The 64383-nt window shown below is 44.0% G+C and overlaps 1 protein-coding gene and 9 non-coding genes across 10 annotated transcripts; 4 read left to right on the top strand and 6 right to left on the bottom strand.

Moving 5' to 3' along the window:
* Positions 1–1177: 1177 nt before the first annotated feature.
* Positions 1178–1249, bottom strand: Trnaa-agc. Its single transcript has one exon. It is a non-coding gene; the product is annotated as a tRNA-Ala (tRNA).
* A 9779-nt stretch (positions 1250–11028) lies between these two features.
* Positions 11029–11101, top strand: Trnar-ccg. The gene has a single exon. It is a non-coding gene; the product is annotated as a tRNA-Arg (tRNA).
* Positions 11102–16741: 5640 nt separating this feature from the next.
* On the bottom strand, positions 16742–16846 carry Trnal-caa. The gene is made up of 2 exons: positions 16809–16846; positions 16742–16787 (listed from the first exon to the last, which is right to left on the bottom strand). It is a non-coding gene; the product is annotated as a tRNA-Leu (tRNA).
* A 10286-nt stretch (positions 16847–27132) lies between these two features.
* Trim27 (tripartite motif containing 27) lies at positions 27133–43871 on the bottom strand. Its single transcript, XM_038334073.2, has 8 exons — positions 43019–43871; positions 41843–41938; positions 39804–40034; positions 36653–36675; positions 34465–34580; positions 34313–34345; positions 33071–33097; positions 27133–27974 (listed from the first exon to the last, which is right to left on the bottom strand). The coding sequence occupies exons 1-8, from the start codon at positions 43436–43438 to the stop codon at positions 27379–27381; spliced, it is 1542 nt and encodes a 513-aa protein (XP_038190001.1). The 5' UTR covers positions 43439–43871; the 3' UTR covers positions 27133–27378.
* Positions 43872–57425: 13554 nt separating this feature from the next.
* On the top strand, positions 57426–57530 carry Trnal-caa. Its single transcript has 2 exons — positions 57426–57463; positions 57485–57530. It is a non-coding gene; the product is annotated as a tRNA-Leu (tRNA).
* A 324-nt stretch (positions 57531–57854) lies between these two features.
* Positions 57855–57926, bottom strand: Trnaq-cug. The gene has a single exon. It is a non-coding gene; the product is annotated as a tRNA-Gln (tRNA).
* Positions 57927–59798: 1872 nt separating this feature from the next.
* Positions 59799–59880, bottom strand: Trnal-aag. The gene has a single exon. It is a non-coding gene; the product is annotated as a tRNA-Leu (tRNA).
* Positions 59881–60162: 282 nt separating this feature from the next.
* Trnam-cau lies at positions 60163–60235 on the top strand. Its single transcript has one exon. It is a non-coding gene; the product is annotated as a tRNA-Met (tRNA).
* Positions 60236–61572: 1337 nt separating this feature from the next.
* Positions 61573–61645, top strand: Trnak-uuu. Its single transcript has one exon. It is a non-coding gene; the product is annotated as a tRNA-Lys (tRNA).
* Positions 61646–62048: 403 nt separating this feature from the next.
* Trnam-cau lies at positions 62049–62121 on the bottom strand. The gene has a single exon. It is a non-coding gene; the product is annotated as a tRNA-Met (tRNA).
* Positions 62122–64383: the final 2262 nt, after the last annotated feature.

Genomic DNA, 64383 nt, shown 5'->3' with positions numbered 1-64383 from the left:
GTATTTTAAAATAAATATAAAATTATTTTTCTTAAAAGACTATTTTTTAATTACTCTCATATGTGCATGTGTGTGCACGAGTGGGGTCATCAGCCAAAGTGGCTGATCTCCCTCGAGCTGTGGAGTTACAGGCAGCTTGATCCAGCGTGGGTCCTCTGAAAGGCAGAAGGTGTTTGGACAGGTTGAACAGCTATCAAGCTGGTCAGTGGTCAGTCTCAGCCCTCAGCAATTGTTTACTCTTTTCTTAACTGCTAGGTAAGGGCCCTCAAGAATCTTTCAAGTTCCAGTTTTGCCCTAAATCTCCTAGGCGCCTCTTTCTGCTTGGAACAAATGTTTCCGTTTGGAGGGAATGCTGCATGTTCTGAGGAACATGCCCAAAACAGTGGGTCTGTGTGTTTTGAAGTCAGAAAAACCCTGTCTTGAGGAAAAAAAAAAAAAAAAAAAGCAGGGGGTATACATTAACATCACAACCCCGGGGCCTGGAGTGCACATCTTGGTTTAAGCTCCTAGAACTACCTGGGCTGTCTTTGCAGGGTGCACTCTCCAAATGCTCCGTCCTGAGGGCCGCAGTTTAGTGTTGGCACCCCTCATCCTGAAAGGTGGGCCATGTTGTGCATGAAGTTTGCAAGTGTGTAGTGAAGTACTCACACTTGCATTTGTGAGGCCCTTCAAAATACGAGAAGAAAGCAGGAAGCGAGTGACGTGTGAGCTTTGCGATTTCCTTCGTTACCTCAGGCTTGATTAAACTTACTTAGCCCAACCAAGCACTTTTATCTGGATGGAAACCAGCATTATACTTTTTAAATTACTTGAATGCACACAAGATATAAAAATGGAAGATAGGAACCAAATGGAAGATCAACGAAAGGGAAGTTGCCGTGGGAGGAATGGGGGAAAAGGAGAAAGTTTCCGATTTCCCACTGCGGATTGCTTTCTTCCCTCTCTTGTATTTCCTATTCCCTGCCTGCTCCCAGACTGTCCTCTCTGCTCTTCTGTATCCAGGCATTTTTGCCATGCTGTGTTTTGGATTGAAGCGCCTCGATATAAAATGCGAGAACCAGTGAACAGGCTTTTTAAAAAAGATTCCCTTGGTCTTGGTTTCTGTTCCTGTGGATTGGAATTGACAGAGGACACAACCAGACTGGAAAAAAAGGTACTTGTATACTCCCTTAAAAAGTGGAGGTGCCGGGGATTGAACCCGGGGCCTCGTGCATGCTAAGCACGCGCTCTACCACTGAGCTACACCCCCTCGCGGACACACATTCTCGAAATATTCTTATGACTGGATTTTGCCATTCCAGCCGGCAGGTGTCCTGCAATTAATTTATAATGTATACTGAGCACCGCGTCTCGGATGCTGTGTGGAATACGAGCTAAAAGAAGAAAAGATAAGGTGACCTGCAAAGTCTGGATCTCGACCAGGGAACCTTCTATGATCTGTCACCCAGGGCGGATAGCAGGTATTCTGCCAGGCTGCTCCAGAGAGGGGTTTGAATGGTGATTTCTGCTGTGAAAGGTGGCAGACACGGCAGTGTGGTGACAGAAGGTGAAGAGAACAAAGCAGGCTGGGAGGAAAGCGTACTTGGCTGTGGACTGGCGGGCAGCCGGGTGCGGGTTCGTGTAGACCCTGGGGAGCAGCAGGCGCCAGTGCACGGGGCCCACCACCCCACCCCACTCACGGCGCGGACACTACTCCTCCCCCCAGCCCCCAGGAAGTCTCCATCAAGAAAAACACGCAGAATGGAAGTCTGCTCATCCCTTCATGCTCCGCAGCGTCAGGGTCCTTTGGTGCAAGCGCAAGCACTCTCTCCCTCTCTCTCAGCCTTGGTACAACAGTAAAAATGGGGCTAAGAGTTTCTGGCGGAACAGAAACAATAGGATGCCTATATTATAAAAGAGAATATACTGGATCAGCCGACAAGCCCCATACTGGGTAGCCCAACGGTAGCTTGTTGAAAAGACCAGTAGTTGTTCAGACCATGAAAGCTGGGAGTTCCCAAGTGTCGCTGGTTTTGAGTCCATGTTGGAAGTTGAAGTCTGATGGCACCAGTAAACAGCAGCGGTAGCGATAGTGCCACTCCCTCAAGGGGAATCTGAGGAGGCAGGTGCTCGCTGCTTTTTCCTTGGACCTCTATATCTTGTGCTGCTCTTTAGGTAGATCCATGTTGAAGGTATATCTTCCTCCTTCAATTAATCCAGAGGCGTGTCTCCTATGCGGCCAAGCATTCCTGCTGACGATTAAGAGCGACCACACAATGTAGTAGGAAGAATAGAGAGTGGGTACTTAGAGTTTAAGACAGGAACGACAGATTTCATCAAGCCCCAGGTCTCCATTGTTCCCGCGCTTTCTCCAAGAATCAGAAGACCCGCTTTCTAAAACGTGGAATCAGAAAGCTGGTCCTTCTAGTCCGTCGCTCGCCGAAAAGTAGGAACACTTGGGGTCACTAGGAAGGTTTGGGACCAGAGTGTCTGTGTCAGTTGATCTGGGTGGGCCATAAAACCTTGCAGTTCTAGCAAGTTTCCGGTGGTAAGAAACTAAAATGTTCAAGCATCAAGTAGGAACGTGGAAGAAAGTAAGGAGACTTCACTGTATTCCAGAACCGCTCCAAGAAGAGCGATTCTTTCAAAGGAGGTTGGTTGCCAGGCAGTAGCGAAGTCTCTCCCAATGCACCTTGGGGAAGCCGATCTGAGATCGGTATCAGTCAGACAAAAGCCTGACTGAGACTTATTGCTTGGTTATGCACATCTCTAGATGCCCCGTCCCCAGCTCTTCTGTAACAGGGTAAGACAGTGCAAATGCAAGACCTCCATCTTGTATTCTTGCTAGGGCCATTTTCGGTTTAACTAGAATTTAAACTCTTTGATGGAGAAGTCCATGAAAGTGGATGTCCTAGCTAACTTAGCTTCTGTCAAACTCCCTGCTTGTTCAAACCTCCCTCTCCAGTTAACTGGTTATAATAGCTTCTACCAAACTGCTTGCTAACATAAAGTCACCCCAACCTCCTTAAGTTGCCAAGAAAATGCCAGGATAGGGTATCGGCCTTCAAAAACCCTGTGTTTTGGACACTCTAGGCTACACATAGGTCTCTAAATACCTGGGTGTAGTCCCAGCCAGCTGGAATAAAGACTTCCAGTTGGCTATAAGATACCCTCCTCCCCATACAGATTATGAATTATGCAATTGCACCAGACTGTGGGATTGAGCAGTGGGATAAAGCAGCCACCACTGCATTAGAATAAGAACAACGATACTCTTAGATCTGTAATGATTCCCAGGACAAAATAAGTACCTTGGTGAGCAGGCAACTGTGTGCACAGCCCAAGGTAAGAAATACTGTGGAGAATGGCTAAGTCTTTGGTGATGAGAGCATTCTGGTAGTGATTTAAAGTGAGTGAGTGACTTAGAGAAAAGAATCCTCCTCCCTAAGGTAGGAGCTGAGACCCTAAGGACCTGAATGGGAAGTAACCTGCCAAAACCAAGCTCCAAAAAGAAAGAAAGAAAAGAATGGATCCCCCAAGACAGAGGGCAACCAACTCCTCTGACTGGTCCAGACCCACCCCACCCCCCACCCCAACATGATTTAGTACTCTCTGGACTGACTAAGGAGAGACTAGACAATGAAAAAGAGCCCTTTGAGATTTAAATTCAACTCCATATCCTCTCTCCGCACGCACGGATTTCCCTTTCTTTCCTTCTTGGCATGGTTTCTTCTTGCCGTGGGTTCCTCAGAGAACCTGGGAGACTTTAGATCAGGTTTGGTGGAAAGAAGGGAAACAGCCTTCTGGTACAGTAAAGTCCAACCCTGCTTTGGACCATTAGGTCCTGAGACAATTGCTTTCCTACCTGGATCAAAGTGCCAGGGAGCCGCCGGGGGGGGGGGGGGGGGGGGGGTGTCAAGCTCCAGGAAGCACAAGCCCCTCATTTTGAAACGGCCACCACCTGAGAGGCATTCTGTCACATAGGCGGGACGGCCGTGGCTATGGCAGTCACCCATCTTTGCTAGTTACATCATCAAGATGGTGAAGACAGTGATTTCACTACCGTCTTGGTTCATGACACTGTGTCGTATGAAACAGAATGTGGAGCCCTTAAGGGAATCAATCACTGCACCCCTAGAATTTCCTATACCACAGGCATTCGGTCGCATGCCCCAATCCTCTTCTCCTTTTAGGTTTTTACCTTCTTGGATGGAATCATGGCAGTAATAGATCCAGAGACCCCCTCCAACAGAGGCTCTTGTGCCAGGTGATAAGTTCAACACATTTTTATAATGAACTACAAAAATCATACCAGACCTCCGGGGTGGATTTTTGTCTTATCACTGACAACTGTTTTGCCTGATATATTTACTGGTTATGAGAGGACTAAGTGTTTTCCCAGCCGTGCGCCTCAAGTACGAACCATCTGCCAGCTGGAGCTAACAAGTACGAACCATCTGCCAGCTGGAGCTAACAGGTTGCGATGGCTTGACTAGAAAGATTGTGGGAATTTGCAGTGACCCAGGGAAAACGTGGGCAGAAGGCATATGGCAACCAAGACCCAAAGGACAGATTATCAGTTTCTACAGACACTGTTGCCAGGTGAAGGATGTCAAAATGGAACTTTTCTTTGTAAAGAAGGATTTCATTATGAAGAACAAGACAGCTGCATGAGGCCAGGCACAGTAGAGCACACCTTTCATTCCAGCAGCTGCCAGGCAGAGGCAGGCAGATCTCTGTGAGTTAGAGCACAGCTTGATTTACAGAGTGAGTTTCATACTAGCCAGGAATAGGGTAAGACCTTGTCTATAAATAAATAAATAAATAAATAGGTACATAGATAAATAAATAAATGCTAGATGATTTATTAAAATGGAAAGAAAACTGGAAAGCAAGCAAGATACGCAGGATCTATATATCTATGGAAACTATATCTAAGGAAAGCAAGAGATGAGAGTTTCTGTATATGAAACGTCTACTTAAAGAGTCATTGGTCTGCAGAGGGCCTTAGAGCAGAACAGGCTGCGTTGGGAGAGAATGGGGGAAAGCTGGCAGGCTGACCAGTCCAGCTGACACTCAGGCCTAGGACCAAAGCTGTGGGTTGACCCACCCCAACACCCAGCTCATCTGTGGGCTGTTATAACATGAGAAGGGGACGAACCCCCTATCTCTAACTGCAGGATCTCCATGACACAGGACAGCAGCAGAAGTCTGGGGCAGCTGGTGTGAGAGCCTGCTGTCAATGGTCTGACAGAGGATAGAGGCCTCGAGCCAGAACTCAGGGCAATGGGCATTCGCAAATAAAGGCCAAAGGACTGAATGTGTGTGCAACTCAGCGGGCCATGCCACAGCTTCCACAACGAAATTTTTTTTCTTTCTTCTTTCTTGTTCTACTTTGTTTGGTTTGGTTTTTTTTTGTTTTTTTTTTTAAATTTTGTTTTATAGTGGTAGGTTGCAAGAGCAAAGTGCAGATGGGGGGATGGGGAGATGATGGGATCAGACACATGATGTGAAAACCACAAAGAATAAAAGTTAATAAAATAAGGAAAAAAACTATTAAGTGACATAAAAAAGAGTCATTGGTCTGATCTGTGTAGTAATTACAAGGATTGGCTTAAAGAACAAAATGTATATATAATTAAAATCTATTTAAAAGTGCTCATTTCTTGCCCAAGATTTATCAAAATGTTACACAGTAATTAGAAGTACCAGACTGGTATAAGTGACCTTCTGAGTGTTCAATAATTGTGCTTGGAGGACTATACTGTTAAGTCAGAGAAATTACAAAGGGAACAACATATGTTACTTGGAGTCAACTAGGTCCGGGGAAACTGTAGGGAGGTACCTGTTATCTTGTTCAGGGAGGTCATAGGGACCCCACCCTATATGAGCTGTAACCAGTGCCTGTTGGGAGCTGTGAACTCCCCAGATCCTGAATTTCTTGTAAACAACTTGTTTTCTTTTGCTCTGACACAGCCTGCAGCTGCTCTGAGCACAAGACCCTCAGGAGTTCCTGATGGCAGGAGAGTGGTTTCTGGTGCGTTTGGCTGGGACATGGCTGTAAGGTAAGACTCTTTATAAGCTGCCCCTGGACACAATAAAGGGGGCATTCTGGTTTCAAGGATGACCCGTGTCTCTGCCTGTGTGTCTTTGTGTGTTTCAATCTCCAGCCCCTTGCCCGGTTCACAAACTGTATGGCAGCACATAGAGCACAGATAGGCATGGTGCGCTACAAGTGCCCAGTCTACAAAGAGCAAGGTCTACACAGAGGAAAAATTTCAATGCACAGCCGTAGTCAAGCGAGGCCTTTGACTTCTCCTCACACAGATGGAACAATTGGCAAAAGAAAGGCTAGAGGAGCCAACGGTTCCTCTCAACAAGTGACCTTCGTGTGGCCTTGATAGTACCCCCGAAAAAAGTAATTTGGCGACCAGCATGGTCTTAAATACAGAACAGGAAAGTATAAATGATTGGTATGTTTCCTTAACAGTCCAAGGGATCTGACTCCCTGGACATTAGACTTAAAGCCAGAGACTTATCCAGACAGCTATTTTTCATTAATGATGTTCTTCTTGATAAGAAAAAATGCTGCCCAGGTATAAGACCTTGGTTCATTTCTGTACCTACCTGCAGCCAAGATAGACAGACTCTCAATTGTTTGATCGCAGAAATTAAATGATGGCTAAATGTATTCTCTTCCTATCTAGGAGCCATTTGGAAGGGACATCACTCTGATTCTGGACACTTTAACAGCTGTCAGAGTGCCTAAAAACAGATGCTCAGTTCTTCACTCTGGAGGCCAGCCTTGCAGGCCAAAGGGAAATGAGGAGCCAGTAGACGGGTACCCTTGTGAGCCCACCAAGAGATTGTAATGGACTTTGCGTTATGCCCAGATCATGAAGTTCCCCCCCCCCCCACCAAAACCAACAGGAGACCGAGTCCTGCATGTAAAATTAGGAGCTTTTATTCTTATACAAGTTTGCAGACTCTGACTCTCTGTGTGTCCAACGTATTGGAGTGATCAGAAAGCCCTCAAGCTCAGTTAGGGTTGGGTTTTTATAGTAACAAAAGTGGGAGTGAGGGATTTCTAAGGCTCAGGACCCCTAATTGGCTGACATTTGTCTAGGTGTTTCCTGATGAAAAGCAATGGGTGTGTGCTGGCAGGGGATGCTATCTACAATGGTTGGAATGTTAGGAATTTCCTTTGGACGGTCTGTTCCTGGGAGGTGCCTGGGTAGTCTCAGTTTGTGGTCTTTCCGGAACCAGGTATTTCCTCAGGGTAAACTACTGAGACCCAGGCCTCTATTGAGCTTGTCATGGTTGGGTCTTATATTTCCGCCTTCACAAGTACCAGTAACAGGACCCAGTCATGGGTCCTGCTTGCCCATGGGTTTAAGGAGATATTATTGGAACCTAAGAACCATTAGCTAACAGATTTTTTTTTTCAGGGAAGTGGCCAGCCTACCAGGCCCTGTAGCTCTGATCTTTGAGTACAACCAAATTGTAATTATAATCCTGAATGTCTTCTTTGGTTCTGTGGTTCTACATAAAGAACCAAACTGTCTTTTTATTGTAGACCATTTTAGTTCAATAAATTCATTAAGTGACAACTCTGGGTCTACTTTTTTTTTTTTTTTTTTTTTGGTTATGTCAATGGGCATTAGGTAGCCATTTTTGTCCCCCATGCCAGGGAGTTCCTGTCTCAGCATTTTAACCTATTTTGGGCAGAGAGCATGAGATGATGTGTTCTTTTCTGAGACGACTTTGAACTAACATTAGGGCATTGTTATTAGGGCCCAAGTAGGCTGAAAGGATAGCCAAAGGTAAGGAGGGAACTCAGGCCGTGGGGCACTCATCAGAAGCATCTGGTTCGCAGACTTTGTTGAAGAGACAGGGAGCATTCATATCAGCTGGACTGGTCCACATCAGCTTTCAGCAAGTTCAGGGTTCACAGTCATTTGGAGCAGGTTGTAGTCAGCAACGGATGCTTAGATGCCCGTCAAATGGAAACCTATTAAATAAGTTTAAACTAGGACCAGTTACAATTTATGTACTCAAAGAAAACTAATGAATTTGAAACTTTTAGCTCCATATTGAAATCTGTATCATATAAAAAGCAAACAAAATAGAACAAGAAAAAAGAAAGAAGCTTGTTCAGAGTCTCACTGAAATTGCCCTCACCAAATAATCCCCAGTCACTTAACAATTTAAGGTTACTAGAAATTTCAGAAAGTTAGCATATGTTGGCTGAATTTTAAGGAAAAATTAAAATGTATTAACAAAGAGGGAGGGAATTATGAGGCACATTTTTTTTTCTATGAAAGTAAGCTAGTCTACAAAGGATCAGTATTTCGTAAACCTCCCCTCTCTTGAGAAACTGCCTGCTCACCTTTGAACATTCCTAAGACTTGATTCTACGACATCCTTCCATTTCAGGTTGAATTCATCAACTGTGTCAGATTGTGAGATCAAGCTTCCACGAATGGAGTGCGATACAGTCACCATGTAGTGCATTTGAATAAAAAAGTAAGTGAACTTCCTTCTGCCGTGTGGTTGCGGTCCTGCTTTGGGTCACAGCGTTCTCTATTTTCAAAGTGAAACTGCCCTGCCTGGTGGCTGTCACTTTGTTTGTGTGCTTCTTTCTGTAACAGTAAGAAGATGACTTTCTGACACATCAGCTTCCTAAGCTTGCTACCATGTGGTCATGTAAAACTCTTTTAATGTCTTGAACTTTAGAGAAAGAAAAACTTTATTGTACCCCCTGTGGATTCAGTAATTGAGTCTGAATTAAGTTTATGGTTTGAGGATTAAGAGAAGAAATGATACCCAAATTTATTATATACATGGGAACTATCGCAGGTATGGAAAGTAAATATTCCAAATGGAGTGAGTTCTAGAAGCTTCTATTCTTTCTTCACAGGGGATGAGGAGGAGATAGAGGCAGGCAACTTGGAGAAAGGAATGATTTGAAGAGAGACGAAAAACCTCAGGAGGTTTGCATAGCATTTGGAAAAGCCTGTCTGGTGTGTTGGCCGTTGGCCTCCCATAAAATGAGTTAGTCCCTGCTTGATGAGATTCTAGGAGGGGTTTAGGGAAACTCTTTCACTGTTTAGCTTTGGAATGTTAGGTTTTACATATAAGGAAATTCAGAGAAAGCTCCTCCCTGAATTTGCTGTTTTCTTGTGAGCTCTTTGCCGATCGCTACCTCTGGTGTTTGAAGAAATTAACTTGGAAAATTATTGAGAAAAGAGAACACGGAAGCTTGGGCAGAAAAAGAAAATTTGCAACCAAATTTAAGCTCCCGGTTCGGGGCGTCATGGCAATGCGGGATCGGGGAGTGTGTGGAAGAGCTCGAGGGAAAAGGCGTTTTAGATAAACGAGTTCAGTGTGTGAAAGGTCAGGACAGCAGGGAAGAGCAGAGAGAGCTCTGGTACTCGGATGAGTAGCGAACACTGTCGTTATTGCTCACCAAGCTTCGTGGCTCTTGCTTTATTTTTCCAAGAGCGGCCGGAAGAGATCCACAAGGAAATAATTCCAACTGTCTTAGGGTTACTATTGTCGTGATAAAACACCATGACCAAAGTACCTTGGGGAGGAAAGGGTTTATTTGGCTTACCCTTCCACTTTGTGGTCCATCATTACAGGAAGTCGGAGACAGGGATCAAACAATGCAGGGACCTGGAGGCAGGAGCTGATGCACAGGCCATGGAGAATGCTGATTACTGGCTTGTTCTTCCTGGTTTTCTCAGCCTGCTTCCTTTAAAGACTGAAGACCAGCAGCCCAGGGGTGTCACCAGCCCAGGGGTGTCACCAGCCCAGGGCTTAGCCCTCCCCCATCATTACTAAGAAAATGCCCTACAGGCTTGCTGCAAGCTGAACTTAGGGAAGCATTTTGTTAACTGAGGCACCCTCTAGCCTTTGTCAGGCTGACATAAAACTATCCCGCACACCAGCTAAACCCAAGATCTCTAACCACAGAATATTTAGCTGTGTGCTTATGTGTTCTACCAAATATAAACAGAACAAATGAAAGTAAACACCCCGAAGTAATAGATGTCTTCATGATGATGATGATGATGATGATTCATGTACCCCCAATTAGGAGACTGAGACTCCAGCCTAGTCTGAGACTCTGTCTTTCATTGGTCTTTTTAAGTAAATTGAGAAATTAGTTACAAAATAATAAACAAAGGAGGGAGTCCACCAACAGGCATCCTTTGTGTGTTTACAGCTCTCAGCACAATTCGAATGTGTCCTGCACAGACGCCAATCTCTATTTATAGGGGACTTTTAGTCTGTGGGTTGGATATCACTGGAATCAACCAATTGCCCATTAAAGTATTCCAGGAAAAATAAAAGTCAACAAAGTCCCTCACATCAAAATAAATTCATGACTGAGAGCTGTGCTGAATTCACAAGACTCCAACAGCAGCTAAAGAGGTGATAGCTTCAGATCGTTGGAGTCTAAAAGTAGAAGGCTCTTTGTATTTCATCTTGCTCTTTCGTTTTGTTTGGGGACAGGATCTCGAGTAGCCTAGAAGGCTTGTAGCCCAGAAGGACGGCGAACTCTTGGTGTTTGAAGATGACCTTGAACTCTTGGTTCTCTACCTCCACCTCCCAGTGATTCCATTCTTTACATCCGTCCTAAACTGACTTTACAAATTTAGTAACCATTTTTTTTTCCAGTCTTAAGCCAACTTTTCACTTTCCGCACAAGCTTTCTTTAAAGCTTGCCGGCTGAGAATCCTTCCTGATTCCCACCCTCTAAACATCAGTGCACCTCCCTTCCTCATTTGAGTAATAAGGTGCTCTGAGTTCTGGCTGGACATCTCTGTGGTTCTAGGGTTGGAGGAAACATAGTAGCGTTCATACGGAGGAATCATTGCTTCTTTCCAGCTCCCCAAATCTACATTTTAGAAATCTCTGTAAATTTTGATTCCAAATTAGTAACTTTTTTTGTTACACTGAGTCTGTTATTTTTATTGAAAACCCCACCCCATTCAATCACATTTCGTTTGACTGTTACGTGATTACCCCTCCCCACCGCCTGGCCGCGTGGCCTAATGGATAAGGCGTCTGATTCCGGATCAGAAGATTGAGGGTTCGAGTCCCTTCGTGGTCGTTGTGCTTTTTAAGAAAATTTTCTTGTTTTACTGTTCTACTCTCATCTTCTAGGGATTTGAAAAATACTTTTCCTCCTATAACTCTCATGTCATGGCCTGGAGCTCTTGTTTAACTGTGTACTTGGGATGTTGACTATGTAACAAGTGCTTTACTATCCCAGGATTTCCTAGACATGACCGAGCAAGACACCAACAGACATACAAATATGGAAGGGAGAAACTCACCTGGTCTCAACGCTAGGAAAAGACCCACAATCAACTAAGGGATGCTGAAGGCAGGAGAAATAGTTTCCCTCAGAGAAGAGACCCCTACTGGTTATCCATTGTTAAATGGTCAGTCCTGAAATAATAAGCGGTAAAGTAACATTATGTGGACTGAGCAGCTTGTAATTTAGTTAGTAATTAGAAGTAGCTAGAACATTTAGAACTGTGTGTGTGAAACAATTAAAGAAAAAGAGGCCACGAATTTGCCCAGGGATGGGGGAGAGTACATGGGAGGAGTTGGGTTGGAGGGAGGAAAGAAAAGGGAAAATAGATGCAATTATATTTTAATTATATAAATAAAATTAATCAGGTTCTCAAAGAATTTCTTTCTTGTGACTACATCAGAAAAATCAATGGGGGAATGAAGAATTAAAAGGTTTGTAGTCTTCTAGCAAAAGGCTGAGAAGGAACTCAGGTAGTTCACTGAGCCTCTGGAGCCCAGGTTTGGTTCTTTGATAGCCCAGGATATCCTGGAACTCACCAATCATAGAAATCTGCCTGCCTCTGCCTTCCAAGTGAGGAGATTAAAGACATGCACCAAATTCATTCATACTTTTATTATTGTTTATTATTATTATTATTTTGAGACAGGGTCTCATTTTGTAGCCTAACCTAGTAATCCCATCTCAGTCCTCCAAAGTTCTGGGACTACATGCATGGGTCAGTTTGTCTGGTTTATATTGCATAATGTTTAAATGAGTTTAAACATTCAATCTCTTCTATCATTTGTCATTTATTTTTGGTGAAAACATGCAAACTTCTTTGTTCTGGATATTTTGAAATGTCCAAAATGCCTTTTTCATGATCTATTGTAGTAAGGAGGCCCCTTGTTTGTTTCCCGGTTTGTGAAATAATCACAGAAAAAGTGTTTTAATTAAGTATCTCTGGCTCTTTCTGGAGGTCCGGCTATGGAGCCCTCTCAGGTTTTATGTGGATTTAGCACACCGCGTTGGTGTGCTAATTTGTAGTAAGGAGGCACCTTGTTATTTCCCGGCTGCCCAGACACCACAATAATCATACAAAACCTGTATTAATTAAACAACTGCTTGGCTTATTAGCTCTAGCTTCTTATTGGCTAACTCTTACATATTAATTTAACCCATTTCTATTAATCTGTGTATTGGCACGTGGCTGTGGCTTACTAGCTAAAGTTTTGGTGTCTGTCTCTGGCAGAGCTACATGGCTTCTCTCTGACTCTGCCCTTCTTTCTTCTAGCATTCAGTTTAGTTTTCCCTGCCTGCCTCTATTCTTTTGCCCTATCAGGCCAAGCCAGTTTCTTTATTAATTAACCAGTTATATTCACAGCATACGAAGGGGAATCCCACATCAATCTACAGCCATCCTATACTCAACAGAATGCTAGAATACGCCAGTCCTCTCTAACACAAGTTGGTGCTTCTTCTTATCCTTGTATCTTCCCAGGCTCAATAACCACTATTCTGCTGCCAATTGCCAGAAGTTCAATATTTTATATTCAACACAGACTGAAATCATATGGTACTTACCTTTCTGCGTCTGCTTTATTCGCTTAATATAATGGTATTAACTAGGGACAAGTGTGTCTACTACATTGCAAGACCTTGGGTTTTCATACTAGCTCTGCAAGAAAAGAAAGAGGAAGGGGACAGGAGAATGAGGAGAAGGAAGAGGGGAAGAAGAATTAAAAGGAGGAGAGTTTATCCTATCCTTATTGTTGCAAATGACAAGACAGAAGTCTTTTCATGACTGAATTCTTTCATGGGGTCAATGTATTACATTCTCTCCATCTGCTCATCGCCTGGTGCTTCCATTAAAAGACAAACACTCTGGTCTCTTTAACACGCTCATCTCATTTCCTTAGGCAGCATTCCCAGCTAGAGGACTGCTAAGGAGACTCTTGTCTTCCCTGTTTCCAGAATGAACAGCTTTTTCCTACGTCACAACACTTGGGTGGGAATTTTCACTTCTATGTCTGTCTCTACCAAAAATCCTGACCTCTCTCTCTTGATCTAACAACTTTCCTATTAACCCGGTCCCCCAGAATGAAGGTAAATGATTTCACAAATATTGGGGGAGAAGGAAAATTATGAACACAAAGTCTCACTCCGTAGGCAGGCTGGTCTAAAAGCCAAGAGGAATTCTCCCTAAGCTTCCCAGGTGTCAGTCACCTCGTGTGGCACATTTTCTGTGTAACAATGCAACAAGCTGAGATGGAAAAGCCAAAGACTGTGTCTCCCAGGAAACTCGGGGTGGGGGGAGGAATGGAGTGGAAAAGCTTTTGCTTAAAGCTCCTCTCTGTGGTGCGTTCTCTTCCAGGACTCAGAGAAATAGCAGGGGCCAACTACAGTCCAGTCACGGTCAAGATGAGTTACCTGTGCGGAGTCCGCAGTTCTGGCCCACAAAGGTGTTCAGTGCCCAAGCCACGGCGTCCCGGGAGCCCAGACCCACCTCGCCTTACCCTCTTCTGCCCAACCAGACGATAGTTCCCAGTTTTCAAGTCACTGAACTCAGGAAGGAGGAGTAAATATTAACTTTCCCCTGACCAGATACAGCGATCTTGGGGTGGAGTTACACGTCAGACACAAAGGCTACTCCCGGATCCCTTCTAGCACGCTGGAGGTCTTAGTGATTTTCCTAAGTTTCCTGAACCAGAAAACCTGCCTACGGGCTCCAGAGTTAACCTTTGTTCGCTTCTCTTGACAGTTTTCGGGATTGAAGGAGGCTTGGTGTTTTTCTAGCAACGTCATGAATTCCGTTTGTAGCTGTTTTGTGTTGAGAACGGAAACAAGGCACCTGTATTAAAAAATTCTGCAAGATCGATTGATTAAATTTCTGGAGCCATGAAGATCTGGAAGGTTGCAGGTCCACAGCCCAATTATCATGGGCTATCTTTATACTTTAAACACTCATCTATTGTCCTCTTACGCGTGTGTTCTAACATCCATGTGCATAATAAGTAAATCTTTTTGGAATGTACAAACAGACCCCTAGCTGCTAGTAACCCAACGCAAAAGCTAATGTCATCAGATAGCCAATAACTAGAGATTCCCTGCCCTGTTGTAAGCTACCTACCTGATGTTATCATCAATGTTTGGTTGTTGTTTGTGTTTAGGTTTTTAGACAGTTTCACTCTGTATTCCTGACAGGTTTGGGACTCCCTCTCTAGCAGGCCTTGCATCCACCGATGTCACGTGACTGCGCCCTGCGTTCTGGGGCTAAAGGTGTGCACCACTGGCCCAGTCACCCGTGAATGTCTGTGTTTACAGATGCATTTATTTTTCTTTTATGTGACTGAGTGTTTAGCCTGCGTGTATGTGTATGCACTGTGTGCGTGCAGTGCCTGCAGAGGCCAGAAGGCACTGGATCCTCCGGAGCTGGTGTTACAGATGGTTGGGAGCCACATGTGGGTGCCGGGAACCAACAAAGGAACCCTAACCTGGACCCCATAAAAGGGATACAACACTGGTGGTGACAACCCCATCCACCCTCATCAAACCACTAGGTGTGTGTGTACATCCAGGGGCTGAAAAACCAAGCACCTGCAACTGTCCCTCCGGCTTCAGCTCAGTAAAACCCAGTCCGCTACAGTCCCCCAGCTGCTTTACCCCGTCACTGTTTTGTTTTGTCCCTTTATCTTTTCATCCATCTGTCCATCCGTCCGTCCAACCCAGTCCTGGGCTTCACCGTGACGGCCCTGTCCCTTGGTGGCTCACCCTTGCTGGTTCAGGCTGAATGAATGGCCAGAGCTGTCCAACTACAGAGTTACAATATTCGGACCCAGAGTCGGGTGCTGTTGTTAGTTCCATTCGTTCCCCCACCACCCACCACACCTGTCTATCAGGTACCACCTTTAGATTAGACTTTAAGCAGACCGTTAGCGTCCATGAAACCTGAAGTTAAGAATACTGCCCGACAGCATCTGAAACCTGCTTCGCTGTCAACTGACTATCAATTTATTAATTTTCTTTGTTCTATGCTTAACCCGAATCCATGAATCCATGTTCCTGGGCCATGGTCACTCATATTTGGCTCAGTAATAAATTATCTCTTATTCTCTTTATTTTTTTTCTTTTTCTAGTTTTTCGAGACAGGGTTTTTCTGCAGCTTTTTTAGAGCCTGTCCTGGAACTAGCTCTTGTAGAGCAGGCTGGCCTCGAACTCACAGAGATCCGCCTGCCTCTGCCTCCCGAGTGCTGGGATTAAAGGCGTGCGCCACCACCACCGGCCTCTTATTCTCTTTAAAGTGAAGAATGTGTTTTTCATTTAGAAAGGAAAATCAGAGCTACTTTGCATACTTCAACTAACAAACCATCTGGGCTTGTGAATTGTTATTAAATAAATTCTGAGAAAACGGAACAACACAAAGGGGTTTGTGTTTCTGATATAGTGTATCTACAAGGAGGAACATTCTCTTAGAGAACTTTTTTTTTTTAATCTGGGAGTTACGTCATGATGGGAATTTGTAGCGTTTGGGAAAGTTTCTGAGGAAAAGTGATTTTAAAACAGGCACCACCTCCACCCCCCCACACACAAATAATTTACTTTTAAAAGTGAAGGGTTTGGGGAGAGGCTAGTCATCTCCCAAGCTTTGGGAAAGCGTTTTCAGAAGGTAATCAGATCCTAGTCTAGGAATATGAGCATGCAAGAGAAACAGGATAGATACAGATATATAGAATAGAACCTAGAGTAGAAACCACGAGCGCTAGAGTAAATTCTGAAAGGAATTTAAAATCTTTCTTTTACATGATCTGTTTTGTTTTCTTGGGAAAAAAATAGTTTTGTGGAGGCAAAATATGCAGAGCACACAGGATTTCCGGGTCAATAGGACTGGAAGGGAAAGGGAGAGGTAGGAAGACAGAAGGAAAGATGGAGAAAGGGAAGGAAAAGAGGAAAGAGCGATGGCAAGACAGAATGAAGGAAGGAAAGAGCAAGCTTTAGTAGGGAAACCGGAACCAAGTAGCTGATGGCACAGGGGCCTGCAGGCCTGCCCTGAGCGACTAGTGGGTAGGTCGGACAAGGCGATGAAACCATGATTTATCTCTCGACTCCTGCAGGGGGCGCTGTGGCGCCTACAGGACTTCAGGGTTGGGACACTCGCTGCCGGCAAGGCGAGTGGCCAAACGCCGCGGGGTAGGGGATCTCCGGTGACCAGACCCCCGGGACGCGCCCGCCGCTCTGTTTTCCTCGCGGTCCGCAGTCGCCTCGAGTCAGAGCGAGTCTCGCGTCCTCAAAACCACAGCAATTATTCCGCTTCTAGCGTCAATGTCGGCTGACCCATTAGAAAGTTTTTAAAGTTAATTTTTAAAGATACGTGTTTCGGTATTTCTTAATCATGAGCCCTCTCAAAACGGTGTCTGTTTTCCGAAACTGAATGAGGAGTTAAAAAAAAGATTCCTGTGTCAGAAGTGGGATTCGAACCCACGCCTCCATACGGAGACCAGAACCCCCAACCAGGGAAGCTGAGCTTGAGTCTGGCGCCTTAGACCACTCGGCCATCCTGACACACGGGAGCCGGCTGCAGATTTTTTCCTGATATAGAGAATGCCCTGGCACCGCCTCTGACGTAGCAACGTTGAGATTTGTTGGTTAACGGTGACAAAAGATGGCCACCCGTAGACTGAAAACAGAAAACCCTTTTGCCCGTAAAAAAGAAGGGAAAAGTCTCCGTGTTAAACGGGATGTAACTGTTTTGAAGACAGAGCTTCTCTGTTCTCCACCGTCTCATTCGCCAAGATTTTGAAGACGGAAGGAGGAAGGAAAACAGGCTCAGCAGCCTCCGTCTCGGCTCCGTCTCGGCTGCTCTGTTGCTTCCGGCCCGACTCAGAATTGCACCCCAGAGTCCTGGGAGGCTCCCGGGGCACAGCACTGGGCGTTCAGTATTTGAACACTGGTGCTTTAACTGCTGTATTTAGAGCTAAAGCTAAGTTCAGGGAGGAGGCATAGAGAATTGCAAATTTTCATTAACTTTGATAGAATTTTGTGTTTGTTTTTATTAGCACAGAGACCTTTTTTTTTTTTTTTTTTTTTTTTTTTTTTTAAACTTTCTGCAAAGATTAAGTACTTTTCTCTGCACGAAGAGAAATAATTTGGGGTCAGTATACCTTATCCTAGCTTTCCAAACTCTTGCTTTTACAATCTACTTTTATTTTTTTTTTTTTTATTTTTTTTTTTATTTTTTTTTTTTTTAAAAATAATTGATTTATTTTTATTTTTTGTGTATTGCATTTTGCCTACACATATGTCTGTGTGAGGGTGCCAGATCCTCTGGAACCGAAGTTACAGACAACTGTGAGCTGCCATGTGGGTGCTGGGAATTGAACCTGGGTCCTCTCAAAGAGCAGTCAGTGTTCTTAACCGCTGAGCCATCTCTCCAGCCCCTCTACTTTTAAATATTAGAAAAAAATCGAGAGTATAGTTAACACGGATCCTCCCTCCAACATGCAGGGTCTGTTGTGTGTTCTTTCATAAGCCATTGCTCTTTGGGAAGGAAGTTATATAGGAAATGATACCCAACAAGGCATCGATATAATTAATGACTATAGTTAAGGAACCTCTTATAATTTTTTTCCTAATTGCAAAGTCCATATGAATTACAGAAAATGGAGATAAATCAAAGCTGAATCACCTTGTCCATTTGCTTTTCAAAGAAACACAATACAAACACAAATACATTGTGAGTCAGTGGTTCTGAACCCTTTTGTCAAACCTTTATCTCCAAAAATATTTACAATTCATAACAGTAGCAAAATTAAAGTTATGAAGTAGCAACAAAAATAATTTTATGGCTGAGGTAACCTGAGGATCTTTGTTAAAGGGCCCCAGCATTAGGAAGGTTGAAAACTTCTGTTCTAAGTTGTCAAATATTTTTTTTGCACAAATTTTAGTAACTGAAGATGTTCCACAAGTGTGGAACCTATCTTCTGAACTCCGTAGGCTCCAGGCATGAAGGTCGTGCACATACAGACATGCAGATAAAACACTCATACACATAAAAAAGTTTTAATAAAATTAAAGCAAAAGAACACACACACACACACAATCATTATCTTTGTGTGAATCTTTTGGGATGGTTTGAATAAGAATAGTCCCTATAGGCTCATATGTTTGAATACATACACGGTCCTCGGTTGCTTGCGCTGATTGGATTAGGGGATGTGCCCTTGTGAAGAGGTGTGTTGCTTGGGGCGAGTTGGAAGTTTCAGAAGCCTGCGCCATTCCCAGCCCGCTCTCTCTGCCTCTTAGCTACTACTCTTAGCACCTGCCCGCTCCCACGCTCCTGGCCATGTGATCATGGACGCTCTCTAGAACCATAAGCCCCAATAAATGGTGTTTATAAGTTGCCCGGGGCCATCGTGCTCTGTCACAGGGTGGAAAGAGCAACCGAGACCGTTCTCAACGACTCATCATTTCTTTTACCATGGAAATCACCAGATCAAAGTTTATCGACTTAACACTGACCAACTTGGAAAATCAAAACATTCTAAGAGATGAAACCCCACCCCTACCCTTCGGCTCCAGGTTAGGTTTCTCTGTAGCTTTGGAGCCTGTCCTGAAACTCGCTCTGTGGACCAGGCTGGCATCGAATTTACAGAGATCCACCTGCCTCTGCCTTCCGAGTATGGGATTAAAGGCATGCACCATCACTGCCCAACTTGGATTTTTAAGTACATTTATAAGGTTTAACCTTTACACTGAAGGACTTTATTTCCTCAGTAAATTGCTTTCTAAGCTTTTATTTTTTTAATTTTTATTTATTCATGTGCAGAGGTGTTTTGCCTGCATGTATATGTTGCCGCTGGAGGCCACAATAGGTTAGATCTTCTGGAACTGCAGTTACAGACAGATGTGAGGCACTGTGGGAGCACCTCGAACCCAACCCCAGGGCCTTTGAAGAGCTGCTAGGTGCTCTCCACCACCGAGCCACTTCTCCAGTTCCTTACTACATTTTTATTGAAAATTCATCTTTCCTCACTAATTTGTAAGACTCCCTTTATGAAAAACAAACCCTTGTGATACAGTTTCTACTTGTCAAGAGCCCAAGTAGCCTTATCTCTTTCTTATTAATAAGAATTTCATCAAGTCCCTTTGAACAGTTGGTACCCTTCCATCTGGCGGAACTATGAGCTATATGATCAAAAAGAATTTTGTTAACCTTTTCCCTTCCCTTCTCCTCTCCTTCCCTTCCTTTCCCCCCATCTTCCCTTCTTTCCTCTCTCATCCTTCTTAAAAATTGCAAATAAATCTTTTAAACAATATATCTGATTACAGTTTTTCCCCTACCTAACTCCTCCCAAGTCCTCCTCACCTCCCACCCACACTCTTCCTTTAGAAAACAGATGGCTGGGTAGTTAGTGGTGGCCCATGCTTTTAATCCCAGCACATGGGAGGCAGAGGCAGGGATCTCTGTAAATTCGAAGCCAGCCTGGTCTACAAAGCAAGTTCCAGGACAGCCAGGAATATTTCTTGCATTCAGGCGTGACTTGTCTATGTCCTGTAACCAAAGTCTGTCATGTCTTCAGCAATAGTTCCTTGCTATCCAATTACAGTGGCCCTGATAGCAACAATCTGTGTTCTTGGGGGGCAATTTATAGAGTGCCCCAAGTGGCTGATAGGGAAGTTATCCCACACCTGGCACTGAATCTTCACTTAATAACCTGTCTTTTGGAGAAAGCATTTTCCACTCATGCAGATTTTGTCTTTTGAGACAGGGTTTCTCTGTGTCCTGGCTGTCCTGGAACTCACTCTGTAGACCAGGCTGGCCTCCAACTCAGAGATCCGCCTGCCTCTTCCTTGTAAGTACTGGGTTTAAAGGTGTGCACCACCACTGCTTGGCTGAAATCATATTTTAATTAGCTTATAAAATAGCAATCCTCCATAAGGTTTTTCATAAATTCTTTGATTGGTTTAACGTATTCCATACTTTACTCTTCCCTGTTCTTATCCCCAGCAATATAAACTTTTTAAGATTTATTTTTCGTTTCTGTGTATGTACCCATGTTGAGTACATGCCATGTGTGTACGGGTGTCCATGGAGGGCCAGAAGAGTGCTGGAGCTACAGGTATTCCTACGCTGATGGGGGGCTGGATGCTGAACTCTGGTTCTCTGCAAGAGCGACAAGTGGTCTTAACCACTGAACTATCTCTCCAGCCCCCAATCCTCCATTTTAATGAGAGCATCTTACCAGAGGGAATTTGAAAGTCTGGCAGATTACCGGAAGAAGTGGTGGGGACGGGGGAAAAAAGCAAGCTGACAGGTGACTGCATAATTAAAAAGAGCTGGGACTCACTTGTACTCTCTTAAGGCTGTGGCAGGAAGATCAGGAATTGACTCTCAATCTGGGATACATGGGTAGTTCAACGTCAGTTTATATATATTATATATATTGAGACTTTGTCTCAGCAAACAAAACAGCAAAACTCCAAAGCCTCAGTTCTCTTCTCTGTCACACAATGACTTATGGGGGCTGAACCCAAGTTCTTTCACAGGTAAGCAAGAACTTAGCACTGACCCAGCACTGACACCCACGACCTTTATAGAGTACTCAATTTCCCCATATTCTGTCCAGAATTTACTAGGGTAATATGAGAAGACTGAAATTAAATGAAGTGAAATTCAAAATGGGATTCAACACGAACTGGTAATTGTTGAAGTTGGAAGATGGTACAGGAGTTTAAGTGTATATATTCTTAATTTGTGTGAAATAGTTTTACCAAGCCGGGTGGTGGTGGTGCACGCCTTTAATCCCAGCACTCGGGAGGCAGAGGCAGGCGGATCTCTGAGTTCGAGGCCAGCCTGGTCTACAAGAGCTAGTTCCAGGACAGGCTCTAGAAACTACAGGGAAACCCTGTCTCGAAAAACCAAAAAAAAAAAAAAAAAAAAAGTTTTACCAAGAAGGCCCTGGGTTTGATTTCTAGTGATAGACAGACAGACAGACAGCTTTCACTTCCCCCTACTCTTCTCTTCTTGCATATCACAAACCTTGAACTGGATTTAGAGCTCAGATCTCATAGACATTCTGCATAGGCTGTGCATGAAGAGCCATGAAGGTACCCGATGTGGATACCTTCAAATGTCCTACTAAATTTCAAACTTTGAACACAAAATTAACCCCATAAAGAAGGCACACCCAAGTACATTTACACTCCTCTTTAATACAGAAAAGGAGATGTAACCAGGAGCATGTGATATTTGGTTTTGATTGTCAACTTAGGACAATCTAGAATCACTCAGGAGAGGGTCTCAATAAGGAATTGCTTGAGTTGGGTTAGCCTGTGAAAGACTTCCTTTTTCATTGTGTGTATGGGGTTTTGCCTGAATGTATGTCTGTGTGTCATGTGTGCCTGGTGCCCCAGGCCACTGGATCCCCTTGAACTGAAGTTCTATGGTTACGAGCTGAAGTGTGCATACTGAGCTCTCTCTCCAGCCCTAGCGAGGAAGCTTCTTGATGGGGGCTGAGTTGTGAAGATCTACCCTGGATGTGGGCAGCACCTTTTCATGGCTGTGCCTGGACTGAGTGAGGAGAGAGGCAGCTGAGCATGGGCGAGCAAGCATGCATCTTCTCTTCTCTTGGCTGTGATGTAACTTGCGGCTTCAAGTTCCCGCCACCCCGACTACCCTGCTGTGATGACCTGCAGCTGGGAATTGGGAGCCAAAATCAATTCTTTCTCCCTAAGTCACTTTTGTCAGGGTACTTTTTTTTTTTTTTTTTTTAAATCACAGAAACCGTAAGTAAAGCAGGGCAATACTGTCAATGTGTGCATATACCTTAGAATCGAAGATAATGTAGCAACCTAGGAGAGTCAGTTCCTCAATAATAATCCACCACTTTGTGTATTTCTCATTATTTTTTTCACAGAGATGTCATAAAGGAGGAAGGTTAAACAAGGGACAAGGATTTAGTAATTTAATCACAACAGTTTACAGCTGGACTTAGCTATGACTTATGTCTCATGACCTCAGAGCACAAGGACCAATGCATTAATTAGCTCAGTGGTGGTCTTGCCTTGCATGACTACGGTTTTGGGTTTGAGAGTTCAGGAAGGTGGAGGAGCACAGGAAGGGCATACAGAAGTGCAGACCTAGCATTTCTGTTTCCTGGTTACTGACGCAAAGGCGACCTACAGCCAATGCTGTTTAATTTGTCCCAAATTCCTTAGTTGTATCATTTTATCTTGGTCCTTGAGTGACTTCAACTTTTACAAGGACGGAAAGTTATCTTGTGTTTTCCTGGGAGTCAGGTCCAGCTGCAGCACCCAAAACTGGCTAACTATGTATTTTGAGTCAGAGTCATTGTCTTTCATGGAATAAGAGACAACACCATCCTTGGCACACTAGGAACCGTTTAAGATTTATACTGGAGAGGGGGAACGGTGAGGGAAGTAATTTTTCTATTGGTGTGGACTTGAGATAAATGGTAGCAACAAATTACCATTACCCATCTGACAGCCATTTGTCCTTAATTTCATACTGCCTTTAAATGGTTGGAAACTATGCATATCCTCTGTTCTAAATGTATTGGTGGAAGGTAAGGGCCATGTTTAGTTTCCCTTTATCCTCTGAGCATCTCTTCTAGGCCTCCTTTCCTCTTCAAGGTGATGTACCAGGAAGAAAAAGAAGTGGCCAAAGGCATGTGTGGACAATTTCCTGCGGCAATAAAAGAATGAAAGGCTTCTAAACCCTAATATATAATTAACTAGATGCTCCAAGGACCAGGTGCCTAAAGAAACGGACTGACCCTCATGTCTGCCATTAGAGTTCATATTCCAATTCAGTGAACGAAGAGGCTACTTACCATTCTGAAGATGAATACATTCACAATTAGCTTCGGGTTCACTTAGTTTTAAAAAGAATTACGTGTTTGAGGGTTTTGCCTGCAAGTATGTATGTGCACTCCACCTGTGTCTGGTGCCTGTGAAGGTGAGAAAGGCATCAGATCCAACAGGACTGGAGTATGGAGAAGCAAACCAGGGTCCTCTGCGAGAACAAGTGCTCTTAACTGTTGCACTGTCTCTCCAGCCCAGTTTGATGGCCATGTAATCCCATTCAAAATAGCAGGATTGTTTTTAAAAGTTAAAATCGTAAATACTCTTGAACTCGCCACCACAAAAAAAGACCAATAACATCACCCTTGCTGCCTCCTCTTGCTCATCTTCCCACACATTTAAGTAATGACAATCTTTTTGTTCATAAACTTAAGACTGATATTTTCACTCAGCATTAAATTCTACCCTTAATATTCAAAAATCCCTTTTTATAAATATTTGTGCAAATGTGCACACCCACCCACACACCCATAGTACATATAGAGGTTAGAGGACATCTTCAGTTCTTTCCTTCTACAAACCCAGTTTGTTGAGCTTGGCAGCAGAAAGTTACCTACTGAGTCATCTTGCTAGCCCTACCTAAACAAATGTTGAATTCAGTATCACTGAGTCTGCACGAGCATGTAGGTGGGCATGCATGCCAATGGTGGATGTGTGGAGGTCAGAGACAACTCTGTGGAACTTTGAGTTTCAGGGATCACATTCAGGCTGCTAAGCTTGCTCAGCCAGTTTTTTTTCTCTGAACCATCATGCTGGCTCAAGTTCCCTCTATACGTGTTTTCATTCACCCTGGGAACTTCATTAAGTACAAGGCTACTTTGCTGCTCCAGTTTTGCTTCTAGTAAAAGTACAGTGAGAAGCTGCAACTACTGTAGCAGTCTACTGTGCCCAAAGGAAGCCCCGTGTGAGATCCTGTCTGTCTGGAGACTGCCCCATTACCGGGCATGGTGGCACACATCCTTGGATAGGTATGAAATGCCCTCTTTCTGGGTTTTTCTTTCTCTCTAAAGACTAAGTGAAAGGGCCTGTAATTTTGACTTAGATTCCACCCATTTTTCAGTTGTAGATCTTCTGTAGTGAACAGTGCTAAGGCAGGTATTCCAAACCAGCAAATCAGCACTTCCAAGTTTCCATTCTGCTCAATACTTCACATGTAGAGAGCAATATATATATATATATATATACATACATATATGTGTGTGTGTGTATATATATATATATATATATATATATATACATATATACATACATACACTAGGCAGCAGAAGTTGATGTATGTGGTGGCCACATCAAATCTCACTTTTAGATCCTGGCTCTGCTGCTTCCTAGCTGCACACCTTACATAAATCATTGATCCTTTCTGCTCATTTGCAACACAAGGGCAATTGTATACATGTCATTAAGTTGTGAAGAGTACTAAGCTACTGTGCAGAAAAGTCAAGCAGTGTCGTCAAATACAAGCGTATTATTCTAAGCATTTACTATCAGTAGAAGCTAATTCTGCCTTGTGGAAGCACCTGGGTCGCTAGTTGGTTGTACTATTCCTTAAAACCTAAAAAATGAATATTAGGGCATTATTCATTCATCAGGACACATCTAATGGTCTTTGGCCACAGAAGCCCAATGTTAGACCAGGAATAAGTGTGTATAATGTGTATACAACCTAACAATCTAGTATTCTGGGACCATGAGCAGAAGCAACTAAGATACAAATTCCTGAGACTTTTTTCCCAGTCTCATCTTCTGTAGCACATGGTGACCTTACCTACAAGCTTGGACTGGTTATTTAGCATTGGGAAGAATGTCTTGAGCCCTCCAATCTATTTCAGTTAGGGCTGCATTGTTTCTTAGCCAATAAAAATCACCTAAACAAGAAAAAGGTGGGCATATTGCTTCTGTCCTATAATCTAGCACCTTAAAGGTCAAGGCAGGAAGGGCATACTAAGTGAGCCCGGTGTGGGTTCAAAGAGCTTCTGTCTCAAAAACAAAACCCCATAATAGTACTAATCAGATGAACACACACAGGCCTGGAAACATTCTCCCAAGGGTCAGACAACACAAGGGCTACAGGCCATGGATATGCACATTATCTTCTCATCATTAGAAACAGAGACAGGGCACTGAGAAACTAGCTCTATAAACTATGTGGAAGGAAGCTATTACGTAGGAGGGGATTACAAACCCATATTGCAAAATGGTTTCACCCAAATAATCCCAAAGAACATGAAAATAAAGTTAGGAGAAAGGGAGTCATTCAAACAATCTGTGGATCCATCCCGGGTTCTGAGAAGGGAGACACGGTCCAAAAACTGTCTTATTCTCCATTGCTATGATAAAACATTGACCAACAGCATCTTGGGCAGGAAAGGGTTTATTTGGCTTACACTTCCACATTACAGTCCACCACTGAGTGATGTCAAGGCAGGAGCTCAGGCTGGAACCTGGAGGTAGGAACTGAAGGAGAACCACAGAGAACCACTGCTTATTGGATAGCTTTTTTAAACAGCCCAGGACCACCTGACTAGGCATGGAACTGCTCAGTCAGCTGGTACTTCCCCATATCAATCATTAATGAAGAAAACACCCCATCAGACTTGTCGACAAACCAGTCTGCTGGGGGTGTCTTCTCAGCTGAGGCTCCTTCTCCCCAGATGATGTTGGCACCTGCACTCATGCACACATGCACACACTCATACACACAGACAAACAGCAATAAAAATATGTTCAAGTTCCATAGGCTTTAAAAAATTCAAACACTTTTAAACTCCAAAGTCCCTTTAAATTGTCCAAAATCTCATTAAGTGGATTCCTGTAAAATCAAAATACAAGTTACATACACTTCAAGAGAGCAGAACCAGAGCACAGTCACAAACAAACCAAAATAAAACCCAATTTGAATAGTTAAGTAACCGTCCAACATTTAGGACTCATGATCTTCTGGGCTCCAAAAGGCTTATAAAGCTTCGCCTCTCCGGCTCCACCTTATGTAGACAAACTCGTGTGACAGGCCCACGTCTGCTGCTGGACCTGCTGGCCATCCTACAGTCCCGTCATCGCCAATATGCCGGGCTCTCCGCTGCAACTGGCCACACCTCTCTTCAGGGACTATGTCGCTACTACAGGATGCCAAATCTCAGCTTCTCTCCATGACCCCTTTAACCTTGTTCATGCAGTCAAACCAAGTACCACATGGGAGATGCTTACACATTACCAAGCTTGAGATGCAGGATTGGCCTCCTCTGGACCACAGTCTCTCTGTGCAGACCTGGAGGAAATACTTCCCAGAAGAGTTCACCTCAGTAGGGCTAGCCTGTTGTTAATCAGCTGATCTTCACCCCAGTTGACCACTATCGACTGTCCCAATAAAGCAAATGTTTCACGTCAGTGGTGCTGGCCTCTTGCTCACAGTCAATTCTTCAGCCCCAGCTGTCCAGAAATCACACATTCTGTCTTTTTTTTTTTTTTTTTTTTGGTGTTTTTTTTTTTGACAGGGTTTCTCTGTGTAACAGTATCGGCTGGGTGTCCTGGAACTCGCTTTGTAGACCAGACTGGAAAATCACACAAATGACCCCAGTAGTCTGTGTGTCTGCAGCTTCACAAGTCAGGTCTATCATCTGTGTTTCTCTCAACATTCTTATTTTCCAAGACCCCACAGCCCATTATACTTTTAATATTCAATGGCTTTTCCAAACCAAAGTTCCAAACACTTCCACAGTCCTTCCCAAAACAAGGCCAGGACTACCACAGCATTTTCACAAGCCTAGTAACAATTTCTCTCAGCTTCTCTGCTGCTGTGATAGACGCTGACCAAAAGCACCTCGGGGAGAAACGGGTTTATTTGGCTTACACTTCTACAACACAGTTCATCACTGAGAAAAGCCAGGACAGGAACCTTGCAAGCGGTTCTCTAAATCCTATCCATAGTCTTCATCTATTTCAGTCATGTGTAAAAACCAACAAAAGTGTAAAACACAGGAGGAGGAATCTGGATTTTATTTCTGGGAAATAGCAATACTTCTCATTACATCTCACAACCTGCAAGGGAAGGGAAAGTGTAGTAGAGACCATGAACATATGGTCTCTTTCTGTAAGGGCATGGGAAATGGTTAAGGACACCCGGCTTTGATGGACAGGAACTGCCAGGTCGACAAGATCCTGTGTGCCTGGGGTAGGACCACAGCCAACAGCACTTGTGGTCTCAGTTCACCTCCTCAAGGGGAGGTCTCCATGGAATGACCGTGATTCCCCACATGACCAGAAAACCCATCGATCCCACTCATAGGGCAGATGATCAAAGGAGCTGCGCTCTTCCCTCCCGAGTAACTGAGGCTGAAGTAGGGCCGGACTGGCCCACAGAAGGTAGCATGAGAGAAAGTAAAGGTATGACATCTCTCTGTCACATTGTAGAAGGAGACCTCACCAGCATCATAGTCCAAGAAAATCCCTACCCGCTGAAGAGGGGTCCGAAGGGGGAGGGCAGTCATCGGGGAGGTAAGAGCCCAGTATTCTTTCCCATACCACAATGACACTGCCCAGAATCCATTCTGGGGCGCTGAGGTCACCCCACCTTTTCTGCACACCGAGTCTTCACAGACACCTATGGTCCACTTGGCTTTATCTCCCACCTCTACCTCCCAGTAATGTCTCCCAGCGATGAAACATGGAGAGCCCAGGACACAGGGAAACAGATTGAACCGCTCAGGGTTGTCTGGTAGGTCCTGCTGGAGGTAACTGTACCGCACTTGACGAAGATTATCAGAAAGGATCAGGCTGGGGTAGGCTGTGTCTGGGTCCAGGGTCACATCCACTGTAGAAAGAAAGAGGGGTGGTCAGCTGAAGGTCAGAAGAGCCCACTCGAGCCCACCTGCATTTTGCCTACTTCCCTGGAACACAGCAGAGATGCCCACTAGAGGTTGTACTCATTTTATGATCAAACACATTGTAAACTGCGTATTTCAAAAATTACTGTTGGACCCAGGCATGGTGGCACACTAAGGAGACAGAGGCAGGAGTATCTTCACGAGTTTCAGACCAGTCTAGGTCACATAGCCATTGCTATACAGCAAGACCTGGCACCAAAACCTAAAAATTTATCATTACATTAGCTAATTACCTCTCTGTGGCTAACAATGAAACTAATACAATTTTCCACTCTTCTCTCATGTCTAAGGCTCAGTCCCCACTGACTGTATATGAGACTTCTGTACATATGTCTAAGTACTGAACTTGAAAATTCTGGCATCAATAGAAGTGACAGGAAATATACATAGTCACATTAGAATAGATAGAGGCTCCTGGTCACAAAAAGTTGCTAGATTTTTTTTAAAAATTTATTTATTATATACACAGCATTGTGCCTACATGTATGTCCACACAACAGAAGACAGCACCAGATCTCATCAAAGATGGTTGTAAGCCACCATGTGGTTTCTGGGAATTGAACTCAGGACCTCTGAAAGAGTTGCCAGTGAGTGTTTTTAACCTGAGTAATGTCTCTAGCACCAGGAGTTGCTATTTTAATTAATTTACTGAAAAACATACAATGTTTACAGACATTTTGAAGTTCAGAATTTTCATTAAAGAACTGAGAATCTGCCCAACTTGCCATCTTTCAAACCATTCTTTCATTTCTGAGATTCTGTCTTGCATATCTACTCGCTATTCATGTTTCCCCTTCCCCCTTTTGAGACAATCTATGTAGATCAGATACCTTAGCTTCAAACAATGTGGCAAAACATGGTCTTAAGATCCTGATCCCCCTGCTTCAGCTCCCCAACTGCTGGAGTTACAAGCATACACACTATCATATCTGGTCTCTGCATAGAATTTTTTTTTTTTTAGGACACGATCTCTCTACATAGAACTGGCTTCCCTGGAACTCACTCTGTAAACCAGACCGGCCTTGAACTCAGTGCTGATTAAAGGTATGCACCACCTCACCTGGCTGCCTGGTTTGTCTTAAACTGATTACTCCATTACTCAACTTTTAATTTAACATTGTGGATAATTCATGTCACCCCTGGGTAGATGGATATGAGGTATTTAAGAAAGCAGACTGAGCTCAGTAGTAGAGTGTTTGCCTAGCAAGCACAAGGCCCTGGGTTCAGTCTTCAGCTTGGGGTGGGGGGAGGACGACAGACTGAACAAGCCATATCTAGTCAGTAAGCAGCTTTCCTTCATGGCCTCTACAACAATGTCTGCCCTGACTGTCCTCAGTGATGGACAAAAGTGTAAAAGAAATGAACCCTTTCTTCTGCAAGTTATTTATGGTTGTGGTTGTTTCATCCCAACAACAGAAACCTTAACAAAGACAGAATTAGTAACAGAAGCAGGACATTGGTATACAGTCTGACCATGTGTTTTTGGAGGACTGTGACTGCATTTGAACTTTAGGCTGGAAAAGCCTTTGGGTATTCACAGCTCAGTAGGCTCTTCTGTTTGCGCTTGGAAAGGAAGAGTGTTCAGAGAAATGCAAATGATGGAGGCCTGGCTTGTGAAGCTGCCGGAAGAAGCAAAGACTCTACTGTGGTCTCTGTGTGGTATTTTTGTGTTAAGAATGAGTGATGTAGCCGGGCGGTGGTGGCGCACGCCTTTAATCCCAGCACTCGGGAGGCAGAGGCAGGCGAATCTCTGTGAGTTCGAGACCAGCCTGGTCTACAAGAGCTAGTTCCAGGACAGGCTCCAAAGCCACAGAGAAACCCTGTCTCGAAAAAACAAAAAAAAAAAACAACAACAAAAAAAAAAAACACACAAAAAAAAAAAAGAATGAGTGATGTCTGGTCAGCTGGAGCTGAAGAAACACCTATGATTAACCAGAATCCAGTACTAATGGAATAAAACCTTTACTTTGCCAGGACAGTTATCTCCTTTCTCCATACCTATTCAGTATAGTACTTGATGTCTTAGCTAGAGGACTAGAACAACAGAAGGAGATCAAGGGGATACAAATAGAAAAGGAAGAATTCATCATATTCTTATTTGAAGAAGACATAATGTTTTAAGCATAAAAGACCCTGAAGAGTATATCAGGAAACTTCTACAGCTCATAAACACTTCAGCAATGTAGCACGATATAAAATTAACACAAAAATAAGTAGTCTTTCTATATACAAATGACAAACATACTTAGAAAGAAATCAAGGAAATAATCCCATTATTATAGCATCAATAGATTTTTTTTTAGCTGGGTGGTGGTAGTGCAAGCCTTTAATCCCAACACTTGGGAGGTAGAGAGTGGTGGGTCTCTGAGTTTAAGGCCAGCTAGGTCTACAGAGTGAGTGAGTTACAGGACAGTAAAGACTACACACAGAAAGAAACCCTGCCCCCCCCCCAAAAAAACAATGAAAACAAAACAAAAAGATAAGGGGGAGTTTAGGAGGATTAAATGGCAATGGGAGGGAAGGGTACAAAGGGTTATATGGGGAAAAGACAGCACTAAAGTCGTTAGGAAAAAGTCACATGGAAACATAATACTCTAGAAGCTTCCTAAGATACACACACACACACACACACACACACACACACACACACACATAAAATTAATTTAAAAGAAGTTACCATATAATGGGATTCTGGGGACAATATCCCAACTAAACAAGAGAAACTACCAAATAACCTTCTCCTAGGACCATGAATGAGGTACATAATTTTTTGAGTTGTTGCTCAATGGTGTCACATTACAGGCCATTGCCAACACTATTGGCTATGCTCAACAATCTGATGTAAGTCCCTGTTGCTGAAGATACCACAGTTATATCACAGAACAGGAAGAAACTGAGTTGGCACTCAACGTGGAAGCTTCACCCAACCTGCTAGTTTAAAGGCGCTATAACTGCTACTGGAGGAGAAAAGTCATCATCAATCAATCTCACTCAACTCAGAGTCCTATGATGCAATAATGACCTGCCTGTAAGACACGCCCACTAGTACAACAGTAGCACAAATGTTATGAGAGTAACCAACCACTTTATAACTGAATTTTTGGCCTGCTACACAAGATGGAACCCATACTTGACAATGTCAGTAAGATTAAGAATCTGAGGCTACATAGGTCAGAGGTCCTAGGGAACAGTTATTCTGCTAAATAAACAGTCCAATAGAATGACTACTAATGACACATGCTATAAGCATAGATAACTACATTGTTTAACCCTCATCGAGAAGTTTCTTTTTGCATTAGAACTGTAACTAACACAGAGAGCCACAACTGGTCAGTGTAGACTTTGGAATGCTCAGTCTTAAATGGGATGTCTGTATAACACTCCTCCTCTCAAGGCTCAGGAGTCTACTATGCAGAAGAGGGGGCAGAAAGATTTTATGAGCTGGAAGTGGTAGATGACTTCAACAGGGCAGATGCACGTGTGAACACACATACAATGTGACAGCATGTACAAAGTCCTGCACAAGCTCAAACCAGACAAAATCCTAGCGTGGAAGAGAGAAAGTGGGCCCAAAGTGTCACCCCTAGAAGAGAAGCTATTCACAAAAGATAGCTGCTTGGAAAGGGAAAATCAGTTTTCTTCAACAGAGTGATACTGGGTATATCAACTACATTCCAGGGTGGCTCCATGCTCAGTTATCAGCCAACACAAATTGGATCCCATGGTTTTTGCTGCTGTTGATTTTTCTTTGTTGTTGTTGGTTTGTTAGTTTTAAGAGAAAGAACATGTAGTAGGATGGTTAGGGATGTAAAAGAGTATGTGGGAGGAGATGGAGCAGAGGAAAGACAATATCAAAATATTGAAGAAAATTCTCAAAGAATGAGTAAACATTAAAAAAATTCATGATAGGTAACAGGTGAGGTGACCCTTGTTTTCAACAATCTGTCCACAAAAGTCACCTACCTACCCTCACCCACTTTCTTTTAGTGCTATGGATTTAACAAAGGCCCTTACCCATACACAAAGTCTACTCACCCTGCGGATGAGCTACATATCCAGCCCCAACTTGTCTTTCTTGTGCCTTGGGCATACCTCTTATCTCCAGTCAGACTGTAAATTCCAAGGGCAGAGTACTGCTTTTTAAAGCATCTTATGTGTGACATACTCAGCCAATATTAAAAGAACCAAATATCAAAGGCAAGAGATGGCTCAGCAGTTGAGAGCCACTGCTGCCTTTGCTTAAGACCTGGGTTTTGTTCCCAGCACCTACATGGTGGCTCACAACCACCTGTGACTGTAGATTAGGGGAATCTAACCCCATTTTTTGGCCTTTGTGAGCAGCAGACAGGCATGTGGTACACATATATACTTATATTCCAAATACTTAAAATGTTTAAATAAATAAACATTGATAACAGCCTTTGTCCCAATTAAAGAAGACCTAATAACTAAAGGCTGGAAGTAAACATACCTCAGATTTGGGTTTCCTGGAACCAGACTGACGCAGTCTCTGAATCATAACTTAAAGATGGATGTCTAGGATTTGTCAAATTTTTGCCCAGAGCATACCACTGAAAAGCTAAGAACCCCAGACTCAACAGCACAGAAGAAAGAAAGAAAGAAAGAAAGAAAGAAAGAAAGAGAGAGAGAGGAAAGAAAGAAAGAAAGAAAGAAAGAAAGAAAGAAAGAAAGAAAGAAAGAGAATAAGAAAAGAGCTGATTAAATCATTTCTGCTGGGGCAAACAAACAGTACACTGCCCCAGACACTGGGTGGGAAGGTACACTAGAGTGGGATTTTCTGCTTCTGGGGACCCATGTGTCTAGTATTCTACAATTCTTTAAAGTGACAAAGATATCACTTTAGAAAGCACATAGAAACAACCAGAGACTTCTGGCTGCATGCTATTTTGCATATATGCAACCAAAGGATCCAAACTCAGGCAGCCCTGAACCACTTCTCATAGTGGTTAGATTTATGGGCTTTTACCCCTTTCTCCAACATTGTTCGTCCTCTAGCACGTACCTGAGTATAACTGAGCCTCCCTCAATTCTGAAAGAACAAGAAAGAAAAGTTACTGAACCTCTGTGTCTTTCTAGGAAGCACGTTAAGTGAATTTAATTTGGTTAAAAATCATAAAGCAGTGGAATCTATTGGCATTCCAGAACCCTTATGTCAACGGGGCACTGATTTCTAAGTTCACTGTTATAACGCCATATCTGCTTATTTACCCAGAAATTTTTTTTTTCTCTTTCATTTTCATTTTTTTAAGACAGGGTTTCTCTGTGTAACAGCTCTGGCTGTCCTAGAACTTGCTTTGTACACCAGGCTGGCATAAAATTCAGAGATCCACCTGCCTCTGCCTCCCAGGTGCAGGGATTAAAGACATGCTCGGCTCTTCTGTTTTTTATTTTATTTTTTTTAAAAGACAGTCTTACTATGTAACCCAGGCTGACCTGAAACTCACTATTTGGTCAAGGACGGTTTCAAATTCATGACAGTTGCCCTGACCAGCTGCCGAGTGTCAGGCTCATGAGCACGGCTGTCATACTCTGCCCACAGAAGGGTTTTCAGGGCTTGAGAGCCCTGGCTATACAGATAACACATGTGGACTTGGCAGAACCAAGTATCAGACTGAGTCACAATCAAGAATTCCACCTTCCATAGCACGACCTGACTCTGCAAAGGCTAAGAGTTCAAATGCATGACATACATATTTACAACTCTTAGTTTGTACAACCCGTCTGCCGTAGAGGCCGAGTGGCTCAAATGACAACCACTGCCATCATGAATTTATGTGGATTTCACACAAGAGTCTTTGAAGTGGCAAAGGAAGAGGAAGAGAAATAAACAAGAATCAGACTGAGGAAAGCCACTTCTGAACTATCCACTGAACTAAATGTCATTGCGGAGGGCAGCTATGGTACATTTTTAATCTCAGAATTGAAGCTCTGAGGCAGCAGGCTGGTGAGTTAAGGCTAGACCGGGTTATATATTAAGACTGTCTCAACAAAACCCAAGTTAAAACAACAATAATAATGTAAACAGGGAAGTCTGTGCATGATGTATGTGTGCGTGTGAGGGGTCACATATCACACTGCACATGGAGTTGGTTCTCCCCTTATACCACGTCTCAAACTCAGGTCAGCAGGTCTGCACAAAAAGGCACTGCACTTACATTCTGCTGACCCTCCTGAGCTCTCAATACACTCAGCTGCTCCCCAAGAAACTTAGAACATCAAGAGTCCAGAAAATAGGCAAATTTACCTTGGATTTTCTCCATATCTGACTGCATTTTTTCTAAAGATAAAAGAGAAGAGATTCAGTTTATATTACTCTGACTGGAAAATGCACCCGCAGATAGATGATCACAACATACAGACATCAGAATACTAACCCACTTCCTCTCCTCATATTACCTGTGAACTGCTTCAGACTTTCTGTCAAGAACAGACATTTTTGGGCGAAAATATGAATTTTCTCTTGTAGATCTGGAGGTGTGATCCAGGGCTCAGGGATCCTGATTCTTTCAGCCCTAAAATAAAACAACAAACCACATGTGATTACCTTCTCCAACCTTCTGAGGCCCAGGCTAGGGCTTTACTAACCTGTCTAACACTAGTGGGCAGGTAGTCTTTAAAACTGGCTACGACAAGTTCCCACAACTTCCTTCTAAATCACCTTTAGAGGTGAAAGTGAGAGATAACCTTGCTCATTTTCATCTCTCCCAAAGCACCAGCTCATGGTTTTGTGAACAGTAAGTCCTCAGTGGGGCACTGCTCCTCCCTGCAATTCCAGTCCTCGGGAGGCAGGAACATGAGGATCACTCCTTGCTTCAGGGCTACAAAGTGAGATCTTGTCTTAAAACTTCTAACACTTTTATCCCCAGCACTGGGGAGGCAGAGGAAGGTGGATCTAAGTTCAAGGCCAGCCTGGTCAAATGAGTGAGTTACAGAACAGCCAGGGCTACAGAGAAACCCTGCTTCGAAAAACCAAATTGAAAAAAAAAGTTATTTTATTTATGTGTATGTGTGTCTGTGTGATGTCACATAGTCGAATGCCTGTGGATGCTAGAAAAGGTATCCCTTGGATCTGGAGTAACAGACAACTTATGCTGAAAGGCAAACTTCAGTCTCTGGGAGAGTCAGCAAGAGCTCTCAATTGCTAAACTATATTTCTGTGGTCCCAAAACTAATCTTTACAGATTTCTAGGCTCTGAGATAGTGACTCTCATGCAAGGTTGATGTCTTGCCATCCCAGCCCTGCATCAAAAACCAGAAAATAGAGTAGGGCATATGGAGTGCCGAAGGCCGGGGTTCAATATCTGGTACTGCAGAACAGGGAAAAACCAAACCAAACCCCACACAAACTCCATACAAAGAAAACACAAAATTGGCATTGCAGCTCAATTACTGCCTATAATTTCAGTGTAAGAAACTGAAGCAGGAGGATCAGAGTTCACGACCAGCTCATTATAGAAGAACTTATCTCAAAACCAAACCAAACCAAACCCAAATCTGGGAGACATAGCTTTACTTAACTGACCACCCAACTGTGAATGTTACAACTTCCAATTCCTCTCCATCTCAGCAGCTGTGAGGACCAGTCATCTATACACATCTCCTAGCCAGCCCATCAAACTGTATTTTCCTTTGAAGGATTTTTAATCACAATTCAGCTTTGCCAAAGTCAAAGTCAGTCTCATCCTGTAGGTTCTCTCATAGTAAACGTCATCCTTCCAAAGCCTAAACACCCGACCTGCAGTTATAACTGTCTTGTCTTCCTATTTTTTTGAGACAGGGTTTCTTTGTGTAGCTCTGGAGCTCGTCCCAGAACTAGATCTGTAGATCAGGCTGGCCTCGAACTCACAAGGGCTGGGATTAAAGGCATGTGCCACCACCATCTGGTCCTGTCTTGATTTCTTGCCTGCTCCAAATTCTCCCCTTCTGGTCTGGTCTTTCCCTCCTCTCTTCCCTCCCTTTCTAGTGCTAGCAATCAAACCATAGGCTTGTTTATGGCAAACACACATCACACCACTGAGCTACACTCGCTTTTCACTTGACAGCACAGGAGACAAACGACCAGAGCCAGAATCCATGTGACCGCTCAGTAATTAAATAACTCCAAGCCAGTCACATCTTCCTTAAGGCCTTATTTCCCTTTATAAAGAATGAGATAAGGAAATGGAAAAAACTCTGAAATTTGCAGAGCCAAGTCATTAATGTGCTCTTTTCAATCACAATATCCCTTAAGTGAACTCTCTCACTTCAACATCAATTTGTCAAAAGTTCCAAAGTGGTTTTTTTTTTTTTTTTTTTTAAGACAGGGTCTCACTATGTAGCTGTGGTTGTCCTGGAACTCCTGGAACTCACTATGTTGACCATGCTGGCCTTGAACTTACAAAGATCTGTCTGCCTCTGCTTAGAAAGTGTTGTGATTAGAGGTGTGAGCCATCAGACTCAGCCAAGTTCTAAAGTTCTCTGGGCAATAAGACTCTTCAGTGAGAGACAGCAATTCAATAAGGTTCTTCTAAGGCACTAGTCTCCAATTCAGATTTATAGATGTGAGCCCAGTCTTGATTTACAACACAAGGACAGAAAAGTGTACCTGCTCAGTGTGTCTCCAATGTCCTGCAAGAGAAAAGAAAAGGAAACTCATGAGACACTGCACTCCTTGAGTTTTCTTCCAGATGCTCACTGCAAACCAGAGCTACATAGTGAGACCCTGTCTAAAACAAAAACAAAAACAAAAAAACACTAAAACAAAAGGCCATTATGATTCCCCAAAACATGCTGGATGTGGGTGCGCACGTATAATTCCATATCTCTGTAAATTCGAGGTCGGTCAGTGATACACTGTGAAACCTTGTCTAAAAAAAGAATAGGATAAGGGGCCAGAGAGATGGCTCAATGGTTAAGAGCACTGGCTATTCTTTCAGAGCACCCAGGTTCAACTCCCAGCACACATCTGTCTGTACCTCCAGTTCCAGGAGATCTGGCACGCTCAAACAGACATACAAGTAGGCAAAACACTAATGAACATAATATATATATATGTGTGTGTGTGTGTGTGTGTGTGTGTGTGTGTGTGTGTATGTATGTATGTCAGGCACACATATCTTTAATACCAGCACTTGGGAAGCAGAGGTAGGTGAATCTCTGAAGAGTAGATTATACTCATAATGGAATATCATTAAGCTATAAAAAATAAAATATTAATCCATTCCACAATGAGGATGAATATTGAAAAAATTATGCTAAGTAAAAGAAGCTAGAATTAAAAAGTCTACATACTGTATGGCTTTACTGAACACCCAGAATGTAAAAGCTCAGATACAGGGACTAGAAGTAGAAAGGAATGAAAGGGACTGCTTAATGGAATGGGGTTTCTTTTGGGAGGTAATAAAAGTGCTCTGATCTAAACAGTAAGCTGAAAATTGAATTCACTATTTTAAAATGCAATATTTGTGCTACAGAAATGACATTTTGAAATGGTGAGATTTATGTTTTCCATGCAAAAAAAAAAAAAAAAAAAAAAATAACCTGTCCAAACAGGCCCAACTGTTTCTCAGTGCTTACATGAGAGCAGTGAAGACCCAAGAAAGCAAGGCAGCCAACATCACCCACAAAGAGCAGAATAGTCCAATAAATAAATTGTCACTGGGGGCCAGTGGGTAAGAGCACCTACCTTGCAAGCCTGATGACCTGAGTTCGATCTCTAGAACCCACATAAAGGTGGAAGGAGAGGACGGAACCCACGTACTTGTCCTCTGACTGTCACATGGGTGTCATGGCACATACATGCCCCCACCGTCACATGTTCATATCTACCTATCATCAGTCATCATCAATCGGTCACTAAGCTAACAATCCTACCGTGCCTCAGAGCGCAGAGGCTTGCCTAGACATTGCAATGGCTTCTTCCCAAACCACCGAGGACCTTCTGTGAGCTAATGTGCTACTCTACCCCCCAACCCTTTAGTAGCATAGACTTCTGATGTCCCATCAGTTTGTACTGATCTACCTGATCTTTACCGTAGACACCCTCCCCCCACTTTTAAAATGTTTAGTTTCTCCAAGTAGTCCCTCCAGATAAAGGCACATTAGTCTTGTCTCTAGGAATCTTCTCCATCATCATCCTTCCAACAGTCTCTACTGACAGTTTCTATTCACCCAACCTGGTCACTTTTCAACACTGACATGGTTCCTGTTCAAAATTATTCCTGTGACAATTCTACGTGACGCCATCAGTCATTTTGAGAGCTCTGCTATTGCTGGGCATCAACTACATCAAGACTGTCATCTACTCCACCATCCTGGTCATTCTGCCTCACAGGTCAATAGCCCCCTTTTCAAACTCTCCCTTCTCTCTCTAGCAATAAAACAGTGACCTTCATCAAGGCTTAAGCTGTCTGCCCTTCTTGTGCCTGAAGAGTTAGATGGTAAACAGTTTATGTTTCAGTATGTACATAAATACTCAGTCCTACTGATGTACTGGAAAGCAGGGATGAATTTTGTGTGTATGAGCGAGCATGGCTATGGAAACTAACAGACACTTAACCTCAATTTCATACAGTTTCACCTACGATGAAAAACATTCTCACCTTTCCCAAACATCTTAAAATATAAAAACCTACTTAGTTCCAAGCACCAACAGAAACAAAAGGCAGGTCATAATTTGCTCACTATTGTACTATTCTATGACCTGTTTTAAAAGGCATTTGCTGTAGGAAGTCTTACAGCCAGTGGTTACCAGCCCACTGGGACGTGGCCTCTTATATACTATATATGCTGATGTAGAGCTGTGGGATTTGGTTTCTGATCTCCGTTTCAGCAGAGGATTTTGATTTGTGAGTCTACCCCTAAATAAATGTCTATTTCTCAATTCTGAGCTAGTGTGGGATTTCTTTTAAGCATTCTTCTTCAGGCACTTATTAACATATGTGATAACCATTTACACTTAACAAGTTACTGTCTGAACTTCAAACTAAAACATAATTAAGGAAGTTTATTTACCTGCCACTTAATTCCAGTGCTCACCATAGCGCCTGTATCAATGGAAGACAGGACAGGAAGGCAGGCAGTACATCGTCTACTGTGGTCTTGCCCTGGGAGTACACTGGCTCTTCTCAGCTACACTAGCACAGGCAACTACAGCAATGCTCAGGCAAACTGCACCTGTTTTCTACCCCATGTCCTCTGGCTGTGGTAATATACACATATATTTTAAAATTTCAGGATAATGAGAGGGCCTTGAAAGAGATGTGGTTCAAATTCTTTATTATATCGATCCTGAGCAAATGAGATCCATCAATGAAGCCCTAACAGCGCCAAGGGATGGGCCCACAATCAGGTAGTGCAGGAGGGGCCCAATGATTAGGGTTTTCTTTTGCCCTTTCCATGATACACAGCAGCTGGAGAACTGACTGAATCGTGTCAGTCACAACTTCTGTGGTGGCGCACGCCTTTAATCCCAGCACTCGGGAGGCTGAGGCAGGCGGATCTCTGTGAGTTCGAGGCCAGCCTGGTCTACAAGAGCTAGTTCCAGGACAGGCTCCAAAGCTACAGTGAAACCCTGTCTCAAAACACACACACACACAACTCTAAAACCAAACAAACCAAAAAACAACTTCAACAACTTCTAGTATACAGTTTTCCTTAAGTGCCCAACACTTAAGCAGTTACAAAGGACAAAGGGCATCATGAACACTGCCTGGCAATGGTAAAGCTGCCCTGTCCTGCAGGGCTTTCCTGCTTACCTGTAAGAGTTCCCTGGTGGGCTGCTGCTGCTTCTCTTCCAGTTGGGCAATCAGGCCACTGAGGTGAGAGATGTTGCAAGAGAACTGAGCAATGGCACCACTGATGCTGTTGTAGATGGCTAAGTCGAGCTCCTCGAGGCGAGCTAACAGGCGATACTCGTGCTCCTTCAAGGAGTGATACAGCTGCTCAAACTCCCAAACGATTTTTTCCCTCTCCATCTGGGTCAGGCTCTGTACATGACATGCAAAGGTAGCGAATAGGAAAGGCTCACTTCTAGAACTCTTGTTAAGTCTTCCCAATGACTTAATCCCAAGACCTCATTTCAAACTATAACAGCTTCTCTCTCTCTAGTCTTTATACACCAGACACACAATGACCATGAACTGAATTACTCCAATGGTAATTAAGAAATAATCCCTGACTGTAAGGGACTCTGTCAAAAGTGATAGGTTCACGAGACACCGTCATGATGGGTAAAGACAATGGGTGAAGCTCAATAGTCTCCACAAAATCCATGTTCACACAGGATCTTGTAGAATACCATGTAAGCATGAGTTAGATAGGCTTTTTAGGCTGAGCCAATGGCACAGGCATTTAAAGAGGGGAGAGAAGACATGGTTGGTTCTATATGCCTGGAGCCCATAAGCACCTAAGGACAAGATCAGATCATACCCTGCCTGGTAGAGTCGCGAAACACAGCTATACAGAAGTGGCAGGGTTAGGTGTGTACCCCGTGGAGATGATCCGGAATGATCACGCACACTTTCCTAGACTCGCTTACTTGGTCCCTTTATGTGATCCTTTATGATTTTTGGGGAGTGCTTATGGGTTTGGCATTGAAGCTGTCCTACACAATGTGTCTATTACAGTTTGTCTATTTTTTCTTCTTCACCACATTCCTCCACTGCCAAGAAGCTGTAGAGGCAGGTGTGCCAGTGCATTCCTGGTTTCCTAGCACTTGGAAGACAGGGATGGAAAGATTGGGGCTTTAACTAATGAATTGGGCTATGGAAGACCTCATCTCAAGAAACCAAGAGTTCTACCTAAGGGATTACAAGTATGGCAGGGCATACCTGTAATCCCAGCGCCTGGGGAAACCAAGCAAAGAATATTCAAAGTTTAATATATTCTTGGACTACACAGTTAAATTATTTCTAAATAAATAACAAATGGTCAACAAATGACTCTAGAACACTCAAGAAACATTTTCCTTAAATCCAGCCACACCCACTCATTTATATATTAGACATGGCTGATTTTGAGATAAAATAACTGAGCTGTTTAGTTGTGATTTGGCTTGTATAAACCCACAAAGCTAAAAATACTACTGGCCCTTTTCTGACCTGAACTCAGCTGTCCCAAGAACCCCCACCCCCACCCCATCACACCTCTAACCAAACCAACTTTCTTAGCACTTACTAGGCATCTTTGTAGCACACTTGTGTGCGCATGCACATCCACACCTTGGCTTATCAACACTTTTCCTAAGCTCATACCTCTTATCAGCTGGGTAAGTCTTTCAAAGGCATAAAGCATACAATACAGTCTTAGATGTACAAAATTAAAGCTAAAAGAAACCTTAAAGATCAATGTTTCCAAAAGGGGTGTGACTCACACCCTGGCAGGAACAATTTGCCTGGCACAGGTCTGTTTCTTGCTGTAAAACACTTACCAACCTTGTCCCATCTTCCCACTTGGTCTTTGACTGGGCCCCAAACAAACCATTTACCATTTTGGCGTGCTGGACAACCATAGCTTTCACCCAACATCTCTATTTCACAGACAAGAAATTAAGGCCCAGAGAGGCTGCACCACCTCTCCACCTAAACCAGCAAGTGCCAGAGCCAAGAGGCAAACCCAAGATTCTGGGTTCCTAAAGGCTGTCTCTCTCTGGACAAACCTCCCAGAGCTGACACCTCTGAAGTTTTTCACTGCACCCTGACCAACACTAAGTTTTCCCAAGGACTATCAGAGACAGTAGTTCACAAGTTTGCCATCCAGATACAATGCTCTGCAGGCTGGAGAACGGGACCCTTACCAAGAGCTCAGCTCTCGCCTGCTCCCCCTGCGCCCGCCGTCTCTTCTTCAAATCCTTCACTCTTCTTAGATGGTCCAGCCGATTCTGGATTTGTTCCTTAAGAAAGCAAACAGTTGGTCAGTTCAAGACGTTACTCTGCTTATCACACAGGAACCCAACTACAGATGCCAAGGCCCAGATGAGCTGTCAGACCACAATGCCACTCCTGGGAAGAGCCCAAAGTGCAGGGGTCGGCACAGCTCTGCTGGAGCGGCTTGCTATTTGAACTCTGAGCCACCTACCAGTTCTGCCTAAGTTATGAGGCATCTGGGTAAGGAGGCTCAAAAGCTAAGGAACACAAAGTTCCTTGGAGGAAGACAGAGACAATGACTTATTTTCCTCGGGCACAGAAATCTTTAAACATCACTTTCCCATGTTACAACCGCTCACGGTGAGTGAACGGGTACAGGTGTCAGCTATGTAAACAGAACTGACATTTGGATAAGCTCACATTTAAACAAATATAATTCAGGGTGTCTGTGTCCCTGCAGTCCTCAAAATAGACTCCTTGCCACTTTAGAACTCCTTTATAAGCAACGTTTTTGCATTATTGTGTAGCCACTCCAGTGTTTATTCAACAGTCCACAAAGGCCTCTTCAGGGCTTGCGAGTTCACTTACTCTTCGTAATAACTGTTCTCTCCCGTGTCTCAGAGTGGCTAAATGATTTACTCAAGCAGGAAAGAGCTGTTTATTTCCATTAGCGTCTAAAACAGGTTACAGGGAAGAGCTGGGGACATAGATTAAGTGATAGGCATTGCTTGACGTGAATTCGCCGCCCAGCAGCGACTGTCTGGTTTGCTATCCCGGGCCGGGTGGAGTTCGAGGTCTCCAAAGCCTATCGAAGTGGACGTGGCTTGATGAGCAACTCCTTTGTCAAAAGGGAGGGTCTCCTCGCGCCGTCCCTGCCCCGCACGCGTTGAGGCAGTTAATAGGGGGGCGCAGGGGGGAAAGCCTGGGGGTGGGGACGCTTCTGGCCCCGCCAGCTACAGGTTCTCCTTCCGAGTCTGAGCGCGGAGGTTCCGCAGCCGACAGGGAGGAAATGACGGCGCCGGGCCCCACGTCCGGCTCGCCATTTTCTCGGAGGCAGGCCCCGGGAAGCCCCCGGCTCGCCCCTTTGTCCGCCGGCCCGGCCCTACCTTAAAGCCCTCCACCGCCTCCTCGAGCGGCAGCACGCTGTGGCCACGGTGCTCCCGCGAGCGGTCGCACACCACGCAGATGGGCATCTGGTCCTGCTCGCAGTAGAGCTTCAGCGGCTCGCGGTGCTTCTCGCACACGCCCATCTCGCCGCCGGGCCCCGACGGCCGCTCGGTGCGCAGCTGCTTCACCAGCTGGGTCACGTTGGCCAGGTGCCGGTTGGGCCGCATGTGGCGCTGCGGGAAGGTCTCCCGGCACTGCGGGCAAGACACGTTCGTCTCCGCCGCACCCCAGCAGCGGGCCAGGCAGGCGCAACAGATGTTGTGGCCACAGTCGAGCATCATGGGCTCCGCGAAGTACTGAAGACACACGGGGCAGGTGGTCTCCTGCTGCAGGCACTCGGCCACGCTCCCGGAGGCCATGTCGCGGGCAGGCTGGGCCGCAGGGCATGAGCCCGGAGCCGAGCTCTGGCTGAGCCCGGCGCGCTCGCTCGGCTTCTCCTCTCCCGAGCGGGGCGGGGCCTCCGAGGGTATGGCGGAGGCGCACCGAGCTCTTCGGCGGCCGGACCAATCCCTGCACCGCTGCACCCCGCCGAGAGCGCGGGAAGGCCTGGACTCCCGAGCCCGGCCGGGGGCCGAGCAGAGGGGCGTCGGGGACCCGGCGCCGCCGGCTGGCTTACAGGGCAACGTGGCCGTGTCGGAACGGATCCCCCGGCCGCGCAGACTCCACGGGCCGAACGGAAGAGGTGGGCCGGGGGCGGGGCCTGGCTTCGCGCGCCGAGCTCTTTTAGGGAGCGGGCTGGTGTCCTCGGCGTTGTCCTGGAGACCCCGGAGCTGGAGCCCCCGTACCCGGCTTAGGGGTCGGTGGTGGCCGCCCAGTGCACTGTGCGCAGCGTAGCCCTGGCCGTGCGGTCCGGACACCCAGGCGTTTGTGGATCCGTAGTATTTGGTTGTGTTTCCTCTTAGTGCCTAGGCCTCGTCTCCTTTAAAAGTAAGATGGCTTTGTAGAAGTCCCGGGAAGCCGGGCGGAGACACCGCATAAGCCCCTCCCTGTGTGTGAAGCACTCTGAAACACATCCAACTGCCGGCGATTCCCACTGCCTGAAAAAGGTTGAATTATCAGCAACTTTTCTGAATGGCAGAAACGGAGAAGCCCAGGTCTACTTCCGCCCTGGAGTAAGTTGGTTTACAGATGCGAGACGCATTTTCTTCTCGTGTGAAATGGAGCTTGGTAGAGTTCAGAGCAGAGTGCCGATGGTCGGAGCCCGATACCCACTGAAGTCCTCCCCTGTCTCCCTAGCGTTAACAACTACTGGGGCGCCATCCCACTGAGCCCGCCTTTGAGTCCGACTTCTCAACAGGCTAAGTGCCCAAACTTCTCACTTCCCCAAGTGAGGCTGCCAGACCAGGCGTGTCAAAGGGCTCCCTCTCCTCCTCCGCCACCTGCTGTGGAATCAGCGGTTTCCTAGGAGACCCTCTAAGAAAGGACCAGGATTCTGTCATTTGAGCCTCGTTCTCGGACCCCCACCCCCACCCCCACCCCCACCAGAGCCTGCTCTCTACGTCGCTGGGGCCTGAAATTCTGAGTGTCCACCTTACTGTGGTCCCTCCGAGCGCGGCGTTAATAAATTGTTCTAGTAAGTTCTTATACCTAGCAACCCACTTCAGTGTCCCCCTTGAGCCTGTTTTTTTTTTTTTTTTGTCTTTTTTTTTTTTTCAGGGATATACCCCAGCAAGAAGTTAGACTTGGTTTTCTTTTTTAACTGTTTGAGCCATAAAGGGGCTTGTGGGAGTCAGCCATGATAAGCTAAATAGAAACAGACCACCCAAAGGAAGTTCTTTACTCCCAACCATTATCACCTGCCAGAGTAGGACTCAGCCATAGATAGAGGCCTGAATCTCAGTAGGTTGCTGATAAACTAAGATTACCTGAGCACCACCCAAGAACAGACCATCCAAAAGAAATGCCTTACGTTCCAACCGCTGTAGATAGGATCACCTGCTAGCACACACCAGGACACCCCCTAGACAAATGTCAGTCAATCAGGGGTCCTGAACCTCAGAAACCCCTTACCCCCACCTTTACTACTATAAAAACCCAACTCTAACTGAGCTCGGGGCTCTCCGTTTGTTCCAATACATTGGACATGCGCAGAGGCGGAGTTTGCAAACTTGCATAAAATAAAGGCTCTTTGCTTTTACATACGGGACTCAGTCTCCTTGTTGGTTTTTAGGGGACTTCGCAGATCTGGACCTAACAATGCTCACCCATCAGTTTAAGTAAAATACCGAGTGCATTGGATGGCATTGAGTAGAACCTAAAACTTGCTTGTTTTTGCTCTATTGAGAATCCCACGATGACCCGAGGTCTTGTAGCCCCAGAATGTCCATTCTCTAGTCATAGAATAGTTTTGCAGTTCTGCATGCTGTCACCTCTAACAGAGCATTTCCTGCTTTCCTTTGGAACTGTCTCAGTGTTGCCCGTGTATTTGAGCAACAGGGGTTTCTGCACCCAGAGCATTACGTTAGAGGATTTTACTCAGATCTTCACCATGGGACAAGAAATTTGAGGTACTAACAGGTCTTGCCAAACCAAGCCTCCTTTCTCCAACCTGGCCATTTGAAACTCCAGGCCCAAATATCAAGAGCAAAAAGTAAAAAGTCCAATATTTGGTCTAGGTCACACCAGAGTCTGCTCTGGTTCAAAGGAATTGAAAATTCCACTCTTTTTCTCCAGAAGGAAGAAACAAGTTTTGCAAGCCAGTGTGTAAATAGGATGTGCAGATGCAGACGTGTGTCCTTAGGTCCTGGGCGCAGGCCTGGAGTTTAGCCTTGTCATTCAGGGCTGATGTGGCCTCTGCTTTCTTAACCTTTGCAGGCAGATGGCCTGGAGCCGGAGGCAGGCCAACAGGCGGGTTGGGTGAGGTGGGGGTGGCGGAATGGAGGCTTTCTCTTCTGGGATTCCTACTGGCCCCCTCCTTTCCCAAATGATGGCTGTTTTCTCTTTATCCACGAAATTTAGTAGACTTGTCATTTGCTTTATTGCTTAATCTGTCTACTCATTTCCGCGTTCCCATTGCTGGAGATCAAACTCAGCACTTGTGCTGGGCGAGTGCTCTTTCTACAGTTCCATCCACTCCATTTGAATTTTCCTTAATCCACCTTGACCTAAATTGTTGCAGTACTCATCAGTTTGCAAATGAGCTTGAAATGAACTGATAGTCGATGGATGAAACTGCGGCCATTAATTTTGTTCCCAATCTTTTTTTCCCAACTGTTTTCATAACCACTTCCAGGAAGAGTCCTCCTTAAAACTTCTCCGTGTTTTTTTCATTTTGTCAAATTCTTAAGGACTTTTTTGAGTTAAGTTTTTGCCCTCCCTTGTCCATTATGGCCCTTTCGTAATATATGTCGCTGTACTTTCCTCGTGTTAGTACTCTGTGTGTATCGCTAAATCTAGATTCTGCACATGAGAGAAGCCGTGATGTGACGTTAAAGGTTTTTTTTTACTGAACCATTTTTTTTATTTGTTCATTTCTTGCATTTGAAGTACTCTTTGAAGACATCCTTAGCCAGAGATCATTTGCCGTCATCTTTAACTACTACACAATAGCAACCAGTCACTTTACTGGGTTTCTTTCCCCTCTCGGTCAGTGTTACAGAGGCCCACCAATTGCCCCAGTTTCTCACCACCAACCTTAGTTAGATTTATTTGGCGCTTGGTGAAAGGGCTTTGCTGTCTTACCTTGTCACAGCGATAGGGCTTTAAGCTTCATCAGCTAGGCTCCCAAGGCCCGTAGCTTGGGGGGATTCTGCTCTCCCAGATAATGACTCTATTGCTGCCTAAAGGTAGAATTAACTAAGTCTCAATTGTTCTAATAAAACCGAGGATTCAAAGGCTAGGGTAAAAACCTGTGAGCTCAAAGAGTAGCAGCTGACCAACTTTCTTTCTTAGCTGGCTTTCCAGAAAGCCTTTCTTCTTCCACAGTGCCCCAACCGAAAAATCCATGCTATACTCCTACCTGCTACTTCCTGTCAGCTAGTTGCCAACCCTACCTCTCTGAACCCAGGTTAATTTTATTTAATTAATGCAAATGCAACATATCTTTAAACAGTTAAACAAATGCAGCATAAACAAATGTGACACAACTTTCCTAGTTAAACAAATGTTCCACGACCAGGCTTCTGCCAACTTGGCATACACAGGCTCATCGCAATTAGATGCAACAACACAAAGACGGATTTGGCATATGTCTAAAGTTTTGGCCACTTTGGGAATTTCATGTACCAGGTCATCATGAATGAGGACAGTCGTCAGCATCTCTTGTAAAGCAGTGTTAAGGACCAGTATACACTTAGCAGCAATGCCTTGCTCCGGCCTTCAGCTGGCAGCATGGGAAAAGTGTGTTCTTTCTCTCTTTCCCCCCCTCTTCTCTCTACCTCCTCTCTTCTGTTGTAGGGTATTTTGATCACACTCTGACACTCCTGAGACTTGCCAATAAAGTTAAATCTTGAATCAGGGCAGAGCCAGCAACTAGCTGACTGGAAGTGATCATGGAAAAGCCAACGGTTTGGATAGCGAGGAAAAACAGGAAGGAAGGGGCAGGTTTGGTGCTTTCCTTTTTGAGACAAGGAAGAGACGCATCTCTTTGCAGTGTCTCTGGCCAAAAAGCAAGGTCAGCTATTTGCTACCCAATCTCTCTGATCTAGCAGGGTTTTGTCCCAGCCTTTGAGTCCTGAGTCTTATGGATAAATAGAACACAGACTGAATTTAAACCTACATATCATGGTCATAATAGAGCAGCCATGGGACCTACCAGGATGCAACCTGAGTGGCCGATGGGGCACTGACTGAGGGGCCATGGGGCAGCAGATGATAATGAAAATATCAGTAGATTCATGTGCAGCTGCTAAACTGACAGAAAAGTCACTTTTCCTCTTCCCTCCTCTTCTCTCCCTTTCTTCCCCACCTCCTCCCCTCCTTCCCCTTCCCCTCTCCTCTTCATTCTCTCCCTGTCTCCTATCTCCTCTCCTCCTCCTTTTTTTCCCTTCCATTTTTCTTTACTGATCTTGTGGATTTTTTTGAGACAGGGTCTCTCTACGCGTAGCCCTAGCTGTCCTGGAACTCACAGGAATCTGCCTGATTCTGCCTCCTGAATACTGGGATTAAAGGTACTTTCTCATGTCTGTTATTATTTATTTATTTATTTATTTATTTATTTATTTATTTATTTATTTATTTGCTTCCAAGACATTGCTCAAACCCTTTAAAACACAGGACAAAGATATTAAAACACAACCACGTATGGTGGTACATGCTTTCAATTCCAGTATTCAGGAGGCAAAGGCAGGTGGATCTCTAGGTTCAAGTTCCAGGACAGCCAGGACTATACAGCCATATCCTTTCTCAAAAACCAAGCAAGCAAAAATGATATTAAACTATCATTTATTATGTATTTTGTTTTGTTGAGAGTCTCCCTAAGTAACCCAAGATGGCCTAGAACTTGACAATCATCCTTTCTTAGTATCTTGGGTGCCAATATTACAGGTGTGTACCAACACTTATAATTACAGCGTTTTTTTTAATAAAATGTTGGTTTTTTTTTTTTGTTTTTTTTTTTTTTTTTTTTTTTTCGAGACAGGGTTTCTCTGCAGCTTTTTTTTTAGAGCCTGCCCTGGAACTAGCTCTTGTAGACCAGGCCAGCCTCGAACTCACAGAGATCCGCCTGCCTCTGCCTCCCGAGTGCTGGGATTAAAGGCGTGCGCCACCACTGCCCGGCAATAAAATGTTTTGTTGTAAAATAAATTCCTATTTGTTGTCTTTATTCTACCTACTTTAAGGAGACCAATGACTTCTAAAGTCTGCCAGGCTTTAACATCTCAGAGGCATTTGGGACTGGTGATTCCCCTTTATCATATCGCTCATGCAGGCTGAGTGGAACCCAAGAGGAACAGAGTTCTGTTTCCTCTCCTTTTCTCATCTGTCCTTTACCAAGAAAATTTTCAGAGTTAGTTTGTGTCTCAGTTAGGGTTTCTATTGCTGTGAGGAGACACCACGACCGCAGCAACTGTTATAAAGGAAAACGTTTATTTGGGACTGGCTTACAGTTCAGAAGTTTAGTCCGTTATGATCTTGGTGGGAAGCATGGTGGCATGGTGCTGGAGCGGTAGCTGGGAGTTCTACATCCAGATCGGCAGGCAGTGGTCCTAGCTTAAGCTTCTGAGACCTCAAAGCCCACCCTCAATGACACACTTTGTAACAAGTCTTTGTTTTGGACTACCAACTCCTGAATAACAACACAAAGACTTTTTATTAATTATGAAAGCCTGGTCTTAGCTTAGGCTTGTTCCCAATTAGCTCTTAAAACATAAATTAACCCATTTATGTTAGTCTGTTTTGCTTCATGGCTTGTTCCCTCTCCTCAGTACTATATGTCCAACTACCTCTGCATCTGGCTGGTAAATCTCCTGTCTCAGATTCTTTCCCGGAGTTTCTCTCTCCAGAAGTCCTGTTTATCCTCTCCTGCCTAGCTGCTGGCCATTCAGCTCTTTATTAAGCCAGTCAGAAGGTGCCTTTGGCAGGCGAGGTTAAACAGAGACACATCTTCACACAGTGTACACAAAGATTATCCCAACATCTCCCCCTTTTTGTCCAATAAAGGGCTCCTTCTCTAACATCAATAAACTATATACAATATGAACAATTATCAGGTAAGAATTACATTTACAATGTCCACTCCATTTGTATTTGGCAATTTTGTAGAAAGTACTCTATTATTTATCCTATCTCAGTGAGTCCAAAATGTTATGCTTAAATCACTTTCTATCATAACTTGTGCTACCAACCTAAAAATTTCTTTTAGACCTTAAAACATTTTCCTTGATAAGCAACTTAAGCTTTTGTCTCTCAACCTTTATAAACTTTACATCTCTTTTGTGAGTTTCTTTTCTGAAATTGGTAACAAGGAAAACCATGAAACTATAACTATCTAGTCTTCAACCCCATCAGAGACCTGAGAAGGATAAAATTGTACCTGAGTAAACAGGAAGTGCAGAGGAAACAACTTCCAAAATTATAGAAATGATAGAGACAGCTAGCTTCCAGAACAGCCACCCAAGATTCCTCTGTAATGTTGGAGCATCCACCTTCAGCCTACAGGCCTAGAATATCTGGCAGACTTTTCTGTAGAGCAGTAATTTTGAAGGACTGCTTTATCTTGTCTGGCAAACTCCAACAGTTGCCTCCTTTTGTGTCCTGCCTGTCCAATTTGGACAGCATACTGTCAGCAGTCAAGGTAAGGGAAATTTCTTGCCCAATGTCTAGCTTTGCCACATTTGAAGCAGACTCCATATGGAGGTTATTCATTGCCCATCATCTTTAAGTATATTGGTGCTGCCAGGAGCAGACATGTCTCACTGTCATGAAAAGCCTTATATTATTGAAACATCTTAAATGCCGTATTCTGTAGATCTCCGAAGTGTTTTTGAAGACCACCTATCTGTCTAGAATATATCTCTGTTTAACCTTAAAGTCATGCCTAACATGACTACAAGTTTGAGTGTTATAGGTGACTAGCTACTACTAGTCTACTATTTTTTAATTATCCTGAACAGTTTGTAATAGGAGCTTTCAAGGAATAGAACTTTACATTACATTTTTAAATGTACCTGCATAGGTACAATACTTTAAACAAGAGTATAAATATATATTTACGGAGTATGTTGTAATAAAAATAACCTCAAATTTGTATCAATGTACAAAAATCCATACCAATGTAAACTATTTGAAACTAGTAGTTGTTTTTCAGTTTAAAAGTAGATTTGATAATCTACCCTTTTATGCTATCATTTCTAATGCTTCTAACAAAGCCACACCCACCCCCAAGGTCACACTTCCTAATAGTGTCACTCTCTGTGAACCTATGGGGATCATTTCCATTCAAATCACCACAGTGTGGGAAATGACAGGATAAACAAGCTGCTGCGCTTCTAAAAATAACATAGCAGATTGATTTATCAGAAACAGAAAACTGCAAAATAGTCCAAAAATATCATTAAAGATTTAGTATTTAGTATAAGAGCCTGGTGGTGGTAGCATGTCTTTGATCTCAGCACATGGAAGCAGAAGCAGAAGGATCTATGTGAGTTCGAGGCCAGCCTGGTCCACACAGCAAGTTTCAGGACAGTCAAAGCTACACAGAGAAACCCTGTCTTGAAAAACAAACAACCCATCCCCCCCCCCAAACAAAACCCAACCAACCAACCAAAAAGAAACAACAGCAAATTCTGTCAAAATATTGAGAAGGTGTCTTTCTACACTGTTGGTCGGAATGTTAATGAATACAGAAAATCCTTAGAGACCCCAACCTCCAAATTAAAAGTTGATCTATAATGCTATGAGCTCCTGGATATAATCACAAAGCATTCCATGGAGGTACTTGCATATCTATACTTATTGATGCACTATGCATAATAGCCAAGGTACTAAATCAATCTAGATGTCTACCAACAGATGATTCGATTAAAAAATATGTGATACATATGTACGACAGATTTTGGGTTAGCCATTAGGAAGAATGAAATTAATTTAAAGGTTATAACGTTAAACCAGACTCAAAAAGATGTATCACATGTTCTCTCTTGTGAATGGAGACCAGGTTTAAAAAAAAGAGGCATCTGGGAGATGGTCCACAGTTGGGGAGCTGTTTGTGGAGGCTGAGGAAGTGTGACCTTGCTGGAGGAGTTGTATGGCTGAGGGCTGGCTTTGAGAGTTTTCAAGACATTTGCTCTCTGTGCTTTGGAGTTGTGCTGCTCAAGATGTGAGCTGTCAGCTTCTTTCTCTGTCTGCTTACGGCCATGTTGGCCACACAGCCGAGGACACTGAAGCTCTGCAACCATCAAACCTGAATGAACTCTTCTGTAAGTTGCCTGGGTCGTGGTGTTTATCACAGCACAGCAGCAGAGAAGAAACCAATACAGAATGTTTGATCCCTGGAACTCACATGAAAATAGCAACTGGGAAGCAGAACAAATTTCTGGGTTTGAGACTAGCCGGATATGCACAGTGAGTTATAGGACAGCCAGAGCTAAAGTGAGACTTTCTCAAAAGAGGGCGGGGGGAGAGAGAGAGAGAGAGAGAGAGAGAGAGAGAGAGAGAGAGAGAGAGAGAGAGAGAGAGAGAGAGAGAGACAGAGACAGAAACAGAGAGAGGAAGAAAATAGAAAAAGAATAGTACCAATGGGAGTGAGAAAGGACTGACATAAGAGGGTAATGGGACGAACATGATCATATTTGATATACATGCATACACATTTGAAAATACCATTAGAAAAAAGAAAATACCATTATAAAACCTATTGTTCTGTGCAATGAATATATGCTAATTTAAACAATACATTAAAAATCTATGAGACGTGAAAATAGAAGACTGAGAAGAGAACAACAGGAGGGGTGAGGTAAATAGAGGGCAGTAGGGAAGGTGGGTACGAGCAAGTGCGTTTTACACTTGTATGAAAGTGTTCTAATCCGTTATTTTATACAATTAACATACATTAAGAATAAAATAGTTTGTGTGCTCATAAAATTACTCCTTGGAAGTAATAGAACCAATGACTCCAGAGGCTGGGTATGTAGCCAAATGATGGAACACATGTCTAGTATACTCAGTGCCTTGGGTTTGATCCTAGCACAGGAGAAAACAAAATTCATCTGTATACATACCCACAGAGACACACACATGCACATGCACATTTCAAATCAGGCCTGTAATCCTAGTTACTTGAGAGGCTGAGGCAGAAGGATCAAAAGTTTGAGACCAACCTGGACAACAGAATGAGTTTAAGGCCAGTCTGGACAACTTGGTAAGACCCTAGAAGGAAAGGAAGAAGTGGAGGGAGGAAGATGGAGAGAGAGGGAGATTGAACACATGCTGAGGCTACAGTTTAGTGATAGATATGCTTAGCTTGTAAAAGAACCTATGTCCAAATCTCCAGCACTATGGCTTAGTGTGTGTGTGTGTGTGTGTGTGTGTGTGTGTGTGTGTGTGTGTGTGTGTATGTGTATAAATGAGAACATGGAGAGTGAGCAGACTTGATTTGGGTACCATTTTCTCCCCCTTTAAAGATTTGTTTATTTTCTATGTGTGGCTATTCTGCCAGCATGTGTGAATGTTCATATGAATCCTCTGGAACTGGAATTACAGAGTTTTGTAAGCCATGTGGGTACTGGGAATCAAACCTGGGTCCTATGGAAGAGCAGGCAGTGCTTCTAAGCATTCATCTCTCCATTTTTTTCATAGTACTTTTTTTTTTTGGTTTTTCGAGACAGGGTTTCCCTGTAGCTTTGGAGCCTGTCCTGGAACTAGCTCTTGTAGACCAGGCTGGTCTCGAACTCAGAGATCCGCCTGCCTCTGCCTCCCGAGTGCTGGGATTAAAGGCGTGCGCCACCACTGCCCGGCTTCATAGTACTTTTGAAATATTAAAATTATTACACAATATAAAAATATAAAAATATTACACAAACATTCGCCAGTAGTTTCCAGGATTGAGGCAGAGAGTAGAAAGCAATACCTGTAGCTTTGCAAGGGTGGTGTGGTGATTTGAAAGAAAATGGTCCCCCAAAGGGAGTAGCAGTATTAGGAGGTGTGGCCTTGTCGGAGGAAGTGTGTCATTGTGGGGGCAGGCTTTGAGGTCTCTTTTGCTCAAGCTTTGCTCAGTGTGACACTCAGACCACTTCCTGTTGCCTGGGAGATGTAGGACTCTTCAGGTATTTCTCCAGTACCATGTCTGCCTGTACACTGCCATGTCCCACCATGAACTGAACTGAACCTCTGCACTGGAAGTGAGCCACCCCAATTAAATGTTTTCCTTATTAAGAGTTGCCTTGGCCACAGTGTCTCTTTTATTTAGAAACCCTACCTAAAACAGGCAGCATGGAACTCTTCGGGCTGGCACAGTTTTGCATCTAGAATGAAGATCGTTCACATGATGTCAATGTGTGAACTCAAAATAACAGAACCAACTTGAAATGGTACAAGTCTTTAAATTGTAAAAGCCCCTCTCCAGTGACATACCTTCTCCAACAAGATCACACCTTTTCCCCAAACAATACCACCAACAGAAGACCAAGTATTCAGATGTCTATGGGGAACATCTCACTTAAACCACCACACAAATAAAAATTTTAAAAAAGATGTATCATTGGGAGGAACTAAAAGGTGTACTTGGACTTTCAAAGTCTCTCTCTCTCTCTCTCTCTCTCTCTCTCCCTCTCTCTCTCTTTCTCTTTCTCTCTCCTCTCTCTCCTCCAGGACCATAGATGTGAGCCACATGTGATCTACCACTGTGTTGTACAATTAGCCTTAATATGAGTTTTGTGACATTATTTCAAGGTCATATGTTTGAGGCAATATGTCAATTTAATTTTCCAAGTGAGAAATATCATTTCTGAGACCTCATTATAAAAAATGTAAAGATTTATTTTCCTTTTTATTTTTATATCTATTTGTGTGTCTGTGTGGGGGTGTGTGCACAAGAGTGTATGTGCCCTTGGAAGCTGGAAGAAGTGTGGGATACCCTGAAGCTAGAATTACCAGCAGTATGAGCCACTGAACATGGGTGCTGGGAACTGAATTTGTGGAGCCTCGAAGAGAAACAACTATTCTTAACTGCTGGTCCATCCCTCTATCTCACAACAATTAAAGAAAAGGAGGCCATGAAATAAGAGAGAGCAAGGGAAGAGGAGCACATGGCAGGAAAGGAACAGCGGATGGTGCAGTTATCATCACAAAAAATAAAACTTATAAAAATATATGCATATATCAGCATTTGTGTGTGTCGGCGGGAGGGGGTCAATGACAAATCACAAGATTCCGTGTCATCCTGCCTTGTGGATCTCAGTCAGGTTGGGTAGCAATGCTTTTTGACCTGCCGAGTCTTCCTGGAGGCCGCCAGCTTACCTGTGGATACTGAACACATGAGAACTTGCCCCTATGGTTGTAGACCTAACAGACTGAGTATGAACTCTCGGGCAGAATTTTTATAACTGGAAAGAATAGGGGTCAAAGAACAGGATCAATCCAGCTTTCCAGAAACTCAGTTTCCTACAGACCTGGAAAAGTGCAGGCATTTTATTGAGTTGTTGCAGGGGTAAGGTTTATTAGTCATGAGAATGTTTTTTTTTTCTCTACTCCCACCCCCCACTCTGGGAAATTTCTTACGATTTAAAGAGATTTTCCCATTTAAGATGCAGATTAATGGCCTGTTTGTTCCTAGATACATCCCAATATTACCCTATATGTGGTGGGTTCTTGTCTTGTGGTAAGAAGAGACTAAATGACAGATACTGGGGAAGGGGAACTCATTGGTTGACTGGTTCCCAGGATTAAAGGTGTGAGAATCTGTTGTCTCCTGTTTCATGTGTGTTCTCTTGTTGTGTTACCCTCTCTTCTGTCATAGACTTGCTGGAAATTCAGCAAGCCTTGCAAGATCTCGTTTTACTTCTGTGTTGTGAGAACGTCACTATTATGGGATTTCACATGCTTTTATTAATTTAAGTCATGTTCGCTAGAACAATTCTCCAGAAACTTCCTGAGAGAGGACGTGGGACATAAAATGTTTGGAGTCATGTAAATACATCCCTCCCCCCCACCCCTCCATGCCCCCACCCCAACCCTCCCCCACCCTCCCCCACTCCCCGTTTAGGGTTGATAAGGCGACTCTGTGGTGAATGTGCTTGCTCCCAGGCCCGAGTCTGACGCCTGGGTCCCACAGGGCCGGTCGGTAGCATTGATTCAGCAAGTTGTCCTTTGACCTCTGCATGCACACCACGCCATCTGCCCCTCCTGGATAAACAAAGGTAATGAAAATGTCTATGTACGTGTTGTCAGTAGTCTGGCTAGGTGTCGATATCTACATGTGTTCGTGACTCACCTTGTCTGCTTCAGAGGATGATGTCACGAGTTCAAGGAGTGACTGAGTAACTGAGCTCTAAGCTTGACTGCACTCCATCAGGAGAAGACCTATTTTGGATTTTTTATTTTTTGTTTAATCTTACAAGTCATTGACCTCTGTCTTTTAGCTTTCAGTTTTGCCGTGTTTAAAAAGGACAGCATTCTGAATCCGGGACCTTTATCACTATCTTGCATTTGTCTTTTTGCAACTATCCACGTCGGATAGAACAAGCTTGCCTTGATGTGGGGCATTTGATGGGCCGTCCCGTCAGGCAATCTGAAGTCTTCGTTCTGCTAAACTCTCTGTCTCCTTTCTGTCATTTTTACCTTTTCTTTCCCAGGATGCCCCAGGGTGTGAGAGCATGTCTTCCACCATACTTTATAAAAGGGTTTTGTTTATCGTCTCCGATTTACTATTCCCCACCCATTTTCAAGATTTCTTCAACTTTGTTTCATAACTTCAAAAAAAAAATTCTGTCACTAAACTATTAAAGAATTTTTTTCTCTTCTTTTACCCCCAGAAGGAGTTTATTATAATAAAACAAAAACAAAACTCCAAGTTCCTGTGTTATATTTGTTTCCCACCCCCCCCCCCACGCACCTTAGGTCCTCTCACACCTCCTATTATATTTAATTTTTCTTTATTGTAGAAATATTTTACAAGTACTTGATTTTCCTTGGTTGTTATTCATGCTTAAGGTTAGAAATTAAAACTGATTCTGGATCTGTGTAGCCTAGAGATTCTTCGGGATTAAACCGAGACCCAGCTATTCGTTTGGAATAACTCAAATGTCAGTGTCTGTTGTTACTGTGGTACCATTTACCAGAGATGGGACAGTTTCGCCTTTTCCTTAAGAAGCACCAGCGGTCTGGTCTGCAAGTCTGCGGAGCAAAGGATGTGGGATTTGTGCTCTGTACCGACATTGCGGTCTCACTCTGACTTTTCCCTTCCAAAGTTCCTACCCTTTAATTCTTGATCTTCCGTCTTCCTCTTAGACCTGCAGTCAGTTTTCACATACACTGCAGCCAGTGTTTCTAACCTGTCTGTCCATCATCCAGGAGCTAGAGGACACCATCTGGGAACAGAGCCTGAGCTGTGAGTCCCGGCGTGACGCGGATGGAAGGTTCTGAGCCAGACCTGAGCTTGCAGGATCTTTGAGATTTCTAACACCGCTGCACTCTAGAAAGGCGGGGCACCCAAGGGCCGATAAACGCTGAATTGCAGATGGGATTGGAAGCTAAAAAAAAACAAAACAAAAACAAACAAAAAAAAAACAAAAAAAAAAACCCTCGAGGGTTTTTTTTTTTTTTTTTTTTTTTTTTTTTTTTGTCTAAGTTCCTGAGTAGACAGAGAAAAAGAATTTAGTTTACTTTATAGGGATTTGTATTTCTACATCTCCGAACAATTGCATACACAGTCATTATCATTGAAAGATTTATTAATTGACAACCAACCGCGGTGTCAGGGTGGCCGAGTGGTCTAAGGCGCCAGACTCAAGCTCAGCTTCCCTGGATGGGGGTTCTGGTCTCCGTATGGAGGCGTGGGTTCGAATCCCACTCCTGACACACTACCTTTTACTCGTTTTCAATTACTTTCACAGACTCTTCGTCTTCTCTCCTTTTCGTTTTCTGTCTTAGTCGGCTCGGGACCTTCATGACGTCTGTCCTATTAACACAAAGAGCGCCGAGTCCTGTGCTTTGCCACCAGCGGGAAAACATCTCCGTTTAGGAAACGTGCACAAACTCCATAATGACCCAACTGACAGTTGAGTGTGCAGTTGACAGGGTCAAGTACACCTTTTTCACTGCCAAATGCTGGAATACAAAAGGAGCTGTTCATTGCATGGAATTAAATGAAACTATGTTCAAACAAAAATAACCCGAGGAGTAAGGTTCCACCGAGATTTGAACTCGGATCGCTGGATTCAGAGTCCAGAGTGCTAACCATTACACCATGGAACCAACCCGCCCCTGTTCATGCTACAACATGTATCTCTGGACACTGATTTAAAAAAAAAAAAACCAGGACCATCTCAGAATTTGAAATTCTGTTTCAAATTTAGTTTGTTTCAAAGTAACTTATTGTTACCTTCTCATGAATTTCTCAGCTGTATCCTTGATCCTTTTATTTATTTTCCTGTTAGATTGTTTGCTGTTCTCTTATCTTTGTCCAATTACTTTTTTTTTTTGGTTAGCATACAAATAAATGAGTCCAATTGTGACATTTTCAAATATATAAGTTAGTAAACTTGGCTCTTATCCCGAACATCCTTCCCCTATCTCGCTTCTCTCCCCCTGCCCCTAGTCTACTTTCACAGCACAACTGTCCTTGCGCACTTTGTAAGCGCGTGTTTGGTACACAAAACACAAATGAAGGGGAGCACGTGCGTTTGGTACACAAATGAAGGGGAGCACGACTTTAAACGGAATGTTTATCTCTTATCTCTGCCTCTTGATGATCCTAATAGTATTTTTATCGGAGGAATTAACTTTTTCGTCTTCAGTGCTGCCACCTCCCGTGTGTTCATCTGCATCTCGGGGTCTGGCAGCATCTAGAGCAGTTCGTGCATTTTGTGCGTTTTCCCCCAGCACAAAAAGCAAAGTGAATATTAGTCCTATCGTTAGAAACTGAACAAAGACATATATAGCCCCCCTTTCCCCCTGCTTCATTTACTCGATACGCGGTATCTGCAGACTGGTTAGGAGCAACTACTGTGTGCCGGGCAGCATGCCCTCCGCGGCAATAGTGAACTGCTGCGGCTTGTTAATGCTGTTCCCTCATCACCAGGCAGCTGGGGCCAAGGCGGAGTCTTTCTCCCTCTTCTACAGCCCCAGGATCCGCCAAAGTTCACTCGGTGCGTGCAGCGTGAACGCGGAAACCAACACAGTGGGCTAGAGCAGTTTTAGACTTTCGGGGTCTCTTTTTGTCTTCACAGGCTCAATTCAATGAGTCTAAGAAAGTCAATTTCTCCTTCTTTCCCTTTCCCTCCCTTCCCCTTTCCTTCCTTCCTCCTTCACTCCCGGGTTCCCTTCTTCCTGAGGGACAGGCACCCTCTCTCTTTTTCTGTCGGTATCACTGAGTTGATAGGAGACCCAGGACAGCCTTAAGGAGAAGATAATTTCTGAGTTGAGGCCCAAGACTGAGGAGCAGGAAGACCCAAGGGGTCTCTAGCTGGAGGATAAGAGGCAGCGGCAAGGCAAGGCATTTATTTTATTATTTACTAATTTACTTTTATTAACTTTTTCATACAATCTATTTAGATCATGGCTCCCCCCTGGTTCGGGTACAAAATGGAACGATAAGGCTGTGCTGATGCTGAGGGCAGGCTTTCCGTCTCCAGGATGGGAAGGAGTCCACTTCTTCAGTGGCAGAGGCCCGATCTGGTTGGAAGTCGACTCAGGGAAAGAGAAAGTTTCACATTCGTTCTTCATTCAACGACCAACGTAGCAAGAAAAAAGTGTGGAGTCTTCACGCCCTAGCACACAGTAGGTACGGTATAATATTTCTGAACATGAATGTATTAAAGAAAAACGTGTTATCTGTTGGCAAATTCTTTGGCCGGTGAAAAGGAAGAGATTAAGGGAGTAAAGGTCACACATTACATGCTTATTAACGGTTAATTGAAGCAAATAGTTGAAGGCATATCCTCTGCCGGGACTGCTGTAGGTGTGGTATGTATGACTACGATTTGTAACCCGAGGAAACGGAAAGCAGGAGGGAGAATCCTGGAGGATCTGAGGGGACGAAAGCTGTCTAGTTGAACCAGAGAAAAATATTCATTGGCCTGTATTGGAGGACCAAAAAAAAAAAAAAAAAAAAAAAAAAGAAAATGGTGGCAGCGGTGGGATTCGAACCCACGCCCCCGAAGAGACTGGAGCCTTAATCCAGCGCCTTAGACCGCTCGGCCACGCTACCCCTGTGGTTGTGCCGCCTTGTCTTGTGGTCCTGGAGTAATTGCTGACTTTCGGGCTCCTTTCCCGCAGTCCCTTGCGCACTGCCCCCTGTGGCGGGCTCTCGTTCGGCCGTCTCTCTGGTTTCTTAGAGCAGCCGCGGAGGCTCCGCTGGCCCAGCAGACTCGGTTCCTGCTTTGTGCCTCGAGCTTCCGTAACAGCAGCTGTTTGGCAAGCGATCTTGCAACTGTAAAGGCTGTCATGAAGATCAACACAGGTACCTGTTCGTGAGCTGCTGCTCGCGGGCGCCTCCTTAGCGCAGTAGGCAGCGCGTCAGTCTCATAATCTGAAGGTCCTGAGTTCGAACCTCAGAGGGGGCAGCCGCAATATATTTTACTTTCTATTCGGAGAAGAGAATTGAGCTCTCTCTCTCCCTCCATAAAAAGTACAATGTTCTTTGTTTTCGCAAAAAGAAACCCAAACACTATTTAATGAAACTGAACAGGTAATTTTTCTGTTTGTGTAATGTAATGGTCGGTTACAAAGTTATAAAATAGTGATTTTTAATTTTTTCTTACGTATTAAACACTCGACAAGCGTGGTGAAGCATGCCTATAATATTCCAACAGCCGAGAGGCAGAGGCGGGTGAATCTCTACATGGCTAGTTGAGGTCTCTGTCTTAAAAAAACAACAAAAACCATTAAACATGTAATCATCATTGACCCCAATTGGAGCCAGGAGAATTTCAGATGCCTTTGAGATATATTTGGCAATTGTTTATGTTAACACACCATGGCCAGAAGAGTGTAACAGAGAGGGAGGTGGGGGTGCGAGTGTGACAGGGGTAAGCGACATGTAATTGCTCGTTTAAGGTGTAAGATGTGTGTAATTGTTGGTTTGCTTCTCTTTAACCATTCTTCTGGGGTTGCTTACTATCGGGGTCACTCCATTCCACCCATGATCCTCTGTGTCAAAGATGACACAAAACGAAGATACAAAAATAAATAAAAACAAAACACAAACGTTCACTCCCCAGTCTCACCACGTTGTACCTTTACTCTTGACAGAATTTCTAAGTTATTCAAACTTCAAGATAAAAACTCTAAAGGAGAAATAAGTAAAGCAAGCAAGGAAGACAAATGTTCAGGGTTAAGACTGTATTTGACATCCAGCTTTAGTAGCTCTGTGGAGCCGGGAGAGACTCACAAGTGTGTATGTTTGTCCCCTGTCCTCATGTCGTGCGGCCACTGTCTAAAGCCGCGTCCCGGTCCATCCCTTCTCAGTCCCGGATCTGCCGGCCGGCGTCTACACGTCCGTCCCGAAACTCCACCGCCTCAGGCTTTCCCTTAAAGTCGGTTAAAAGAAGAGTCAGAGAAATTGGCAGGCAGGAGAAAGGAGGCCGACTTGGGGTCTGAGTTTTTCTTCAACTCTCGAAATGTCCCAACCTCCGTTCTCTTCGTGGGGTCCCAGGACATCTCATTATGGAAGTTACCAGCGGCTGGAGTAACACCCCTGCTCCCCTCCCCCTTTCCTGAGCTCAAAGGGGTGAAGGTTTAACAGTGAGCATCCAGGAAATGCTCTCTGGGAGTTTTCACTTTAGTGGTGAATGACAGATAATAGATTTTTAAATCAGCTGGCCAAATGAAATATTGAAAATAAAAGATAGGTATTAATACCATGTATATTTATTTAGTTTAGAAGGGCTTGAAAGCAAGAGCCCGGATAGCTCAGTCGGTAGAGCATCAGACTTTTAATCTGAGGGTCCAGGGTTCAAGTCCCTGTTCGGGCGCTAGCCTTTTTTTCTCCCAAAACTGCCTAGTAGCTTCTAAATTTCTGGGGTTACATAAGTAAGCTTGTCTTTATCAATAACCAGACCGATGTTTTAGAACGCTTGGCAATTTTGTAGAGCTCTGTTTAACGAGACGGAAAACCTAGGTTACGTCATATATCCAGTGCGTGGTGGTAAGGAAGCTTCGTATGTGTTCGAAGGACTTCCAGGCAAAATCCAGCATCAGTTTGTTCATCTATGCATTCCTTCTTTCAAATAAATTTTAGGGTAGAATGCAGTATGAAGAAGGACCTTGGGAAAATCGCTCATATCAAGTGGAAAGTGAAGCTAACCGCACAGCAATTGGATAGTTTTGAGTCTTTAAACTATATAATACAATCTTTTTAGTTAAAAGGAAAAACACTGCCCCCTCTGAGGTTCGAACTCAGGACCTTCAGATTATGAGACTGACGCGCTGCCTACTGCGCTAAGGAGGCACGTGGCAGATGGCGTGGGATATATTGTTTAGTAACAAATTATACTTTACCTACATTAGCCCAGGCAGTGTTCGTAAATGAGTTTGTTTGTTGGTTTGTTTGTTTGTTTTCTCATTCCTGAAAATGTCTGGAAGATTCAACATCTTCCCAAAACTGAAAAGTTAAAAAGAGTCGCCTTGATCTTCTGCTCTTCCTCGGACATACACAAGAGTTTGTAATCTTAATAAAAGCATTTCCTCGGCCCAATCATCACGTCATCTCACTTCCTTCGTTGCAAGTCAGATTTGCAAGGTCTTCTTCCCAAGTTCCATCGACGTTTCTGCAGTCTCTTTACTACCCCTCGATCCCCAGGAGTCCAAAAGGGACGTAAGAGATCTCAAAGCTTAAAGGATAAATTGTTCTTTACACAAACTCTCGGGAATCTGTTAGTGCGAGAACAGGACGAGGTGAAAACCCGATTTACCTAGACTCGCCCGGGGGTGCCTCTGGTTCCACACTGGAATTTCCCGTTCTTAGCGTCTGCCTGGGATTTATAAAACCATTGAGTGTTTGGTTTTCCGCGTTAAGCGGGGAAGTGGGAGAAAATACAGAAACCTTTTAAATTACGCCCCCCACTTCCACTCCCACCCCGCCGCGCGCCAGAAAGCAAACTGGTTTGCCAGCTGTCTCTGCCAGCTGCTGCTGAGTTAGGACCCTGGCTTTGATAGTAAGACCCCAGTGCTGCAAGGGACCCAGCCACGGGGCTTCAGTGTATGGTAGTGTGTGTAGTCCCGAGTGGTCTGTCTTCACCCCTGTAAAAGTAGATTAACCGCTGAGATAGTGCTACTTCGTATCAAGGTTTATGATGGCTTAATTTTGAACACAGTGAATATCATGACCATATTTCCCAAGAGTTCGGATAATGAAAATGAGAAAGATTATCATGCAAATGCCAACACCACCCAGACGTCAGCGTATAACTCTAAGTGATGTCCAATTAAAAGAAAAATGGAAGGTCGCACAAATGGATTGCGGAATAGATCGATGATCAAAACACAGCAAACTGCGGAGCATGGGAAGAAGAATTTAGATGTAGTCATGCATAGGGAGTGTATTAGTCCGGGTTCTCTAGAGGAACAGAACCGATAGAAGGAAGTCTTTATTGGTGTGGCTCACAGGCTGTGGTCCAGTTAGTCCGACAATGGCTGTGTCCGACTGGAAAAGCCCAGGAATCCAGTAAGTTGTTCAGTCTACACGGCTGGATATCTGAGTTGGTCTTTAGCATAAGCTGGAATCCTAAGAAGAAGGCTAGAATGGCAGGGAAGGAATGAATTTGCTGTTGAGAGCGAGCAGCCCAAGAGAGAGCAAGCTTCCTTCTTCTAAGCCTTTTGTATAAACTGCCACAGAAGGTCTAGCCCTGATTAAAGGTGGATCTTCCCCCCTCAAAGGCTAAGTGAGTTTTTCCACCCTATCAAGACAAAAATCTGTCACAGGTGTATCCAGATGCTTGGGTTTTAGTTAATTCCTGATTTAGTCAAGTTGATAGCCATGAAGAGCCATCACAACAAAACTCACAAGGCTGCAATGAATCGTAGCAAACGTTAGACAGTAAAGAATTTCTAAACAGTACCAATGCTGAGTTTATAACATCATTGGACATTAGTAGATGAAAGCAGATGCTGTTTTGTGACTTCCCTTAGTTAGCTTTCAGTTATTGTGAAAAACACCATAAAAACAACTTGGGTAAGAAAGGGTTCGTTTCACCTGACAGCTGTAGTCTGTTATCCAGGGAAGTCGGGCAGACAGCTGGAGGCAGGAACTGAAGCAGAGGCCGTGGAGGAGTGCTGCTTACTGGCTTGTTTTGTTTCCCGTGGCTTGTTCAGCGGCCTCTACACCCCAGGACCACCTGAAATGCACTGGGCCCTCTACGCAATCATTAATCAAGGCGATGTCCTACAGACCTGTGTGTAGGCAAACTGATGGAAACAATTTCCCAGTCCATGTTTTCTTCCCAGGAAACCCGAGCCTGTGTCAAGTTAACAAGAAAAAACAAAGAAACAAAACGATCCGGATAGAGCTCCTTGGGTTACTATCTAGATTAAGAAATTAGAACGGTTTGGGGGAGAAAACCCCAGGAAATCTTAATGCCCTGTGCGAGCCCCATTGAAGATGCTATTCTGACCCTGTTCTCTATCAGGTCGTGTATCAAATCAAAGCCACCGAAATGCTTTCCCTAGATCTTAAGTTTGGAATATGGCCTTGAAAATCATCTTGACTAGTATG

This window comes from Arvicola amphibius, chromosome 6 (assembly GCF_903992535.2).
Source record: "Arvicola amphibius chromosome 6, mArvAmp1.2, whole genome shotgun sequence".
NCBI lineage: Eukaryota > Metazoa > Chordata > Mammalia > Rodentia > Cricetidae > Arvicola > Arvicola amphibius.
Note: the sequence above shows the minus strand (reverse complement) of the source record. Positions and strands in the feature narration are given on the sequence as shown.

Bases quoted from the DNA above. Each gene is read 5' to 3' on its own strand.
- Trim27 (XM_038334073.2), bottom strand. From the start codon at position 43,438: ATGGCCTCCGGGAGCGTGGCCGAGTGCCTGCAGCAGGAGACCACCTGC. The intron at 34,346-34,464 runs GTAATATGAGGA...TTTTATCTTTAG, and splicing joins AAGTCTGAAGCAGTTCACAG to AAAAAATGCAGTCAGATATG. The intron at 27,975-33,070 runs GTACGTGCTAGA...TTCTTTCTACAG, and splicing joins GGAGGCTCAGTTATACTCAG to TGGATGTGACCCTGGACCCA.